Source organism: Ascidiella aspersa, chromosome 6, assembly GCF_963924565.1.
Source record: "Ascidiella aspersa chromosome 6, kaAscAspe10.2, whole genome shotgun sequence".
Taxonomy (NCBI): domain Eukaryota; kingdom Metazoa; phylum Chordata; class Ascidiacea; order Phlebobranchia; family Ascidiidae; genus Ascidiella; species Ascidiella aspersa.
This window is the reverse complement of record NC_139452.1, coordinates 18,666,114-18,738,202: the sequence shown is the minus strand read 5'-3', so window position 1 is coordinate 18,738,202 and position 72,089 is coordinate 18,666,114. Positions and strand designations below refer to the sequence as shown.

Genomic DNA, 72,089 nt, shown 5'->3' with positions numbered 1-72,089 from the left:
TATTTTCTCAGTAAAGTAGTTATACATGGTTTTTCAACAATTTTAAGTGAATATGAATGTCTTTAACTTTATACAGAGCCTGTAAATTCAGTTCGATGCACAATTTTCTGGTGAAAGTCATAGAATGTAACACCAGCAGCATGTTGCAACTACAGTTTAAATGCCAGTGTTAATGCTGTAGTTGTTGCATCCTGGAGATTTATTGTCAAAATGTTTACCGAAGTTTGCTAACTAAATATAGATACAAATTAATAAAAAGTTTGAAAATAAATATTTTACATTTTTAGACGTATATATATATAAACGTTGGGCGCTGGTCTAGAATCCTACCACAGTTATTAAACCAACGCACAATATTTTGGTTAGGGTGCGAGTTAGCGTTTGCATATGTCAAGTATTTTTATATTCATTATTAAATAATAATACTTGACTCTCCCTATCCCAATGCTAACTCAGACCCATACCCAAATATTGTGCGTTGTGGTAGGAATATAGACCAGCGCCAAACGATTTTTCCCAAAATCTTTTCTATAATCTGCAGGACTATTTAGGAATTAAATTTATGCGGTTCACTTTGAAAATTGTTTCATAATAAATTTAACATTCAAAAGCAGTTAAAGATTTCTGTTTATTGCACATTCTTTGTAGTCGTCCCTTATAAATACACTTTTTGTTTGTTTTTCTCGAGTTGGAAAAAGTTTAAGATCACCTTTAACCTGTAGTGCTTTTTTTAACATCCACTCATTTAAGGAACAGGGAGTTTTGAAGGGCATTTTTTATTAAGTTTTTTTAATTAAACTGTTTTCAAGACCCTCAAATAAAATTAATTTTGGCACTTTTTTGTCCATACCTAGCTTGGATTAAACTAATTTAGGCACTTGTTCTGTACGTAGCTTGAATAAAACTAATTTGAGCACTTTTTGTTTCATACGTATATCGAATAAAACTAATTTGGGCACTTTTTTGTTCGTACTTAACTCGAATAAAGCTAGTTTGATCACTTTTTTGGTCTTGCGTAGCTCATATAAAACAAATTTGGGCACTTTTTTGTCTGTAACGTAGCTCAAAAAAACTAATTTGGGCACTCTTTTGGTTGTATGTAACTCGAATAAAACAAACTTAGGCACTTTTTGTTTCATATGTAGCTCAAAAAAAGTAATTTGAAATTTGGGCACATTTTTGGTCGTTGGTATAGCCTGGAGAAAACTAATTTGGCACATTTTTGTCTGTACGTGGCTTGAAAAAATCTATTCCGGCACTTTTTGTTTCATACTTACCCCAGATAAAACTAATTTAGACACTTTTTGTTTTGGATAAATCTAATTTGGGCACATTTTTGTTTGTACTGTTACGACTTTACTAGTAATTCTAGAAAATTATCTAGGCCTCCTGTAAAGTCGCTGTGAGTCCTTAATTTTCGGGCAATAAATAACCTACTAAAGAGAACTTATATTAAAGACCACAACAAGAAAACCCAATGTACAGATGTATTGGTTGCAAGAGTAGAATATTACCACACCACAAACAATAATGACACTTAGACACACACAATTACTTACAAAGGCGACAGACAGAGCAAAACAAAACTTAAAGTTTTACTCGCTAATTTCACAAGGCTACACCCAGACGTCTCTCTCCGCTGTAGGCGGTGAGCCGCTCGTAATATACGCTAAAACAAAACTCCTTTTCACGGAAACCGGCGCGCTCCCGGAAACCCCAGGCCTGCCTTACAGGGCGGCCGTTTCGTGGAAAGATAACATTGGGCGGACCTTTTAGTGAGAAGTTAAACTGCGCCGGAAAACAAGCGATAAATGATTGTGAGATTTGCAGAAATGTTTGGAGACAGGAAAAAACATGTCTAAAGTCCAATTAACGGCGAACACCACAGCGCACAAGAATATTACGTTAATATACAATTATACATGTCTCGAAATGCGAAAACCTAATTCCTAGCCCTACATTTAAGAACAAAGGCGCAAAATTAATAATGAATGTTAGAATTTACAGTCGGCGTAATTAGCAACCGGTGATAATTTTGTAGTGCTAATTAAGCACGTAACAGTACATAACTCAAATAAAACTAAGTTGGGCATTTTTTTGCTTGTAACATAGCTGAAACAAAACTAATTGGGCCCTTTTTTTGGTTGTACGTAGCTCGAGAAAACTAATTTGGGCACTTTTTGTTTCGTACGTAGCTCGAATAAAACTAATTTGATCACTCTTTTTTGTTAAGTTTTGGCTATCTTATAAAACAAGCATTAAATAAACTGTTTTCAAGAACCTCAAATAAAACAAATTTGGGCAACTTGTTGTCCGTATGTAGCTTGGATACAACTAATTTAGGCACTTTTGTGGTCGTACGTAGCTAAAATAAAATAAATATTTGATCACTTTTTTGTAGATGGGCTAGACTGTGAACTGCATCGAAAACTTTTTTTTGCCAAGTTTTTGGTTTAATAGGCCGTGGATTACCTGTAGAAATGTCACACAAAATCGTTACACTAGACGATCCAATACAAATATCCTTGGGTTTTAGTTTTGAAATAGCGGTACGGTAGGCTTGCACTTCCGGATGCTGCTGTATGATTGCTAACTGAAAGTAATCAAAGTCAATTAGGTCCTGCTGAACTGAATTTACAAATACACGAAAAAGTGCATCTGCGACCACATTTTGCTTACCTTTTTCATGTCTGATGTCTTTAGTATATTGGTAGATCGCAGTAAGGAGGCGTTGTTGTCTCTCAGACCAAGGATCATCAACTTTTTTGAAAGCAAAGATGAGAGGCTTATGATCGTTGTACCTGTGAATGCTCTTCCTTCGAGAAAGCAGCGAAAATGTCTGACTGACAGGTGCAACGCAAGGTGTTCTCGATCGAACGCACTGAATCGAGTTTCGGTTGGTTGTAAATGCTTGCTAAAAAATGCAAGTGGCATTGACGTATTGTAAATCTAGTGTTCAAGCTTTTGGAAGACAATGCTTTGTATATCGGGGACATTATTCGTGTCGCAACCTTCAAATTGTTGTAGTGCTTTAAGGGTTGTTGGTTTAGGAAATCGACGGATTGTTAAAATTTTGTTTGGGAGTGGTCTTGCTCCATGTGAGTCGACGCGGTGACCAAGGAAGTCAATTGTGTATTTGTTGATGTTCATAACAAGTCTGTTATCTGCAATCTTTGAAAAATTTGTTTGAGCTGTTTGCTGACTTACTGGCAACTAGTATGTCGTCTAAATAAACAAATGCAAAATCAAGTGTTTGACAAACTGTATCCATAAGGCATTGGAACGCTTTTGCGGCGTTTTTTAACCCAAACGGCAAACATAGAAATTTAAACAAACCAAGATGTGTGATCACCACAGTTTTTGCTATATCTGCTGTGGCAACCGGTACTTGATGATAACCTCTTACCAAAGCAATTTTAGAAAATATTTTTGATCCCTCTAAACATGCGGAGAAATCCTGAATGTGCGGTATAACATACCTGTCCGGTTGGGTAGCTGCATTTAATTGCCTGTAATCGCCGCAAGGACTCCAGTCGCCAGATGACTTTGGTACCATATGAAGTAGTGATGACCATGGACTGGATGATCTCCTGATTATTCCTAATTCCATCATTTTCTGAAATTCGTCCTTTGCTATTTGCAACTTTTCCAGGGATAACTGTCTTGCACTTGCATGCACTGGCGGGCCTGTTGTTGCAATGAAGTGTTCCACTTGGTGCTTTGGAGCCACACTGAATAGTGTTGATGTTTTGATGTTTGGGAACTTTTCCGAAAGCTTTCTGTGAATGTGTTGCCTGAAACAAGCCTATTCAACTGTGACGCGCTTTGCTTTGCGTTGCTGACTGGAATGCTGGCAAATGATTCAGCATTCAGCAGGCAATTGTATGGGAGGTCTACCAAGAGAGAATGTGCTCTCAAGAAATCTGCGCCTAAAAGAGGCTTTGCTACAGCGGCTAAAGTAAAACGCTAGCAAAATTTACCAGCTGCCAGATCTAAACATATGTTTCTTGTTTCATATGTATTTATGTTACTTCCGTTGGCTGCAATAAGTTTGGGGCGCTGGATTGTTTTCGTTTTTGAAGAGATAGGCAGGTTAAATGCTGATTTCCGCTCCTTTGTTGATCAAAAAATTTCTTGCGGATATTTTGTCCCATATGTAAAACAAATTCCCTTTTTTGCCAACCACTGAACTATTTAGTACCGGCCGGTTGTGTCGTTACGAACAAGGTTGCTGACATTTTCTCTCGCTTTGTCTTTCAATCCTTCATGGAAGAAACAAAAACTGCCGGATTTGTTTCCTTTTGCGATGGTAAACTGCTGATCATCATTTTGCGCCACAACATATCAGCATGTTAAGTCAGAAAGCAAGGATCTCTGAAACTTTCTTTTAACAAAACAACCTGAATGTATTTTGTCACGGTTTGTAGAAAGAGGTATCGCAAAAGAAATCATGGCACATGGCCAGCCATAAGCGACAGCATTTCATCCATAAGGGCTTCGGCTTGCGATCTACAAGATCAGTTATGTGCAAAAGTTTTGCTACTCGTTCATACTTGGAAAGACTGAATGTGCTTAGTAATCGCTCCTTTAAAGCATTGTACTTGTTGCTTTCTGGTGGATCTTCCAATAAACCGATCAGTCTAATTGCGGTATGCTAGTCCAAGGCAGATATGACATGGAAGTACTTAGTTTCATCGCACGTAATTTTTCTTAAGTGAAATTGCGCTTTGGACTGTTGAAACCATGCTTGAGGTTGCTCGACCCAAAACGTCAAAAGCTTTAGAGAAACGGCGTTTTGCATGCTTAAATCTTGATTTTCAAACATTAAACTCGTTTATAGCCAAGAAATTTTGTTTCTTGGACCGGGGTCACCAAATGTAGTGGCAAGCTTGTATTCGGTCAGCGTGTTCTGAAGAATGACACCAGTTGCCACATGCGCGACACGCAAACACAAAAGCACATGAAAAAGGCGAATGCAAACACGTACATAAAGGAGAACAAGACATGCTTCTGTTAAAATGCTGCAGGGTCTACAACAGGGGTGGGCAAATGTATTCAACGAAAGAGCCATTAGGAGAAAATACAACTACCAGAGAGCCTCAAAGTTATTCAAATATACAAAAACGGTAAATAATGTAAGTTCACCATCAGAATTATAATACTTTATAACAAACAGTAATAATTAACACAATAATAATAACGGTAATAGCAAAATAACACGCACAATATTTATCAATATCAGTCTTTTGTTTGATTTGCTGTCTGACACCTTAGCAATGAAACTGCGCTGACTTGCTGCTAAATCTTAATTCTATGTCTAGTGTTACGTCATAAACGAAATGCTTGCCTAAATAAATAAAAGAAAAAGAGAGAAACGTTTATAAACGGTATGTTGGTAGTCTTTGCAATTTTTTATGAATTTTACGATTCGACTAGAAGAGCCACAAAAAACGTGCCGAAGAGCCGCATGCGACTCGCGAGCCGCAGTTTGCCCAACCCTGGTCTACAATACCATGATTATTATATTATGCAGCCAATAATACATTTTGCTTATGCGAAAGCTAGAACGCTAATCTAAAACCCTATTTATTAATTCGTAATATAACTTAATGATAAAAAGGACTCTTAAGATTTGGCTCATGGCAATAAATTAAAATTAATTAATTTAGGTGTTTAATGTGTTCGTGAACATGTAACACCCTGGAGGTTTTGGCTTCTGTGAAAAAAGTGTGCAAGTGCCCAAAATTGTGCGTGAATTGCGCTTAGCGGAAACGCTTGCCCGTCAGTATAAAAGGGTGCATGTCACTGATTTAACATATCAGAAGTTTTTTCATTTCCTCTTTTTTTAGTTTGGCGTAAATGTTGTGTCTGTTTATTTTAGATTCATTCCTGTGACATATGTCTAAGATCCAAAGATAGTGAAAAGAACAGACATTCCAAACTAAAGCAACTTAAGGTGTTGTATACTCCTATTTTATAAAAAATATGTGTTCGGTTGAAACAAACCATCTTCAAATAAAGTTTAGTAATTTACAATATATTTGTTTTGAAACTTATGTTTTTTAATTTCATGCATGAACAAAATTGTATTGGCATTTTTAATTGAGCTGTTAGAAACCACAATGGATATTACATGACCATGCCTGCATGACGTATGTTCCACAGGTTGCATGCAACCTTTCAATGCAACCCGTTTGTGGCACAACATGTAATAACATTTTTCAGTTAATTGCTTATTTCAAATAAGTGTGACTTGCTTATGTATTGCATCACACATAATTAGCGAAAACAACAATAATGTGCACAGTTTAATTCTTGAAGTGACTGTCACCGTATTATTGTTTAGTGAAAGATATATCCAAGTCCCCCTAGCTATATTTTTTGCCAACTGTTTACTCTGTTAATTCAATTTTTTCTTTTTGATTTTTCAGCTTTTACTATGTTTGTTTCTGTGTAATTTCTGTTAAATCAGACTATACCTTCGTTTAGCTAAAAAAAAATATTTGAATCTGTTTTATGTGCCTGATACAGTGTTCTTGCTTAGCGCATTTTTTTTTGCACATTTGTGCAAAATTTTGGGCACTTGTGCACTTTTTTTCTTAACAGAAGAGCACAAGCAAAAAAAAAATTAAAGTTGTTTTTTTACAAAAATTTGACTTCCAGTCATCTCCTGAAGCCCAGATTATCACTATTTTGCAAAGATTATTACATATAATAACTTACCTACCCCATTTTCACTTCAAGAAAATTTCAAAGAAGTGCCCATGTTTGTTTTATCCAAGCTACGTATGGAACAAAAAGTGTCCAAATTAGTTTCATTCAAGCTACGTATGCCATATGGACAAAAAAGTGCCCAAATTAGTTTTGTTTGAGCTAAGTATGGACAAAAAGGTGTCCAAATTAGTTTAATGCTATAGCTACGTAACGACAAAAAAGTGCCCAAATTAGTTTTATTTGAGATATACGCGCGAAAAACTCAAAATGTCTACGACAATTAGGGCATCAAGGACAGGAGAGTCCGACTTTTGGACTTTGAGCTCGCGGCAATGCACTAATTGGACCTTTAGCCGGCATAGATAAATTGAGATTATATTTTCGCTAAAAACTCACAAAAGATTGAAAAAATGTGAAATACAATTAATAATACTGAACCCACCTGAACCAAAACGCTTTCCATAATGTGCATTTAATTATTATTTGAACGCTGGGAAAAAGCCCAAACTCGGGTGGGCATAAGATAATTTGTCGTCCAGGTTATGTAGGATTGTTACGTCACAAATTGATGTATTAGGATAGAAAGCTTTTCTATAATATTAAATCAGCACACAATTTGGGCGCATTTGGGTTCGGGTGGGCAAGTATTATTAAATTTAATCTTCTTATACAGATTGTTAAGTCAAATTAGTGCATTGTCCAAGACTTCAAAATCTAAAAGCCAAACCTTTAGATCCTTTGGATGCCCTAATTGTCGTAGATCTTTTTGGTTAGAACTGCACTAATTTGGAACTTAAACTAGCATATTGCTGCACAACACAAGTATTCTACAACCTTAAAAACAAAGACATGGTCACCCTATACAGTTCCAGTGTCATGAACTTTATGTTATCAACTGTGACAGATATTATGAAGTCACAAAACCAATCACAATTCTAATTCATGTTTAATTATGCTGAATTTACAATAACATCAATAATACATTGTATGTGACAATTACCTGTATAAATCTATTTTTTTGTTGTAAAATAAAAAAAGGCTGAATCAATAAGTTCTTTGTTTAAGGAGGGATTGCACAATCAGTTTTGCAATAATGTTATGAAGATTAAAGATCCAGTTACTGGTCAAAACCACAGACCTAATTGCTGGCCAAAACGATAAAGTTAGGAAGAAAACAAAAACATTGCATAATCAAGACATCCCCAGTAGGAAGTACGCTTGGTGCTTAAGCCTAAAAAGATGTCAGAGTAAATTTTTTTTGCAAGTTCCAAAACTCAGTGTGCAGAGTGCCCAAATTATGAAACGTAAAAGTACCCGAATAGGCTGGCTCTGTATAAAGAAAGTAATTTTCTCCCAGACAGAAAAAAAGACTCTTAATTTGGAGTATTTCACAAGTTTGGAGTTATTGTGCTTGGTAGTTTGTGGGGCAGATTTAGCCAAGTGTAGCACGTTGTAGCCACCTAATGAAGCAACATTATTGCGCTTATTGCAGCTGCATAAGCAATAAGCAATTTTTATTTTGTAACAAGTTACAGATTTTTCTTACCTTGAACACCTTTACCCCAGAGCCCGAGGCACCCAGAATATGTGTTTAGTTTAGGCATCAGGAAACTTATATGGACATCCTACTACTAAGCTAATAGTGCTGTAGGTCAAAGCTGAATGATCCCTTTACAGTGTGTTTAACCAAGTAAAATTAAGGCAGAGTTTGTAGAATATCGTGATTGCTGTAGCAGTTTTAACAGTAAGAAATTTTCAGTTTCAAACGTTGTTTTTGTTGGACGCAGTATGGTACCAGGATTATAGTTTTCTTGCATATCCTGGCTATTAAATTGCATTGCCAGGACAACGCAAATATAGTTGTTTGCCAGTTGGAATTAAACTGATAAATACTCGATTTAATCTGGGAAATGCTGGAAATTTATTTTAATAAATAAAAACAGATACACAAAAAAATAACAATGCTCATATGATAGTCATTTGGGCAAATTTTTTCGCATGTAGCTCAAATTCAAATTCATTTTGGATTAAACTCTTTTTTTAAACCGACTCCACAGCCCTGGCTAAAACCAGTTGCAGTTTAGGTATTACCATGGAGAAATAATGATCATAACAACTTAAAAATTATTCATTTTTATTATTTAATTCAACATTTAAATTCTTGGTCATTTTATGCATAAATAAAGAGTGCAAGCTTTTGAAGACTGAATTTTAAACTTGTTTTACATCTGCAATACTCAGTTGTGCTATGATAATGCACAATGTTAGAGACTTTCTTTTTTGAAGCTCTCAAGTTATCGCATTGACTAAATAAACTTATTTTACGATTAAAGAGCTGTAACATCACATTAGAATACAGTATTATATACATAAATTAGTGCAGTTGGAAGCAAAAAGGTCTACAACAATTAGTGCATTCAAAGGTTTAAAAGGTCTGACTTTTACACTTTAAGGTCCTGGACAATGCACTAATTTGACTCAACACATCTGCATAAGAAAATGAAATATAATAATACTTGACCCACCCGAACCCAACTGCTAACCACCACTCCAATCCAAATAATGTGCGTGTAAACCTAAGTAGATCATCAACACCTACAGGAAAATAATGCAATTTTTGTTTTTCTTAAAAGTTAGCACACAGTTAATAGCCAGCCAAGCACGTAACTCCACTTTTTTACAGGTGCCTCCTTCGGAATTTTACTAATATTTTGGCCCATCAAGATTCCTTTCATTTTGCTTAGCTTAGTAGTGAATTTGTTTTTTGTAGAGACATGCTAAACATAGAACTGCACTTTACTATTCCTCGAGCACGAAAATGTTTTAAGGGGCATAACGTTTGTCATATCAGCAACTTACGGTTTTCCTATAGGCTTATAGTCTCTTCTAAATTAATACAGTTGGTAGCACGGCTGTTGCAGCAAAAATATTTGTCTGCTGTAGGTCCAATTACCATGTTTTATTACTACTTGAATCTTAAGCAAGTTGTTTTATTTTAATCCTAATACAACAAGCAGTTCTGACTTTTCTTTTGAAAGAGACAAATCTCTTGTAAGGTTGTTTAAATCTGTCAGGAAACATAATTCACCAACATCTTTAACTTTATCAGGGAGAATTAAAGACTTCCATGAGGAGGAAGTGAAACATGCATTGGGGCATTTGTTGGTACAGTTCTCCTTGCTTAATCTAATAGCTTAAGTACAATTGTTCAACTTATTGATATCTCAAATGATACTTCATTGCTTATCTTTGGTCATACAAATTTTAAAACAAACAATATTACTGATTAAAATCTGGCAATGCTGAACATTTATTCCTTTTGATTTGTTCTGTATTAGACGCAGAGTACTTTAAATAACACTTATACTCAGCTTGGAAGCTGTTTTACATATGTAAATTAACACTTTAATTACAAAAAACGTTGATAAAAGATCATTCCTATGTTGTTTTTAGAGAGAGGTCAGTAAAGCCAGAAAGAATGGTGCGTGAATCACATCAAAGTTTGATTATTTCACAGCATGTGCCTGTATTATTAATACAGCATTACATTGAAAAAATTAAAGCTTAAATATCTCAAACTTTTTGTTTACAACTTCACTAATTTCTAACAAACCATGTGCAATTTAAAACACAGATAAGAAATATTTTACTTTTTGTGGGGGAAAGTAAAATTTTAGACCAAAGCAAAAAAAATACAACATAAAACAATTATTTGTATTGTGCTTATCTACAGGTTACTGAACCTTGGGAGATAATTACTATGGACATAATTGGACCTGTCTCTGTCACTAATGAAGGATACAAATACATTTTCACTGCTACAGATTTCTATAGTAAGTGGGTTGAGGCATTTCCAATCTGTAACAAGTATCCCGCTGAGGTTGCGGCCTGTCTAAAACTGTTGTTCTATCGACATGGTGCTTGTAGAAGTTTATTGTGTAATGAGTGTACGGAATTTGTCAGTGAGGTATGTAGTTTTGTTTAGTAATTTTTGTAGCTATTTTATGAGTGTTTCATTATTATTATTTTTTAGTTTTAAATATATATATAAATTATTTTAGTTTTAAATATAAAGATATGTGACTAATGGCATCTAGTAATACACCTTCCATGCCTTCCATGTATTGATATACACTCTTTATCTTGATTCTCTCATGTGCACTCTAGCTTGTGTTGCTAACCATTAAACAACAACCAGTGTCTTAACCAGGTATGTTTTAAGTTTAATGCCAAGGTATTTTACAACAGTAGGTTTTCCAATTTCGATAACAAATTTAAAGCTGTGTTATGGCTGTACAGTATAGTTTGCTAATGACACCTGAAAGAATCCAGAAAAAAGTTTCGCTATAAACAAAGTCAAGCTGAAATGGCTGCAGATCACTGTAGAATAACTTGCATATAACAGACCGTCTGAACCAGCAAAATTTGTATGGTTTTACTTAAAGGTACTGGAGTATTTTAGTCTGTTCTATATGGTTGTTGGGTACAGTGTTCCCTCTAATTTTTTACCATGTGCGCAGATTCCCAAAATTTCACGAAACAAGTGCCCAAATTGGATATGCAGAAGACCTTTTTTTGTCCTTCACTATTTTAGTCTGTTAATATCCGTGCTTTTTCGCCAAATTCACGTAACTTGCAAGTCATATAAAAAGTTGTTTCCATAGCCAAACAAATAATTATTAGTTTGGATCTTCCTTTTTTATTAGCTCTCAAATATAATCTGTAATTATTTTTGGTTTTGTTTGTCTGTCTGACGGATGTTTTTGTTGCAATGGAGAGACGGAGCAATGAGCTTGGAAAAGCACGATAGGCGTCGCCATAATCTTAATTAATTTCTCCCAGACATAAAAGAAATATCTTTATTTGGAGAATTGCGCTCGCTTGAGACGCGATTTCGCTTGGCAGTTTGAGTGGCAGATTTAGTCAAGTGTAGCGCTGTGTAATCGCCCAATGGTTGACCAATTATCGAGCGTATTGCAGCGCTTTTTGCAGTAAGCATTTTAAACTTTTCAACAGGTTACGAATTTTTGTTAGGTTAACAACTTTGATTAAAATAAGATTTCGCCCTCGCGTCTTTTCCTGTTTAATGACATAAATTCAAGCTACTCCTTTAGTTGACACAACACAACACACACAATTATTTTTGGGGGTGTATTATAATTTTGCATGGTACAGTTTTTTTCGAAAACAATGAGCCTACAAGTTTTGTCTTCAGAAAGTCCAAACCTTTTAAGCATTAAAAACACCATGTAAAACTTTTTTGCAAATAAAAGAATTTCGCAGATAATCAATAATTTTGTTTGAAATAGTTTAAAGCTATTTAATATAAAGTACTTTCCAAAACATACAGTGCTAAACACAGAAACTTTGTGCTAAAATATATCTCCAAATTAAAACAAAAGAAAGTTGTAAAATAAAAGATTTACGCATATCGCAAAAAAACTTCAGTTACTGAGAACAATGGCCTGGTGTACCTCTGCACATCTTGGAACCCTATCAACTGTACTACCTCGTTTAGACAAACTAAGCCCATATACGCCGTAAAAGATGCAAATATGAGTTAAATGAGCTTATAGAAACCGATAATGGAAATTAAATTGTACCAATCACAAAATCACGAAACAAATTTTGCAGTTACTAAACTACCACCCGAAATTAGTGCAGTTCTACGCAAAAAGGTCTCAATAATTAGGGCATCCAAAGTTTTATGGCAAGTTAAACTTCATTAAAGACCCGAACCTGTTTCAAGATCAGTTTGAATACCGTTAAGTTGCAAAATACAGCTGTTAATCGCACTAAGACTTGACACCTCTGTCAATGTGTTAGGGCAATGCCACAGCGGAAGCTTGAACCTAGTTATCATCGTAGAAGGAGTTGGCGCCATACCATTGAAAGCCTAAAAATGCCCTCAAAATTGCTTAGAGAAAGCCCTATAGAGCGAACACCTTAAAACTAAGACAAAGTTGTTTTTTTCCACATAATCAAATAAATTTAAATAAAATAAATATACCCCAAGACAATATACAACAACAACCGCACCCGTCTAGTTTCATCTAGCTTCTACTAAATGTTCTGGAATATCGTTACATTTATTCGAGATATAGATCTATCAACTTTTTTATGACACTATTTAACACCCACTATATTTACTAGGTTAATGAAGAACTCAAAAAACAGTTGGGAATTGAGAACAATATCAGGGCAGTTTACCATCCGAATATTAAAACACTTGATGAAAAAACAAGCACAGAGATGCGCAGGTTACATATTTTGCATATTAAAAATATTTTAACAGTAGGCTAGCCAATATGCATATTTAAATGACCACCTACAGAAATTTAGTGTAAAGTTTTTGAAATGTAAAACCTGCCGCCGATGGTTTGGATTCTATAAAAATACACCCTAATGTTTGGATTGTAGAACAACGCTTTGTATTAAATCCAGCCATACTATGATTATTGTGTATATATATATATATATAATATATGTTTTTCATTGTTTGTTCAAGGTTTGTCTTAAGTAACCCAGGAGAATATTTCTGTTTAAACCAACTAAAAATACTTCAAGAAGAAATTCTGTATTGAAATGCATACATATTTAATTAAATATATTACATTAAGTATAATTAAATTTATTACATATATATAAACGTCATATTTGGATAGAAATGCTTAGGCTTCTTAGGGATCCAATAGTTTAACCCAAAATTACGATTCAAGCAGAAATAATTCTGACCATCATGCTGATTTTAAAGTGTTGGTGTTTGCTAAATAAACTACCTTTTAATTTCTGATGTATTTGTCGCCCCACCCTTCGTTTTTTTTTTGTCGTAGCAAGCGTTGGCCGTAGCAAGTATGTATTCGACAATTGCCAATTTAAGCCTTCGCTAAAAATGTCGAGTTAAGCACAGCTAATGTTCCTCCCTGTTCACTGTCTGCGCTAATATCTAACGTTCCTGTAACAATAGCATTTTTTAACCTAAACCTAATCCCCAAAGATTGGTGGTCAAATTGTGACAGTTGTTTTAAAGTCGCCATTTTTATGCAATGATAGTTCAACTTATTTTCACTTAACCGCAGCTTGTATTTAGGCTTATTGGCACACAGCGCAGCATAGATTTTGCGCTAATCGTGGCACAAAGCACCTGAAGCTACACAACACAAAGTTATCACAAAATAAATTGAGGCAAAATAAACATAACATATATGTGACAAATTTTTTAAGGAATGGTCTATATTTTAATTTTGAAATATATTACCATCTCTAATAATAAAAGAGAAAGTTTGTGAGCTGTGGGTGTGTGGTAACATGTTCGCAATAAAAAAAACATATATATACACAAAATAACACGTTGTTTTTAATGGTATCAAATGGGTCGGCTGCACTTGTAGTCCTAAATAGGCTTGTTGATACGGTATTTAATATTGTAACGCTAACAAAATCACTTTATTTGAGTGAAGCAACCACGAACAGTTTTAAAACCGTCACCGTGTACAACAGGGGTTCCCAAACTGTGGTATGCGAAGGTTTTTCGGGTGGTACGCGAGTAGCTTCCGTTTTTTCGCAAAAACCTGGATTAACAACTTTATACTTTAAGCCTATTCATTGTACGTAACTATCCCTGTTGTTTCGTACCATTACGATCTTTAAAATACAGATCATACATGTCGATTGTCAACAAGGAGGAGTACAGTTTAAATACCGTACAGCGCTGTGGGACAGTGGGCCCTAGGGTGGCGCCAAGCATTTCTTAAGTGGGCGCAAGCTCTACCTTCAAATATTTACCTTTTTGTTATGATTTTATCAGTTCCATGTTGCGTAATTTATTAAATCTGCTTATATGCCGCCCTATGTATAACATCAAAATTACACATGTTTAGAAAAGAAACTGTAGAAAAATGATTCATAATTTTTCGATTTGCGAACTTTGAGACTACTTAAAGTTTCTCGAATTTGGGAACAATAATGCTACTTGTTTAGTCACAACGGTATGATATGGTTGAAGAAGATCTAAGTTGTGCACCATGCCACCCTCTTCACAAACTGTGTTTTGTCAATTTTAACACTAAAACTAAGAAAACATTTTGCGGTTCGCGCAAACTACGAAATACTCTTTTTTGCGCCAATTTTTAATGTTATTTGCAGTTAAAGCCTTTGCATTGTGTGTCAAAACACGATTACCTCAATGTTTTAATTTTTTACAATATATCTGTCAAAATCAGCTCGATGTAAACCAATCATATCGAGCACGAGCAACTTTTGTGTGTCTCCCAAATTAAATTTTATCCACTACAAACTACAAAAAAAAATTTTCGCGTTACGAAGAGCCTTTTCTATTTTCATGCTGCCGGATTAATATGTATTTGAAAAATACCGCTTCTCTTTAAGTATTTATGTTTAATATCTAAGGGGGCACAAGACACAGGACAATTCCCAAAGGGAGGGCGGGGTAGAAAGACGGTTAAGAACCACTGTTTTAAAAGAAGTGTTACGCGTGACAGTACAGAGCGTCGAAGTGGTACGTAAAAAAAGGGGGTACGTAAAAAGAGATCGTAAAAAGGTTGGGAACCCCTGGGAATAATAAGCCCACAGTGGCAGCGCAGCAAGCTGTGAAAACATAATTCGCATTGGCACAACGCAACACTATGGCGTCACAATGCACAATTCAACTCAAAGCATGCAAACACGTGAATGAACAGCTAATCGTAAAAGTCGAGCCGGAGTTTGGCTTTCTTTCTTTTGTCCCACAATTAGGCCCAAGTACGGCATAGTTATTATTGTGTTTGTTAAGCTTTGTTTGGAAAAGTAAGTTGCCATTTTAGGCTAAAGGATGCGTTTTCATTTCACACCTATTTCTAGCTCTATCGGTATGAAGCAAAAAAAGTTTGTATGAACCACAGTCCACAGCTTTTTATAAATTCAGTTTCATCATTTTGCGAGCTATTCCTATGAATGTAAATATGTTTATGCTTTTATGATGTTACCTTCTGTGCGAACTTCCGAGCGATATTCATCCGGAGGTATGACAAGACACAAAAGTAAATGGTCATTAGCATGGGTGATTTTAGTATTATAAATTGATTTCCTTGTGCCATTTTATTTATTATTAATATATATATATACTTTTAATATGTATATTATATATATAAATTGCTGAATATTGTCCCAAACTTGACCTTAAGTAACCCCGTTTACAATACCATATTACTTGCAAGCCTTTTAAAACAAAAGGAAACTGGAAAATCTTTACACCCCATAATATCTGATTGGGCGAAGACAATGGACTATTAAATTGTCGTCTGAAAAACTGCTGACGCCACACGACAAGACTGCATTAAAAACGTGCACAGTAATTGGTTCGCCAGCGCTACGGGCCTTAATTCAAATGTTCACTCGCTTATGTACACTTCGGCCCATTTTTTTATTATGACGAATGCACTATATCGGTTCCAATTACCAAATATAAATGGAAAAATTGGTTCCTATTTTAATGATCCAAAATTCTACTTTGAATATCCCTAGTAAAAAGAATTTGTATTCTTAAGGAGTGAAAGCCAGTCTACTGATTTTGCTTTTGCTTTAGATGTTTTCTTGATCTCGTTGCGAAGCACTCTATTGACTGGCCCCACTACATTGACGGTACTCTTTTTTCAATGAGGACACAGAAAAATCCCACAACCAAATTTACACCGTTTTACTTGATACACAAGCGTGAAGCTCGGGTAATCCCAATGACAACTAAGGCCGGTACGGCAGTTATTCACAGTGTAAGTAATAAACTGTCATTGGATTTAATAAAACTTGATAAGAATTTGTACAATATATCACGAACCATAAAACATATTTTATGCAATTCTTAGACATGAAAAGAATGAACTGCTGAGTACCTTATTTAAACTGGGCAATGTTAGTTATGAAACTACGAATATATACATTAGTGAAAAAACGTTGTTTTCTGTGTGTCTGTCTGTTCGTTGAAAACAAGCATCATGTCACCATAATCAGGACTGGGAAGCCACTGAATGTTCAGACCCTGGAGTCTGATGGCTCTGGGCTCCAGAGCCAATAATAGTATAACCCAGACTGGTCCAAGATTGCGAACATGAAAAGGCCACATTATTGTTTGTGAAAAACTTAAGTGCCGCTTAGTAAAAAATTTCAAGGTGTTGCTGAAATTAAAAACGTTGTTGATGGGTTGCTCGTTTAAAGATATTTTCTATAAAATTATATGGGCCGAAAATTATTTTCGGGACTTGTTTTAGCCGTTATATTTTTTAAATTTTCAGACATGGTGTAGGATGATATGTAGGGGCATATAATAGGTTTATGAATCTGCACCCCTATGGGCCTTTACTTGGGGGGCAGAAAACCCTAAAAAACTGTGACGCCATCGTGTTGGTTATCTGTAGCTATCAATTCCTACCTAGCGGTAGAAAAAACTTCTATACAGAATGCGTTCATATCGCTTGCTTTATTCATCAAGCGACAGGCTTCACACTGCATGTCGCTTCTCCATGCGAAAATAGCTGTGCATGCGAGGTATACTGTATGTTGCAAAGTGTCTCCTTATAGTAAAACAGCTTATTGCTATTACAATAAGATATTTCACCGCCACAAATTCAATGCGAAATCTGGAGGCAGTGTACACCACACTTTTCTGGCAGTACCTGTTTCACGTGTTTGTTCCAACCGAACATATCAACACTAGACATGTATAACACAAAGTTGTAAAGGGCCGCAGCAAGCAAAAAGAAATATTTTGCTAGTCGCATGCTAAAGTTCAATGCATTTTTAATAATGACTTTACAAAGTTACGTCATAGCATGGCGTCGTACAACTTTACATCTTATAAACAATGGGTTTATTTGGTTTAAATTGGCAAAACTTTTGTTTAAAAAGTGGCTTATAAGGCACATAAAAAACTCAGTATATTGCTCGAAACAACAAATTTAAGTCTGTTTTTTAAGGCATGATAAAAAGAGTAAAAGTTGGCAAAAGTATACAAAATCATAGGTGGCAAAGCATTTTTGGAGAATGATCATGTTTGCTTTTTAAACATACTAGGTGGCAAAAAATGCAATAACATGGCCGTAAGCATTATCTATATTTAAGTTCTATTTATCAAATAATTTGTTCCATCATTTCCCAAATACCTCGACGTTTAGTAATTTATTGTCGCGGTAATACATGAAGATGCAAGGCCATTAAGGCCATTTAAGTTTTAGTGGGAATTTTATTAAAATAAAATTTTGTGCTAGTGGGCCGTTATAAATATTGATACTTACCAAGGTTACTTTCAAATAGAGTTGGGCATTTAACCAGTCAAATAAAATCCGGTAAATTGACCGGTCAAATACTCGTCAAATTGGTCAAATAGTATACGCACTATCAAAATGCATTTGAAGTTAAAAATAAACCTTGATTTTAACTTTAAATAAATATATGAACGTTTTGACGCAAGTACTATGGTTTATGAAACAAAAACAATAATTTTTTGGACTATCAATAAGAATTCTGCAAAACCATGCCCATCTTACCAGGTAAATACACCCTATTGACCCTTGATTATTAGGCGAAGCTCATCGCGAATAATTGGTCGCCCGAAAAAACGTTGACGCCGCATTTAAAGCAAGCATTATAAATGAGTCGCCGATATTCTGCTATGTTGGTTGGAGCAACATGCACAACAGGTGCTAACAGAGAGGCGTGTAGTGCCTCAAGATTTCTCATTTAAATTTTTGCGGTAAATAGACCCTATTGACACTTGATTTAATAATCAAGCTTATCGCGAATAATTGTTCGCCCGAAAATATGCTGACGCCGCATTTAAAGCAAGCATTATAAATGAGTCACGGATATTTGCTTTGAACATCCCTACTCCCTGCGTTAATTGTACGGTGGGTGAAACTTTATTCACGGCCTTACCTTTTTGTGTATTACCACGACAATACGAAATACGATTTGGAAAATACTTGAAAAAATCGTGTTTGGAGAACATTTGCCATTTGCACCTGTTTCGTTTGTTACTCCAATCCAACATATCAACACACAGTTTTAAGTTGTGTAGGCCTGGTGTTAATATGTTGGATTGGAGTTGCCACCAGATTTCGCATTTAAATTTGCAACGGTAAAATATGTTGTTTCTTAAGAGCATTAAGTAATTTACTAAAGAGAAGTCTCTTTTTCAAATCCAAGTCACACGCGCCCAGTTATGTACAGTCACAATGAAAGTCTCACGCGCGGGATTATAAAGCGCAGCAGGCGTCCAGCTTCGTCACTTCACAAGCTGGACAAAGCAAGCTAATATGAACGAATTCTATATTGAAGTTTTTCTGCTGCTAGATGGCAGTCGTTTTGGCCCCCAAAAGCAAAGGCCCCTGGGGGTGCAGCCTCATAAACTTCTACAAAGCACCTTCATACCACTCTACGCCATGTCTGAAAATTTGAAGGTTCTACGATGTATAGTTTTTCTATAAAGCTTCGGACAAAAATCGGTCTGAAACATGCCATAGGAAACCATAGCAAACCATATGTAACCAAAAAATAACTAGACGGGGGTGCGGTTGTAGTATATTTTGTCAGGGTGTATATTTTCAGGGCTTAGTGTTTTATTTTTATTTTTTTAATTTTATATATTGTATTTTATATTATATATTTTATATTATATATTTTACATTTTGTTTTTTATTTTCCTTAACTTGTTTCTGCAAGCAAAAACAGATATGGGCCGAAAATTTCTCCACTTAACTTATGGCTTCGAAGCGTAAGGGGTTCAAATATGGCGTAGATTTTGGGAAATGATCGAAACATATATTTGATCAATAAAAATTTACGTAGATAATGCTTACGGCCATGTTATTACATTTTGGTCAGCTAGCATGTTTAAAAAGCAAATATTTTCATTCTCTCTAAATGATTTAACGTCTATGGTTTGCTATACTTTTTCCAACTTTTACTGGGTAAATTTTTACCATGCCTTGGTCTGAGCAATCACTGTTGAAACAGAGTTTAAATCTGTAGTTTTGAGCAATATCCAAACACATTTTATGTGCCTAATAAGCCACCTTTTATATTGAAAGTTTTGCCAATTTAAATCCAATAAACGCAATATTTATTTATTTATGACGCCATGTTATGACGTAGCTTTGTAACGTCGTCGCCAAGAATGCGTTAAACTTAAGCTTTTTGTTGTTGCGGCCCTTGTATAATTATATGGGCCGAAAATTTATTTTTGGGACATATCTTGTTTTTGCCGTTATTATATGGGCCGAAAATTTATTTTCGGGACATATCTTGTTTTTGCCGTTATTATATGGGCCGAAAATTTATTTTCGGGACATATCTTGTTTTTGCCGTTATTATATGGGCCGAAAATTTATTTTCGGGACATATCTTGTTTTTGCCGTTATTATATGGGCCGAAAATTTATTTTCGGGACATATCCTGTTTTTGCCGTTATTCTTTGGTTTCCTATGGTTTGTTTCAGACCGAGTTTTGTCCGAAGCTTTATAGAAAAAGTAGACATCGTAGAACCTTCAAATTTTCAGACATGGCGTAGAGTGGTATGTAGGTGCTTTGTAAAAGTTTATGAGGCTGCACTCCCAGGGGCCTTTGCTTGGGGGGTAAAAACCTGAAATATTGCGTTTTAGCACTTTGTAGATAACGACAGCCATCTAGCAGCAGAAAAACTTTCATACAGAATTCGTTCATATTCGCTTGCTTTGTCCAGCTCGCGTCGCGACGAGGCGGCTGCTGGCATCCCTGCTGCGCCCTATTGTCCCGCGCGTGCAACATTTGTGTTGGAAGTGGCTTGCCTAGTAAAACTATGCACATGCGACTTGCCTTTCATAAAGAGGCCTCTCTAAGTAAAAAAACCTATTGCTCTTACAACACAAAATATTTTACCACCGCAAATTTAAATGCGAATCCTACAGGCAGTGTACACATCTCTGTTAGCACATGTTGTAATTGTTGCACCATTCAAACATATCAACACCAGGTCTAAGCAAATATAATTATACAAGGGCCGCAACAACAAAAAGCTTAAGTTTAACGCATTCTTAACGACGACGTTACAAAGCTACGTCATAACATGGCGTCATAAATAAATAAATCTTGCGTTTATTGGATTTAAATTGGCAAAACTTTCAATATAAAACGTGGCTTATTAGGCACATAAACGTGTTTGCATATTGCTCAAAACTACAGATTTAAACTCTGTTTCAACAGTGATTGCTCAGACCAAGGCATGGTAAAAATTTACACAGTAAAAGTTGGAAAAAGTATAGCAAACCATAGACGTTAAATCATTTAGAGAGAATGAAAATATTGACTTTTTAAACATGCTAGCTGACCAAAATGTAATAACATGGCCGTAAGCATTATCTACGTAAATTTTTATTGATCAAATGTATGTTTCGATCATTTGCCAAAATCTACGCCATATTTGAACCCCCTTCGCTTCAAAGCCATAAGTTATTATATTATTATACACAACTTATAATTGTGTGTAGATATGTTGGATTGGAGTAACATACAGAACAGGTACAAATAGCAAATATTCTCCAAATACGATGTTTCCAATATTCTCCAAATCGTATTTCATCGTATTGTCGCGGTAATACACAAAGAGGTAAGGCCGTGAATAAAGTTTCACCCACCGTACAATTAACGGAGCAAAGCATTGCGAGTAGAGATGTTCAATAAAGCAGAATATCGGCGAATCATTTATAATGCTTGCTTTCAATGCGGCGTTAGTTTTTTTTCGGGCGACCAATTACTTCGCGATAATCTTCGCCTAATAATTAAGTGTCAATAGGGTGTATTTACCGCCGCAAGTTTAAATGCGAAATCTTAAGGCAGTGTACGCCTCTCTGTTAGCACCTGTTGTGCATCTTGCTCCAACCAACATACCAATATTAGGCCTAAACAACTAGCAAAACTTTCAATTTAATAGTTTGCGTATTAGGCACATAATAGTATGTTTCATATTGTTTGAAACTACAGATTTAAAGTCTGTTTTAACAGTGATTGCTTGGACCAAGCCATGGTAAAAATTTACCGAGTAAAAGTTTGCAAAAGTATTGCAAACCATAGGCGTTAAACCATTTTAAGTCTTTAGGAGAATGATAATATTTGCTTTTCAAACACGTAAGCTGGCCAAAATGTAATAAAATGGCCATACACATTATCTACGTAAATTTTATTTATCAAATATATATTTCGATCATTTCCCAAAATCTACGCCATATTTGAACCCCTTTCGCATCAAAGGCATAAGTTAAGTGGGCAATTTTTCGGCCCATATCTGTTTTTGCTTACAGAAACAAGTTAAGGAAAATGAAAAACAAAATATATAATATAAAATACACAATACAAAATATTGAAAAAAAAAGTATTAAAGAAAGAAAAAAAAAAAACGAATAAAAAAAAATTAAATCAAAAAAAAAAAAATAAATAAAAATATTAAAAAATAAAAATATTGAAAAATAAAAATAAATATTTAAGTCAACTAAAAATATTAAAAAATGAAAATTAAAAAAAAAATAAAATATAAAAAATATAACACTAAACCTTAAAAGTATACCCCCTGACAAAATATACAACAAAGCACCCCCGTCTAGTTCTTTCTTTTTTGGTTTCCTATGGTATGTTTCAGACCGATTTTTGTCCGAAGCTTTATAGAAAAAGTAGATATCGTAGAACCTTCAAATTTTCAGACATGGCGTAGAGTGGTATGTAGGTGCTTTGTAAAATTTTATGAGGCTGCACTCCCAGGGGCCTTTGCTTGGGGGGTAAAAACCTGAAATATTGCTCCGGACAGCTCCGGACAAAAATCGGTCTGAAACATTTTCGGAGAAAAACAGGATATGTCCCGAAAACAAATTTTCGGCCCATATAATAACGGCAAAAACAAGATATGTCCCGAAAATAAATTTTTGTCCCATATAAATAGCGGCAAAAACAAGATATGTCCCGAAAATAAATTTTTGGCCCATATAAATAGCGGCAAAAACAAGATATGTCCCGTAAATAAATTTTCGGCCCATATAATAGGAGCAAAAACAAGTTATGCCCCGTAAATAAATTTTCGGCCCATAATTAGTTTTTGGGACATATCTTTTTTTTGCCGTTATTCTTTTTTCATTTGCTTTGGAAAGTTTGTTTACTGCTTCATAGAAGGACATCAAGATCTGTTCACACCAATATTATTTTGATTAAAGCTTTATAAAAAAGGGCTTTTCTTTTGTTTTTCAAACACTCGGAAATCGTCACAGTATATATTTCTATAGTTAAAAAGGATTTTATTAATGAAATTGACGTTTTCTTGACATTTATAAATTTCAAATACCCATAGCATGCAAATATTCTTGCATTGTTTGTTTTTCGTGTTTTCAGGACTACAACTTGAACGAAATTGATCCACCAAACTACGAAAATCTAACTGCCACAAATCATTTGTGCAAGACGAGGTGTCACCAAATGGTGGTGAACAACGTAGTTCAAAGCAATCACTGTCAGCTATTACAAAACGCCTTTGAGTCAGCCAATGAAGTCGAGCCTTCATTTGAAATTGGTGAAAAAGTTCTTCTTTCTAATCAGAGAAAGCGTTCTGCCGAAGAAATCGTTCAAGAACCAACTTTCACAGGGCCTTACGTGATTGCTGATATTCAACACAATAAAGTTCGCTTAATGTCTGTAAGCGACTTTACTCAAACGAAAATATTGCAATCCTTAGATAAGGTGGTTCGATATAGGGAAGCCCTAAAGATTAACATGTTGGAATAAAAAGTTTTTTTGTAGTGCCGCTTTCATTTTAAAATTAATTCAATGAGAACTACATGTTCGATGTTCACAAGAGAGATATCGTGGTGTTTATTTTGTTCCAGGGATCCAAAGGAACACGTTTTGTGTCGCGTTAAACATAGTTTTTATTATAGGCCAAATTCGCTTGCGCACATTGAGATTGACTTGTCTTCAATTAAATAATATACCGAGTGTAACAAAAACGTCAATTGGACCAAAATGCTCAAACGAGCGCAACATTGCTCTCGCGTAGAAGGTTTTTATAATTTTCACTTAAAAGTGTAAGCCTAACTTTACGAGGATAAAATTTCAGATAGGCTATATAGGCAGGGTTACCATATGCTCAGACCAAAAATAAGCATGCTACACCAACAAAAATAAGCACGCTACTCATGACCAGGGCAAGATCCAGGATCCGGGGGTGGAATACAAGCTTTTAGGAATCCCGCCATAAAATAAAATAAACAGTTAAAAACACCTAGTGAGTATGTGCAAATCGTAGCTAATGCGCGTAGCGCGAAAATATCATATATATCACTAATTACTACATCAATCACGCTACAGCTACAGCTTTTTAGTTCCCAAAACGCGTTAGCCTACAAACATTATTATAAATGTAGGGTACTGTTTAAGCTTGAAAATCGTGGCAACCAACTAGAAAGACACCAATTCGTTGTCTCCTCCTCAACGTACTTTGTTAACTGTCAAGAGACACACAACGAATTGACAACGACCTAGGCAAGTTGCGCTGTGAAGTTACCACTGTAGTCCATAAGCCTACATAAAAAGCAGCATGTGACTCGTGACCCATGGTTATCGAAGCCTGTAGCTCTGCACAATACCGCTTTATAAACGCGTAAAATTGCTAACTGCAACTTATTACTTTCACAATCTATTGTTATTATGTAATATAATACTTTGTTTTGTTACCTGTATTAGTAAAATAGTTAGTTTAACCAAATGGTCAACACGTAGGACGGTAATATGGCCATTTAAAATATAAAAATAATATTCAGTTGTTCTACAACTGAACAGGGTGGTCACAGAAATTTTTTATGCTTCCTGTTGTTGCAAAGTTATGTCATAGACGTGTTAAAACCAGGGAGTCTAACCGTTTGCATTTTCCGGTTCATAAAGTTCTAGTTCGAAAACTATAGCAGTTGCGTTGAATCTAAAAACGTTGGTCAATAAATGTAGAACAAAATCTTTTCAGAAAATGCAAGGTTGCGTTTTTGTCAATGCTAGACTCTAGACGTCATCTTTGGCAATGATAGCATATAAGCAATAAACCAAAATCCAGTAGCCTGTTAATTCCGCCTTCCATTTTACCATCTATTGTGTTACATCACAATGGAAGGGACCTCCCACGCTCGATGAGATTTACAACGTGTTACACTGTGATTCTACTATCACTTACCAAGATTGTGATTAGCATGTTACCAAGCGTTAGTTATTTCCTAGCGTTAATTAAATTAATAATGATATATTCATAAGTTTTTGTGGACCCCCTGAAAACGTTTTGCGGACCCCCGGTTGAGAACCACTGATCTAAATTATGTAAACGCTTTAGGCCTTAATACGTAAATCTGTGACGTAACAATCCTATATACCCTGTACGAGAAATTATCTTATGCTCACTCGAGTTTTGGCCTTTTTCCCAAGCGCTCAAACTAATTATTAAATCACGGCACAATATTTGGGTTAGGGTTCGGGTTGGTCAAGTATTATCATTTGTTTCTTAACGTAGGTTTAATTAATGGCAAGTTTAAAAGTTCTGCAAATCTATTGGGGCATTGGCATGACTAATGGTTTCCCTATATGGCCTCGCTGTTCCTGTGGTTATAAATTTAGCGTTTGTTAGATGTACGGTATAGGCCAGGGGCATAGGCGTTGCAAGGGGGAAGGGGGCCCATGCCCCCCCCCAAAATTTATAAATATTTCACTCTTAATAATTTGTTTTGTATCATTTCTAAGCAGTACCACAACATTTGATGAGAGGCATGCCCACACCTTCAATTGTCAGGAATTGTTACGTCACAAACGATGTAGTTATTATAACCTTTACTATACATTAATGTACTTTTACTACTTTCAGACAGTTTTTGCACATTGACTGTTTTTTGAGTATTGCGTTTAACACTCAGTCAGGTGCTGCTCGAAACGGTTTGCTGGCATTGTTACTTGTGTTCGTTACGGCAGTTGATACAATGCTAAGAGCTAAACAAAACATTCCAACTTTTTGGCCCCCCTCCAAAATTTTCGGCTGGCTACGCCACTGGCCAGAGGTCGGCAACCCCTGGCACGCGTGCCAAAAGTGGCACGCAAGATGATTTTTCCGGGCACGCCAAATGATTTAACGCGCACGTTATATCACCTTAAGATAGTGCAACCATTACACCAATACCAGATCATAAGCTTAATGATTACATCACTAACACTAGTGCCAACTAAATGTTAGCACACATTTCCAGTTCGTGTAACAATTTAGTGTCTTAACCAGGGCTGCCACTCTTGGGATTTTTCCCAAGATCTTGGGATTTCAGCCTAGACCTTTGGATCTGGGGATATCTGTTCCATATCTTGGGAATTTTAATTCATAGCAGGTTGAAATTACAAATACTTTTTTTGCTGGTATTTAAGGACTCATTTCCTAATAAGATAAGGAAATAGCTATTTACCTGGCTCGTGGGTGTACGCATACATTGCTTATGTGACGTAACAAGGCTATTACTTGCTTGTTAGACGAAACTGTTCATTTGCTAGCTTGCGTGACGGCGCTAATTAAACAGACCCAATCGACGATAAAAATGAGAGCTATTAGAGGGGTTGACAACCTACCGCCGGAACCGGCCCGCAAATGTAATTCATCCGCCCCGCCGCCTATTTGACAAACTAGACTTGAGTCAATTTTACTTTTTGACTGTTTTAAACTATAGAACTCAGCGCTTCTTTACCGTTGCGACGTGGAAGGCTGGCAAATGCGTTGCGGACAAACTAAAAACGGATTCAAAAATATCAACATTTTTGTATTTTTGGCAATGTAATAAAAAACTTACAAGAAATTTATAAAAAAACATACCGGTTTACCTGAAAAAAAATCAAGCTCGCTTCGCTAGAGGTAAAGTTATCGCGTTTTTTCGAAGTAAGTTCATTACACTTTTCATTAGCAGTATATATGGCGAGGTGTGGACTCGAAAAAACTATTTACTGCATGTAATCAAACACGTCTTCATGTGCAAGAAAAAATCGAGGCCCGCCTGAGTCACAGTTGTTCTAACATTTTAATACCACGCTTCTTCGTTAAATTTGTGTGCGGCCCGCAGAAACCTATCAGTTTGGTATTGGTCCACGACTAGAAAAAAGGTTACCAAAACCTGTGTTAGAGCTTCAATACACATGGGTGCATACCACAAAGTCCGCCACAGTCTCTTATATTTCAGCTTTTTTAATCGTGGGATTTATTTCCAATTCTTGGGATTTTTAGACATGAAACCTTGGGATAAATTGAAAATCAGAGTGGCAGCCCTGGTCTTAACTGTTGTATTTAACATTGTTTTGGTGGGCGTTAAACTTGTTGGTAACGACTAACCGTTCGTACTACGTCACAAAGGCCTAAAATTGGCGTGATGTTTATTACTGCGGTAAAGCTGGGCATTCTACATTAAAAGTAATCTTTGTATATGGCCGTATTTGTCCTAATTCTAAATAGAGAAATCAGGTGGCACTGTATAAAGACAAATTGTATTTGATTCTCGACAAGCTTTCGCACAACCGTGCTTCATCAGGTCAAAGTATAAATGAAAACAATTAAAATGCACGTAAAAGCACAGGCGCAAGTAAAAGGCGATAATAATGGTGACGTCTAACATATCCACAGGCACATGCTCGCAAAAGCGTGTTACTGACGCAAAAACAATTATGCTACGATGCCTGCGCTTCAAGGTACGATGGGGTGTAGTACAGCCTGCTATGAGGTGTAGTGTGACATAAAGCCCAAATCCCGATTGAGCCCCACATTAATGGCATCGAACTTTTTAATTATGTTTTGTTCGACTGTGAGCCTCGCTTGGGTGCCGTTACTTAGTTTTTTGATCACCGAAACTCGTGTTTTTGTGCGACTAAGAAACTAAAATAAAATCTAAACTGATAGTTAACACTTCTAGGTATCGGCTGAAAAGCGTCGAAGTATATTCCAAAATAGCCGGTATTGTGTTAGTGACAGTTCGTTTTCTTTCAGCAGGTTTAGGGTGTTTTTATACAATTTAACTTATGAAATTAGGTTGATTGGCGTCCCCCAAGATGCGTAAATTAAATGTCAGATCATTTGTAAAAGGTGGAATAGCAATATTTTCCATTCAACAAGTGGATTGCCATACTTATTTTAGTTAGGTATCGGTGAAATACAGGCTGAAGAGCAGGGTCACCAACCTACGGCCCGCGGGCCGGATCCGGCCCACCGATGTAATTCATTCGGCCCGCCGCCTCTTTGACACGAGTCTATTTCACATACTTTTTGACTATTATAACTACGTAATTACGAAATTTTTTCGCGTTTCGCGCGACTGTCCATTATACGTCTGCTTTGTTTACGTTTTGATGCTGCATTTTCAACTAGATCAGCGATTCTTTACCGTTGCGCCGTGGAAGGCCACCAAGTGCGTAGTAGCGCAAAATGGGAAAAAGTTTAACAAAATATTGTATATATAATTTTTTTACTTTTTGTTTTCGCCAATGTATAATTTAGACAAAAACATGAAATGTTCCTTTTATCTTGAAACGGAAGATTCGGTTTGGTCTATACGCACCGAAACCGCAAATTGCGCCGCGAGCAACGCATTGAGATTTCGCTGAACACAAAGTCCAAGGATGTATTGGCCTCTTATCTCTAAACGATTCGGAATTTCTCCGTCGGAGAAATGTAAAGACAAGGTTGTATTTTGTACGAACTTTATTTGCGGGCATTCTGTATTACCAGACGGCTGCCAAATAAAGCTGATGTTGTTTAATTCTCAGTGTCCGCTTCGCACGCCACAATGTGTTAGCTTTTAGTAAGGGGAAATAATTTTGTCGTTTTGAGGATAATAGAGAAAATTATTGAACGCGTTAACACAGCGTTGACGATAGTTTCATGATAAGTTGTTGGCCACACATATTGTTTGTTTTTTTACCTTAAGGACGCAATGGCATCGGGTTCCTCGGTCTTCTTGGGAAAGCTACCGTGTTTTTTATGTATTCCGTTGAATTCACCCGCATATTTTTACCTAAACACACGCAACGTTTTTCCTTTTTGTGCCTGTATAGTCGGTCGGATTATTTTGGGAAGTAGGTCTAAACCTACTGTGTAACATGGACTTCGCAGTCCATCCTTTTCAGGGACTGAAGGGCAAAGGGACATCAACCTGGAAATTAATACAGAGAGACGTTCACTTGGTTCTTCACTAAGGGCATTTACTCTGCGAAGCCATTCAGTGGGGCTAGTTCGAAGTACATGGCTTAAAACCGCCTTTTTTCCAAATACATGACTTAAAATCGCCTTTTTTTAAAGTAGCAAGGCTTGCTTGCCTCTGCTAGCTGTGTAGCGTATTTACATGATTGTTCTGCCGTGAATAACGCAGCAAGTAATGTGAATCAGGTGTTTTCATTACCGATATAAACCTGAAGTGGTCGGTAGGCTATATTATCAATTCCGGTAGGGGCTTCATTTTGTGGTATGATCATGTAAGGCAGGGTTTCCCAAACTGTGGTCCGCGACGACGGCACAGGTGGTCCGCGCGATATGACAAGAAATTAAAAAGTCACACACATATACGTTGAACAGTATAAGGCTACGTACCTTTTTAATAATGGCCGCAGTTATTCTTACTTGTTGCGCGAAGATTAGTAAATAAAAAGTTGGTTGTGAGGAAGATATGAGAAACGAAGTGCGGTTATAGGATAAGTTAATTGTGTAATTAAACTGTCATTAAATTCGTTGTTAACTTCAGTAACTTAACTTTAATTATATTGCGGTCTGCGAAAACACAGATTTACAAATAGTGGTCTGTGGTCCAAAAAAGTTTGGGAAACCCTGATCATACGTATTGATATATTGCCGACTATGAATATGTTAGCTTGTTTATTTATTCCATCACAGAAGGTAGAGTAGAGGGGAAGCAAGGCAGACCAGATAAAGTTAGGTGTGGTCTCAGACGAGAGACAGAGCGGTGGTCTGCCACGAAGACAGTGCGGTCTCTGGTGAGAGAGTATAGATACAGAAGCATATAAGCAGACACAAGAAGAATTCGATAAGATATGTAATACCATAGTAATAAGCTGCGGTATTCCGGTGGTTTTCAAGAAGTGTTTTATGACGTCATGTTTAACGTAACTTTGTGACGTCATCCCTGAAAAATTTCATGTTCCCCCCAAAGACTAATCCTGTGGCAAAATTTGGGGTTCAACGAAAGCTTGCAGATAACATAGGGGTTCGACATGTTAGCAAAGTTAAGAACCACTGTTCTAGGATGAAAAATATTTTCTATCTTGTTTGTAGGATATAATGTTAATGGCCTCATCAAGGTGCACGGTCACGTGTGCGTAAAGGCGAGATACCAAGCAAGCAAACTTGGACTCCTTATGACATCAGAATACTTTCCTATGTTGGTATGTGTCTGCAAATATATATCAACATTCGCAAAATTACCTATTTATTATTATTTCCATGTAAGCCTACTTGGGTAATTTTGAAAAGGCTGTAAAGCTGTGCAGACTGGCAGAAGAAACCTCAAATTTAGAAAGTGGGGATGGGGACAAGAATGTGTCAAGATCTAGAAAAAGGACAACAAGGTTTGATACCTCTGACGAGAAAGAAAGTGCCATACCAAAAAAAAAGGATGGGCACTGCTGATGCTGCAGATAAAGGTAAACAAACTAGTGTGATATAACCTATGTTTTTTAACCTAGATTTCAATATTATGTTTGTAAATCAAATGAACACACTGGAAGGATTTGTTCGATTGGAAATTGAACTGTAAGAAAAACAATTTCGCAATGCATCAGTGATATTTGCTTACTTTTCCACATATATATACGACATAAAAGTGCAAGTTAAGTCAGATATCCTCGCTTTGAATTGAAATTGTAAGAACAACATTACACGGTTTGCATCCAATCAGTTATTATCTTCTATATATACATACAGTTAAATTCATGTGGCATACTTAACCCTTAAAATCAAAAGTATAAAGGCGTATTCAGTGCGGGTGTACAATCACTGTTGGATGTATTTTTAGATTCGATATCTCCCCAAAATAGGTGGTATGACTGCTGAAGACATAGTAAAGAGAATGACCTTTGGGTACCTACACCTCTGGTTCCATCTACATTCTACAGTTTGAAAGGCAGAACAGGAAAGAAGACCTTTTTAGCTACCAGAACCTGCAAACTCGTGGCAAGTAAGCACAGCATCAGTTCATACAACGATTGAGCTTGGTTAAGCTACTAATCCACTCACAGAAGCACTTAGCATGCGCCAAATAGACCAGGAGGCACAAGATATATAAGGTAAAATTGGTCAGTACATGTTATGCTGTTTATTTTTATTGCAATTTGTTGAGATTTTCTGTTGCAAGTTTGTTTGTGTGTGCAGCTGAATCACTTTGCCAACCAGCTCCACACATAATACACTGATTTTTACAGATTCGTCTGAATTGTCTTATGACTGTATTTTTGTGTTACAAATAAATCTTTGTGGAAAATTTATGTTTTGGGTGGGGGCTACCAACATCATCGTAGTTTGGTTAGTAGTTAACGTTTTGTGTAGGTCAGTAGTGGCCGAGTAATTAATTACAGACCGCAGCCAACGTTGCAGGTTGGTTGAAAGCGAACGTTTATGAGGCACCTCTAACACGTTCGTAAAACATGTTATTTTCTGTAGTTGTTATAACGTTAGTCAAGGTCTCGAAGTCGCATGTTATCATTAACGTTGTTACCTGCAAAAGCCCCGTTTTTTTCAACGTTGCAAAAACGTGTCATGGGAGTCCACACATTTACGTTAAATCAACGTTAACAAATTTCGTTTTTGGAACGTTGGTGGCTCTGTAGCATTTCGGGCCATTTCAGGTGTTTGTCGAATTGTGAATTGTCATACTCTCTCGCGCTTTAACTCCACTTATAATAGTGTCAGCGATGTGTCACTTACCAAATAGTGTCCGCTGCCTCTTGAGAGCGGATTCGCAGATACTTTTAAAACGCAAGCCAGAGTCAAATTGACTAATCTCGAGTGTACACTGCAACGTCTGATATTCTTTGATCTCATGAACCAATTCTGCGTAAAGTTCGCGCAGAAACTTTCTATTTAGCAGGATTATAAAAGTACGCGTAAGGACACCCGGGCACTATCTAAAAAATAGCTTGTTCATCTGTAATCTTACGCCGAAGGCGTGCCTGGCTTACAAGGCTTATCGAAAGGACCCATCCGACCAACTCCATTAGCGGCGTTTCAGTAAACCAGTGCTTTTCGACGGACCCCTCGAAACGTAAAGCAGAATTCTACGTTTCAAGATATTTTTTTTTATTTTTTCAAAAGAATACATGGCACAGCATCATCAACCGATGTAAAAACTAACTTTCACCGAGTGCCCACAAATATATTTCACGTTACAAATTGCTTGCTTTTCACGGGCTCCATCGCTAGCGTGATGATGTTCTTGCTACGTTGACCCTAACAACCTATATGGTTGTTTAATTCTAATATTATTTGCTAGGCAGGCGCGTAGTCTTTCTTACATAAACGTCTATTACTCATTGTAAAGTAATAATAATACTATATTTTTATATCGTACCACATAACCCGTTGTTTTGACGGGGACTTTTTCGGGCGTGGAATGTTATTCTCCATTAGGGTGTTAGCTTGCCCCCATTACACCAGTCTTAAAAAAATAATCTATATCTTCACAGCGAACCTGTGCGCAAATATGCAACTGATTATAAAAAATAGTTTATTAGGTTAAAACTGGGAAAACGTTCAATTCAAGCGAATCCGAAATTAGACTTCTTTTATTAGTCACGCGGCGAAACATGCTATTACATGAAAATTGACTTCGGCACACGGTAAACAAAAATAAATGAGAAATTTTTGTGCTTACATAGAGTAAAGGTTGGCCAAAACTATGGGTGGGCATGGCCTGGTGGCCACCTGGACCTGCCCCTGTTAACAATGCTTTTGAAAGGCTGTCCGTCTGGTCGCCTAATTTAAAACGAAAAATCAAGTTTCCGCATGAAGTGGACAAAAGTTGTATCAACGTACGGCCGCAAAAGTTACAACCAACAGACGCAGGTTGTGCACTTCTTTATAAACTATACGTCAAAGAAAACATCTGCAGTTATGGCTGGACCAGTTTAAGGATGGTCGACACAGATCACAAACATTGGGGTATCTGTACTGACATTTTGGGACAAAGGCCTCCAACTTATGTGAAGGATTTAAATTTTACGATTCGAATACGCACATAAAATGGTGTGTCATTTTTGAATATCTTATAACTTGTAGTCACAGAATCAAAAAAAGTATAATCATACAACTTTACACAAAATATAAAGCAAATTAACAAATTCGAAAGTAAAGAGATACAAAAAGTTGTGTTATCAAACATAAATAAAAATGTTCGTGTAGAACAGTGGTTCCCAAACTATTTTATTTCGTGGCCCAATGTTTTTTTACAAAACAGATGGTGGTGGTGGTCCACCGTTTTTTCACCTCTAGTTATGGCTAGTGCATATTAAATAACAAAAATTTTCCAATATTGCAAACATTTTTATTACTCGATACCATTTGTCTAACAACAAATGTAACTTTATCAAGTTTCTGATCAGTTTGCTGAAGTCATAAACAACTCGCACGCGCAGTTTATGCCATTAACTATTTTAGTAAAACAAAATGTGTAGTTGCAATATTTTCAAATAGCACGACCCACTTGTTTTTAATTAGTCTTATGGCCCACTTCTGGGTCATGGGCCACAGGCCACAGTTTGGGAAACACTGGTGTAGAACACAACCAAGAACGGAGATAAGACGACCACTGATTCTATATATATACCTACACAGCATAGAGTTTATACAAACTGTATTCTCGCCGGCACAACTTCTTTGTACACGAATACAAAAATAACTTTGGTGCGCCACGGCACACAGTTTAAGACCAGTACGCCGTTACTAACCCTAAATAAGTGGTCATTGCTTATAAGAATGAGTTGTCAATACGGGTATGAAATAACTGTTTTTCTGGATGGGTATATCCTATATTACCTAAACTATATTTCAATTTTTGTCATAATTGACTGACCCCTCTATAGGCTTATATTGCAAACTTTTTTGTGAACATTAAATCAAAAACGAAAATACGGTATAAAATCAACGAATATCGTCGAAAGTGAAGTTTATGTCACTGGAAAAATTAAGATAAACAGTATAGAAAATATTATCACCGGGGTTGGCACATCTCCATCCCATGCGAGTTCTGGGGACGACGTTGATTGCTTACTTGTCGTTGGCGCTGTCGCCGGCGGCGTAAAGTTTCAGTTCCTGTGTAGAAAAGTGGTGCAGCAGTACTGGCGTGTTAGTTGTCCTTTTATAAAAGTATAGAGTCGAAACGAACTATAATAGCGATTAAAAGTTTGAAATGCTCAAGTTGTTTAAGGTGATTTATACAAATTCTACCAACACTTATAAACAGGTAAATATCAATTTAATAAAAAACAGAATTATAAAATCATACTTTTTATAGTACCTGGAAACTGTTTGTGTTTTGGTAATCTTGGATTGTTACTTGGCGTATGGACACTGCATACCTTTATAAATCCTGCCATTAAAAGTACCAGTGCAAGTCCCATTAGAGCAACTGCCCACCAATACTCCTGGAAACATACATAAATTTTCTAGATTACACATCGTATAATCTGCAAAAACATAAAACGGAAAAAATGTAATTCACACGCCAGGAAACACAGTGGTCGGCAAATTGTAGGCCTTTAGCATTTTCTGGTTGGCCGCGTGCTATTTATTATTATTTTAGTTTTATCCGTAGTTGCTAGCCATGTGACATACGTACATTCATTAAATTATCAATGACAGATACATACACATACGTGTACAAACAATGTGATCTATCCCTTGAAGTTACGGGTTCAAGTTCTTTCTGCTTATTACAGTATGTTTACCCACGACAAATATCACGTTTATTGTGGAAATGGAGATTTCTTTCTCGAGTCCAAAATTCGGCTCCGACCCAGAAACCCTGATTTGTTAAAGGCTTTACTTTCAAATATATATATATACGATGTATTCGATGGAGGGATCTTGTAGCTTTAAACATACTAAATTAGTGCAGCTTTAAACATACTAAATTAGTGCTTTTCAACCCACGGTTCTCTACCCAAAATGGTGCCGCCGTTTGAATTGGTTTGGTCACCGATGGCAGTACTTCGCAGTTAGATTTATAGAGATCAGTTATGAGCAAAATTGTTCCAAAATTAGATTTTCCTTGTTTCAACACTATGTTATAAACGTAGTCTGTGTTACATAAATATTATACATTATAGTGAATTTTATTAGTTGCTATAGTGAGAAAATATTATTGGTATAGATATCTTACCACGATCCAATTTCGAATTGTGCTGTATAATGCTGGGTTAAAGATGGCTTTTTTAAGTCGTGATAATGGGCCATCGGCATCCACTAAGCGACACTTTGAGAATATGTCGCAATATCCTATAATGCAAAGAAAATACTTTTTAAAAACTGTAGTTAAATGTTAAATTTCGGGCGCAAAAACGCCCTGCAAATGAGATGCATTCTCGCGGGATTACGAATGATGGCGGCTATGGTTTCATATGATCCCACGTTGATGTAAGCTATTAATTTTAAGGTTAGATTAGGTCCTAATGTAGGGGCGGTGACCTTTATCAATCACATGGGTTTGTTTGGTGTGAAACTTGAGTCCACACGGCGTCATCCTTAATGACAATAAAATGATGTAAAAAAAGTTTTAGGGAAACACGATCAACGTTAACGGTAGTCTAGTTATGGTGTAATTTGAATAAGGCGATTAAACTCTCGATGTTATGTTAATACATAAAATACACAACAAATTCGTTCGACACGAAATAAAATTTAGTTGGCAAAAAACAATTGTTGATGGTTTCAGGGTAAGCACGGCGCCTTTAGGCTGACAAGATTGCCTTAAAACATAAACAATAAACATACTACATCAGGGGCCGCCAACCTTTTTATATTTGCGGGCCAAAGCTAAACTCAAAAAGGTCCCGGTAGGCCGTAATCGGTTTTACTGATATTTTTTGTTTGTTTTAAAGCAATTTATGGTAATTACTCTAAATTATGTCTGGGTCTAGGTATTTTTGCCAGTCAGAATGGGGTTAACTAAGTTTGAACAAGACGGTAAAGCATTCGCGCGAACCTCAAAAATGTGTTTAATGAGTTTTGGAATTTTAAATTTCCACACGGCGTAATCCATGATCAGAGTGAAAAGGTGTATCATACAATATTTGAATCATATTTAATAGATGCAATGCATTCGTGCGAAGCGCAGTAAAATCCACGATACTGTAAATACAAAGTTGACGATTTCATTGTTGATAGTAGAGTGACTAAAAGAATACATCGAAAATGAAACGTACTAAATGCACAAACAGGAATCGTGCGAAACGCAAAAATGGCATTGACGTAGTAAAATAGGCAAAAACTCAATGGGGTCGGGCCGGATAATTTACATTGGCGGGCCATGCTAATCCATCTGTTGTAGATGTACAATTAAGATCATGGCGAATAGCAAATATATTTTTACAGTTATGGCCTCGACCCTAGTCTGTAAAACGTGTCGGGTCGGAGGCTTACTATTGGTGGGCCGGGTCCCTAATGTAATGACCTAAAAACATTATAGGCTTTCACGAGCTCGCTGTAAAGAGCAGCATGACAATGCTTATGGACCGTTCCACTAAGTCAAGCCATAGCATAGCAGAAATCAGTAATTCACTTTTAGTGGGCCCCAACTGTAAACTATTTTTTTACTAAAGGATCACAGGCAACCACACTGAAAGAATATTAGCCGCTGTTGTCCTTATTATGTTGACCCCGCTTTACATGACAAAAACATCTATAGTTGGTTTTCCAAAAAGCATTTATACGTGAAAAAATAATACAAATTTAGGGTTTCTTTTCCGAAGGATTAAAGCCCTCAAATGTTGCTGATCCGCCATGTCTAGGTTAAACTGCGGCTAGAAAGAGACTTTCAGCGGCAAGTAAAAAAGATGGGGCTTGCTTTTCGTGCGTTCAACTTACTTTTTGTGCCACTAACGCATTTAAATCCTTCACGCTCAGCTATTTAGGACTTGCTTGAGTGTCTATTGTCATATTAGAATATGTTTTTGAATATACTGTTGCAGCCAGGAATTGTGTCAATTGTAAAATTGTTCCTCCGGCAATAATTTTACTTAATTAAATATACCGACGTTTCGATAACATATGCAGGGAATCTATATCAGGGGTAAAAAAAATAAAATAAAAAATATTACTAGCAGCTAAAAAACAAGGGGAAAAAGGAACACGGTTTACAGGACGAGACAAGAAAAACAAATCCGATAACCAGATAATGCGATAACGAGTCTCGAGTTTTCTGATGGCAGCTATTGCATAAAAAGAAAAATCAGGTGCAATAGTCGTGCTTTATATGCATTGTATTAACATGGTCATGTATCGCCCATGATTGTAGAAAGACTCGGCGATGGTACATAATACACGCACATTACAATCGATGTTATCACTTTGACGGGTCGCATGACTGGCTAACGTGGTTTTGCTGCATCTCGTTGACGAACATTCCGTTGGTGTTTTCATTCTGGTATTAAATGAACGCCCTGTTTCAGCGGTCATAAAAAAGCTGCATGCTTGTTATCGCATTGTCTGGGTATCAGGTTTATCTTGTTTTTCTTGCCTAATAGTTGCAATAAATATGATTCCCTGCATAGGTTTTCGAAAAGTCGGTATATTTAATAAAATAGAATTGCCGGAAAACAGTTTTACAAATAATATGTTTTTGGCAGATGTGTTGAAAATATTTTAAACTTGTTAAAAAAAGTTTGGGAGAACTGGCCTAAATCTTCTCTTTTTCTTGAGTTTAGTTAAAAATACACTCAAGCAAGTCCTAAACAGCTGTCGTTAATATTAGTGGGAATCCCACAAAGGTAACATGAATGACCAATCATGCTCTTGTTCCAGTTATTTAGTCCTGCAAACTCTATGCTAGGTGGGATATTAGTTCCCCAAGACCATTTATATCATAAAGCTTAAAACACTTCAATGTGGTTGTTAAAAGTAAAACAAAAAGCTGTACCCACCATTGTAATCGTCACAAGCAGAACCAGGTTGAAGATAGGTTACAGAACCATTAAACTCATTAAAAAATGTGGCATCACCAGTGCTTTTGCAAGAACTAGCATCCCCTGAAATAAACATCGAAATAAGAGGTGCACAACATGCAATACAGTTTTTCAAAGACTTTTCACAACAACTTGTTAAAAAAAATCCAGCCACTTAAATCATTTCGATAAAATCACTAATAACTTATTAAATCTTAATTTACACTTGCAGTGGGGCGCCTAAACAATTGCAAGAAATGTAGAGCTTCTATAGATCAAGTGACATAGAAAGAGGATGATGGTGGGAACACAAGGGAAAATGTGACTTGCATAATCTATGTTTTATGCTCACATAAAGATGTTTAATTTAGTTATTCTGTAACCTCCATATTTGGCAACCGATTGTCCGGGTTGTAGAGTATTAAATTAAGAAATAACAATATAGTAAAGAAAAAAATTTGAGGCCAAAAGTGCTAGCAATTGGGACACCCGAATTTATTTCTCCTTATACGTGTGTGCATATATTTAGGAGAAAACATTTGTGCCACAATATAATGTTACAATATAACGCATAGTTTGAAATTAACAAAAGTAGAAAATTACTTTTATTTTTTTTAGCTAAATTGTTAAATGAAATTATGGAATATATAACGTAAAACTGTTTAAATAGAAAGATGGTGAACATGTCACGAAAACATTATGCACCAAACCATCAGATTATTTGGTTGTGGTTCGCTTTATAAATTACATTGTTTTGACTTTTAAATTCTTTGAATATATACAAAAACTTATCCAAATAAAACATCCAAACAGAACCTTTTTTTTGGCAACAGACATGACAAAGTGAGGATCTATCTTTTCCATCTAGTGGAGCCATACAGGAACATGCCTCCAGCTCAGTGTACTTTGAACAAAGGGACCCAGAGCAATCCTGGATTAGTGAAGATTTGAGATAAAAAATAAAATTGTTAAATGCTATTCAGAAACAGGTTCAAAAGAAATCATGTGCTAACTACAGGTTTTTCACACACTTTTTATGAAAAAAATCAAAGACATAGAAATCGCTCTTCTGGTGTAAACGAATTATAATCCGACATTTCGGCGGCACATACCAGCTGACCTCATAAGGGCTAACAATTAAAACGAGAGTGCTTTAGCCATCTTATATACTAAAAAGAATAAAATAAAAAGACTACATTGAGGTTGTTCAGCAACATACATAGAGGAAACTAAACGTTACTTCATACCAGGAAACTTTAACATTTGCGTGAAGTCTGCCACAAAAGGCATCCCGGTCAGCTCTGGCAGAGCGTGCGGTTGAACTTCGACACGGAATTGATTGGGATAATTGTAAAATTCTAGACTCGGAACCGCACTATTACAAAAGACGGTTCATGGAATCATTCTGAATTGACAAATGTCGTAACACCATGAACAAAAAGTATTCATGGTATCCGACTATCTACTCGCCGTTATAGCTAACGCCATGCCTGGTAAACGCTCGTTGTCCGACGGTGCAGTCATGCACCGGATGACTCCGTCACGTCACAGCTTATCGCATACTTCAGCGACGTCTAGATTTATCAATTTTAATCTATAGTCATTTTATTTTTATACTTTTTAGTATATAAGCTGGCTAACGCACTCTCATTTTAATTATTAACCCTGATCAGTTGTTATCTGCTGCCGAAACGTCGGTTTATATTTCGTTTACACCAGAAGAGCGATTTCTATCTATTGACAAAAACAAATAGTTAAAAATATGGTTTAACAATGGCACTTTCTGAACACATAATTTAGGCTGGACATAAAATAAATTCAAAGACTTTTGGAAAAAAAGATGCTCTTTTAAAAACTTTTGGAAATGCATGTTCAAAAACTTATCAATACGCAAATCAAATTAAACACTTTTGACGATTCAAGACTTATGGAAAGACTTATGGACCCTGTAACTAATACGCTCCAAGCATATGTTTTTAAAAGCTTTACCCCGTTGACACAAATCTGTGTTTTGTGATTGCACTCAATAGGAGTCGATCCATTTGACTTCGCAACTGCGTCAGGACAAGTTGCATTGGAGCCAGTAAACATGACAGCACAGATTATTGTTAAGAAATCTTCTAAATATCAAATATCCACAGTTTAATATATTTATATCAATTATCTATTTAAGTTAATATGTTTTAATAGTATAACAACAAAACCAAAGGATATCCACAATACTGGGGCATCTGGCAGTCAGTGTCCGGAGCACACTGACTGTTGGTTCCCTTGAATTTACAAGTTGAGTTATCACAGCAAGGTCCTTGGGTCAAGCTGAAAATAGAAATGCATTTCAAATTTAAAGGCAAAAACATGCGACATTTCATATATAGAACTAGAAAAGACATGTAAAAAAACAAAGTAATTGTTTACTTAATGTCTGAACAACAACCGGCTTAACTACCGGCCCCATAACCTTTATTATACAAAAAGTCCATCATGTCAAAAATTGCTTATCTTGTGTAAATAGGCTTAAAACTAAAACAAGTACAAATATTTTTTATCAAATCTTCACAAACACCTTACCATGATACTCTAATTTATTGCAAGTGTACTTATTTACTTCTAGTTTTTGTGTCACTACAATACTAGTACTGTGCTTGCTAAAATTTTATTTAAAAGCAAGTACCTATAAACCTGGTGAAAACAAACCACCTTCAGTAAAAAAATGTTCTACTGACTTACTAAAACATTTTAAGGCAAAGGCGCGTCTGGGATGAAAAAGTAATAAGTTAACTATAGAACAAAAAGTGTGATTTGCATGAAACTTTGATTTCAACTTTTAATGAGTATACATTAGACGTAAACGTCTGACAACATAAGGATGTAGGTCATATTTCTAGAAATAAAAAAAATAAAAACATTTTTTAAGACCTAAAAAACAGGGCAAATCTTAAGGTTAAAATGGTAGCAACAAAAATAGGGAGTTTTATAAATATTATAAAGCCTCTTTTGCCAAAAAACACCTGACAGAATAAAGTACAGCTGCACCATTTCCTTTGGCACACAGTTTTTCTAGAGCAGGGGTCGGCAACCTTTTTCTAGTCGCGGGCCAAAACCAATCTTAGAAAGGTCTTTGCGGTCCGCACAAAAATGATAACTAAGAATAGTGTTATTGAAATGTTAGAACAACTGGGAATCCTGCGATATTTTTGCACTTAAAAACGTGTTTAATTACATTTACAGAGGTAGTAAAGTGTTGACGCAAAGTGCGGAAAAAACGTTTGTTTGGTTTAAAATTCGAGTTCACACGTTCTTCATCCACACTTCTAATGAAGTGTAATAAAACTACTTCGAGGGAACGCGATAAGATTTAAAGTTAATCTAGCTCAGTGTTTGTTAACCGTTTTAAGTCAAGGCTCACCTGGCGAGCAAAGCGAGCGTGATTTTTTTGGGGGTATATCGGTTCTTTCAATTTGTTGCAAGTTTTTATTACATTGGCGAAAATAAAAACAAATGTTAAAAAATATTTGTCCAATATTTTTTAATGTTTTCCGTTTTTGCGCGACGCACTTGGCAGCCTTCAACGGCGCAACGGTAAAGAATCGCTGATCTAATTGAAAAGGCAGTATCAAAACAAACCGGACGTAGAATAGACATTCGCGCGAAGCACGAAAATTTTTCGCAATTACGTATAGTTAAAATAGTCAAAAAGTTTGCGAAATAGACTCGTGTCTAATGTGTCAAAGAGGCGGCGGGCCGTATGAATTATCGGCGAGCCGAAATTAGTTTTATTCGAGCTACGTACGACACAAAAATTGTCCAAATTAGTTTTATTCCAGCTACGTACGACCAAAAAAGTGCCCAAATTAGTTTTATTCGAGCTACGTACAGAACAAAAAAGTACCCAAATTAGTTTTATTCGAGCTACGTACGCAACAAAAAATGCCCGAATTAGTTTTATTCGAGCTACGTACGGAACAAAAAGTGCTCAAATCCGTTTTATTTAAGCTCTACGTACGGACAAAAAAGTGCCCAAATTTTCTACGTACGGACAAAAAAGTGCCCAAATTAGTTTTATTCGAGCTACGTACGGAACAAAAAGTGCCTAAATTAGTTTTGTTTAAGCTACGTACGGATAAAAAAGTGCACACATTAGTTTTATTCGAGCTACGTACGGACAAAAAGGTGTCCAAATTAGTTTGCTTTGAGATATACGTGCGAAAAAAGTGGTTCTTAACTAGGGAAGGCGCCCCCCCCCCCCCCCCCCCTAAATAGAGCGCCGGCAAATTCTCAGGGCGTCGCAAGTTCTGCTATAAATATTTTATATTTTGTGCAGTAATTTTTATGGTTACATGTTACGCCTGGTGTGATTTCTGCCTATATTCGGTGTCTTATGCTTTACTTTGAAATTACACTCATGAGTAGTTTCAGCCGATCTGTCAGAAATTAGTGGAGTTTTATGCAAAAAGGTCTACGACAATTAGGGCATCCAAAGGCTGGAGAGTCTGACTTTTAAACCTTGAAGTAGCGGCAATTTGCACTAATTGGATCTTTAGGTAAACTTCCGGCAGATATAAATACAAAATATTGGCTGAAAACTCACAAAAAACTATGAGATAGATTTAATAATACTTGACCCACCCGAACTCAAACGATAACCAGTTCCCTAACTCAAATAATGTGCGTTAATTTATTAATTATTTAAACGCTGGGAAAAAGCCCAAACTCGGGTGGGCATAAGATAATTTCTAGTCCAGGTTATATAGGATTGTTACGTCACACATTGATGTATTCGGACCGAAAGTGTTTATATTATTACTAAATCAAAGCACATTATTTGGGTTAGGGTGCTCGTTAGCGTTTGGGTCCGGCTGGCAGGTATTATTAAATTTATTCTTCTTAAGCAGATTTGTTAAGTCAAATTAGTACATTGGCCCAAGACTTCAAAGTCTAAAAGTTAAACTTCCATCCTTTGGATGCCATAATTGCCGTATACTATTGCTTAGAACTGCACTAATTCGTGACGGATCGGGTGGAAGTTCTGTAAAATTTGGTTCGTGGTTTTGTGATTGGCAAGTTTTTGAACTACTAATTTTGATTAGTTTTCGGTGTCTCTAATAGGCTCACTTAACTAATATTTAAATCATTTACGACGGATTCGGGCTTAGTTTGTCTAAACAAGGTAGAGCAGTTGACTGGAATCTAAGTTTTGCATAGAGGTTAGACACCAGGCCATGGTTCTTAGTAACTGGAATTTTATTGCGATACGCGCGAATCATTCGTTTTACAACTTTATTTTATTTCTAATTTGGAAATATTTTTAGCTCAAGGTATCTGCGTTTTGCACTGTATGGTTTGTGTTATAGGAAAGTACTTGCTTTATATAAAAAAATCTCGCGTCGTAATAGCTTTAAACTTTTTTAAACAAAATTATTACAATTACCTGCGATATGCTTTTATTTGTTCGTAAAACAGTGTACAATGCAAATTACAATCTACCCCGAAAAAGCAAAGTTGCGTGTTGTGTCAACTAAAGGGAGTAGGCAAAATTTATGTCAATATTAAAAGGAAAGACGTGAAGGCCAAATTTGTTTCTAATTCAAGTTAACACTAAAAATGCGTAACCCGTTTAAAAGTTAAAAATGCTTACTGCTACCGCTGCACTACGCGCCATAATTACCTCGACCATTAGGCGGTACACAGCGCTACGCTTGACTAAGTCCGCCACATAAATTACCAAGCGAAATCGCGTCTCAAGCGAGCGCAATTCTCCAAATGAAGAGAGTCATTTTTATCTCTGGGAGAAATTAATTAAGATTATTGCTCCGCCGCCTGCCCAACATTATTTCATTATTTTATATTTAAGAACTAAAAAAACGGCAGTTCGAAATTAAGGATTTGCAAGTTCGGTAAATAGTGAAGACCAAAAAAAAAAGAGCTCTCCCGCGTATCCAATTTGGGCACTTTTTTTGTTGAAAATTTTGGGCACTTTGCGCACTTATTTTCGGCTTGTACGCAAAATTTTGGGCACCTGCGCACATGGTAAAAAATTAGCGGGAACACTGCTGCACAGAATAGTTTACATCCGGGTAATCAGAGTTAAGAGCTAGAAGAAACGACTTTAACTGCCGATGATTTAATCCGCGCGCTTGTATGTGATTAACACACGAAACAATCTTTTTCATGACTTTGCCAAAGTCCAGTACTTTCGAGCACAAATTTTCCTGATGTACTAATTGAAAATACTAATTGAAAGGCGCAATACTAATTGAAAAATGCCAATGATTCCGTTACAAATAAATTATTACGAACTAACAGGGAACGTTATTAAAAAAAATAATTGGGCTACTTGACGGAGACGGAGTCCGTGCGGGCCATCTAAATAGGTATCGCAGGCTGTGCAGTGGCCCACGGATCGTATGTTACATGCCTTTGATTTGTGGTGTAGTATGAAATGTAAGCCTTTCAGTTCATCTTGTGTTGAAAAACGACTTCAGAAAGGCTAGTATGTTTAATGACTTGACTTGGAACTGTAAATTGTCGTATGTGAAATTACAATGATGCAATGGGTCACAAAAAATGTCCTCAGTTTTAATAGCATCCAAAAATCTTTTGACAAATCCATTGTTTTTTCCAACAATTGATGGCGCTCCATCCGTGGTGATACCAACCAACTTGGAAGAATCTATTTTAAATTTTTCATCAATTTTATTACCTCCTCGCAAATATCTTGACCAGTTATTGTTAATTTCATACTAGCTATATCTAAATATTTCTTTAATACTTCAAAATTATCTGTCACTCCTCGTATAAAAACAACTGGGTGAGCAGTATCGCTAAATCTGTACTCTCGTCTCAAGCGATACTAAAAGCAGAGCATTTGCTTATCCGCTCCTTTAGAGAATCTTCCACGTTTTCCGAAAGCATATTATACGGCGAGCCACGGTAAAACGAGACAAACTTGTTTGCTCTACTAAATCTTTCTTTTCCGGTGACACATTCTCGATAAACATCTCCAAACAATTCATGATGAATTCACCATCACTGTAGGCTTTTCTTTTTCGGCAATAGCTTCAGATAGCTGAAAGTTCAGTTTTGTAACAAGCTCGACTTCTTTCTTATAACCATGAAATACCTCTTGCTGTTTGCTCAAAGACTTTTTCAATTGCTGCATTTTGTCAACCCGCAATTGACCAACAACGCTATCATAATTAGCAGAGTGCTTGGTAAAATAGTGTCGTTTGATATTACTCTTTCATTACTGATATAACGTTTTGACAAATCAGGCAAACTACATCTTGCCTGTGTTTAACTACAAAGTAACTTATACAACACTCGTTGTTGAACTTTCATAATCAACCTTTCTTTTCTTTCCAGTACTTGTAAACATTTTTACTTTGCTAAGCTTCATCGTAGGATTAATATTAGTATATTCAACACAGTGGTGTATCCAGGGGGGGTGTAATTGACACAACCTATTTTCTCTCAAACGCAGCTTGTATTTAGCTGACTTGGCACACTGCTCGGCGCAGATGTTGCGCTAATCGTGGCATAATAACACCCGGGAAAACCGATCTTCGTTTAGTATGTCAGGTGACGTGAGATGTGCTTGTAATTAAGCGTGGTCCTGTAAAAGGAACTGAAGAAATTGCGCTGCTGATGGTCTAAACATGATTCCACCAAAATTTTAAAAAAATCAGCCATAAAGTAAGGTCACGTTACTGAATTATTGCCAACAGACCAAAGCCGTTTTACTACAATGCACACTATGACGCAATAACAAAGGTTCGGTAAGTGTGGCGCAATACTAATTGAAAAATGCCAATGATTCCGTTATAAATAACTTCTTACGAACTAACAGGGAACATTATTAAAAAAATAATTGGGCTACTTGACGGAGACGGAGTCTGTGCGGGCCCTCTAAATAGGTGCTGTGGCCCACGGGTCGTATGTTGCATGCCTTTGATTTGTGGTGTAGTATGAAATGTAAGCCTTTCAGTTCATCTTGTGTTGAAAAACGACCTCAGAAAGGCTAGTATGTATAATGACTTGACTTGGAACTGTAAATCCCCTCCAATATAAAGTTGTTTGTATTAAAGGAATGTTGGGAATGGTGTCATGATTATTCCGGACTTGCTCCCCTCTGGGCCAGTATAGTTCTGGGGTGGTCGAGGTCGTGAGTTGGAACCTCACCGCAATCTAGTTGTTTTTCTAGCCTGGCTTTCATGAAAATTCCTATTCATTGACTGATCGAGTTTATCTATTAAAACCAATGTCCCTTAAATGAAGATTAAATAAATCCAAACTTTTTGTCAAAATAATATTGCAAGGTAAGGATGTAATAATTTTGAAGCAAAATACCTGCATTCTGCACCAGCCTTTAGCCTGCATCTCATTTCTTTATTTACATCATCAGCTGGTGTACAACATTTATCTTGTAACTGCTGACATCCATCTGTATAGCCACAGTCACATTCCTCATTGTCATCTACAATATTATTACCACAAATTGGCTGATCGGATTCTGAAAATAAAAATAAAATGTACTTTGGCTTAGCTTCACATATTCAGAAATAAAAGCAATTTTTTGCAAATTTTTAAAAAAAGTAAAGCAATTGGCTTGCTATATGTTGCATTTATCATATTTTGACTGGAGCTATTGCTCATAATCAGATGAGTTAACCATTTTCAATATTATATATATATAGTTTTATTTTTAGGACAAGCACTTGACTTGTAGTTGACTTGCTCGAAATATAACTGGACTTTGGACACCGATGACTTGGACTGGGACTTGACTTGTTATTTATGCAAAAAGACTTTAAAACTAAGTTATTTCAAAATAACTTGTTTACAACACTGGTATTTAACATGTGCATTGGCTCGTAAATATTAATCTCTTAGGTTGTAAAACAAAGTTTTAACGACAATCGTGCTTATGGCATAATGAATCTCACAAAAAACTAGCACTTCTCATTTTGCTATGCCAATCAAGGAGAATTAAAAAGAAGCATACATACTGAACTGAAAGACGATGTGTTTCACTTTGAATATATTACACAATACAGACACTTGCTAATTATTTTTGCAATGGAAATTACAGTATATTTGTAAGCAGCGCGTTAAACAGCTACTGTAGAAATCAAAACTTCCATGCACTTGTAGTTGCTTTTCAAAAGTCAAATTTTTTTTCTTTTAATTTCCAATCAAAAATGCATTGTTCGCTTATGTGACATTAAATTCAAATTAATTTTTATCTAAATCAAGGGTTCTTAAGAGGCCACTGTTGTTTCTTAGAACGACAAGACTATTTGACATAAATCTGTGCTTCAACCATTTAACCAATTGAAAACAAGCATAGTGGTGATGCCATGAACACAATTTGTTTACAGGCATAAATGTCCTAAACATAATTGTTAGATGTGTGCAAGATTTTGAACCCATATTTTTTTTCTTAAGTTAATATTGCATTTTTAGTCATTTTTAGTAGATATTGCCCAGCGACACATGGGGTTGCAACCCTCAGGTTGGGAACCACTACTGCAAACAATGAGGAAAAATTATGCTCACCTGTGCTGAAAATGTGCTTATTGGGAACATTAAATTTGAGCATATCATTGATTAATAATGTCTAAATCAGGGGTCGGCAACCTTTTGCTAGTGACAGGCCAAACCAAACATAGCAAGTTTTCGGCGGGCTATAATAAATTTCCACTAACAATTTTGTTATAGAATGTATGGCTTTAAGCACTTTGAATTAGGGTCGGACGTAAATGTTATGCAATTGAAAATAAGATTAATTTATACTAAAAAAGTAGCAATGTTTCTAATTGGTATTACAAGACTCGCACAAAAGGAAAATGTACTTCAGTGAAACAAGATTTGGGCAAAGCGCCTATTTTTTTTCCCCTTTTTTGTAAGGTTAGAATAGTTAAAAATATGAGGCTTGACCTTGTATCCAGTTTTAAAAAGAGGTTGCGGGACCCCGTAGGTTGCCTCACCCTTGTCTAAATCAACACTTACGAACAAAGCAGTTATCCTTTTTGACTTCAAGAACCTTGCTAATGTTGCCAATACTGCAAGGTGAGAAGATAGTGTTGTATGGATCATTACCAGATGTGGCCCTAGCAAACATAATATAGTTTCCCAAATTTTTGGTGTCTGAGTCTTCTCCAGGGGTACACAGTTTTCCTCCATCATGCTACATCAAAAATGTTGTTGGTACAATTTTGTTGAACTGCTTGCCTACTACTTTTTGTAAATAGTTTATGATGATATAATCATTTCTCTTTTCCCTATTAGACAAATGAGAGTTTAAGAAGTAATACCTACCGGTGATCCAAAATTATGACCCAACTCATGAGCAAAAGTAATATGTGTAACTTTGGCAGGCATGACAGAGCCATAGTTTTTAAAAGTCACCAATCCAGTGTTTAGAGACTTGGCAGACCCATCAGTATAGGTTTTGTACTTTTCACATATGCCTCCACTGGTACCTTGTAAAAATATAATATTTTTAAATAAATTTTATGTGCAAACACCACTTGTGTATACAAAAATTATGACTATTTAATAGTATACAAGAAGCATACTGTGGTGACTGTGCTTACCTCCTGCAGAACCAACCCAGGCAAGACCTAACACTCCATTGTCAAAATCACGATTAGTAAAGACATATGCCAAGCAATAATCATTGTGGTTAGCAAGAGATACTATATCCAAAAATTTCTCAACTCCTAGGTTGTTGCTTTTAAAAGGGTCATCTGGTTTGGAGGTTTCATTAATCTATTGAAGTAAAAAAGCAGTTTGTGTGAAAAAGCTATTAGTTAGTTGAATGGATTCTAATTTGTAATTTTAGGTTATAGTTTTGGCCAGGACTGGGAACAGTTGCAAACCCTCCACTATACCTTCGTCATTGCAGAATTAGGTGCCAATGTTTCATGTACAACTGTTTTACTGTTTTGCCATAACCAGCCTATGAGGGTTTTACATTTACTACTAATTCTTTTTTGATCAGCCATAACATAAAAAGTAATGACTAGGGTTCCATAGACAACAATATCAGATTTTACTGATAGAAATCTGGAAGTATATTATATCTATTGCTTGTATTAAGTAAGCAGAAAAAATACGAATCAATTTAAAATATAGTGAATGTTAAAATATTCATAGATAGTGCTTGCTTTAAACTTGTTAGGGTCAGGAAGGCACTCGGAATAGCAATTTTATGGTGAACAATTACTTTAGTTGAAAACTGCCTTTGCTCAGTTATTATAAAGCAATGTTTATCAAACGTTACATGGCGAGCAGCTAAGACACTGATTTGGTAAACACTTGGATCACTTTTAAAATATTGTTAAATTTCTGGGAAAAGTTTGGTTAATTAAAAAAAAAAAACTACAGTAAAAACTGTTGAAGCAACAAAGGGTTGTAGCCATTGTTGTATTTTGTTAAGAATCGGGTGGCTGTTGCTAAAGCGAGATTTTTTAAGCAAAAAGTGGTTGTTGCTATCTTTGGATGTTTTGAACGTCAATTGTAAATATGAAAATGCTATTATCCAAAATTGACTGTTTCTGTATGTAACTTTCCAACATAGTCTTTATTTAAAACAGTGGTTTTCAACCAATATAAATAATTGCAAGAATTACAGATTGAGTTTTCACTTCGTTGTTTGACAAAATGCGAGGACTGGTGTGTACAAGTTCTTCAGTAAACTGAAAAGTGTTGACTGCTTCAAAAAAGGTTAAAAAAAGCACGGCTGTAGGCTACCTATGATTGATAGCGGGAACTGAATAGCAAGCCTATCACTGTTAAAGTAATAGTTTATTTCACAACTTGCTTCCTGGCTCCTCGCTGTTTTAACATCCAACTTTTATTTAACTGTTTGAACTTTACTGTTAACAACATTCACTAATATCATTACAGATGTTTTCCAATGGTAATTAATCGGCATTCCTGAAATAGTGATTGGTATTTAATTGTCGTCTTCGCGACCCCCAGAGAAAAGGCAAACGACCCACCCGGGGGTCGCGACCCCCAGGTTGAAAACCACTGATTTAAAACATAGCAAAACAAAGATTCATATTAATCACACATAATATTAAACAAGGTAAATGTTTGAATTGAACAGGATGGAGCTTGTATTTCCTTATAAACTAGTATTGAAAAATCATTGTCAAATATGTGCTGTGAAAAGAGCTGCTCTAATGCCCTTAAGCTTTGGTACTACTACCCCAAAGAAAGAATAAAAAAATTCATGCTTACACGTAAACGTTGAACCATAAAATTAATGCCTTGTATTATCTCCCCCGTGGATGTTTTGAATTTTGTTTCCCTGTATATCTTGTTGACTGCTGTTACATGTTCTGCAATTTTGCTGATAATAAGATCTCTAGAGGGAAAACCCTTGTAAAACACATGATCAGTCTGAATAAAGAGAAGACATGTGTTTTTCTTCTGGTCAACAACTGCTCGTCGACGTCTGGATAAAAAAGCAGGGTCTTGCACCACCTGTACAACATATTATTTAGTTTTTGAAAACGATAAAAACAATACCAGGCTAGATAGTTGACTTTAAATAAAGGCTTTCATATATAATTTAAAAAATCAACTAAATTAAATTAAAAAGCAATAAAATGTGTGTGGAAACATAAAAACCAAGCTTAAATAAAGGTTAGGCTTGATAATGATATTATTTTGTCTACTTACAATATGCCAACCCGCATTAAAATGCGTGACAACAATCAAGAAAAACAATAACAAAAAAGTAAACATTTGATCTTTATTTTAACAAAGCTTTTTAAAACTGGGGTTGAACAAATAGGTATAGACTAGTTGTTTTTAGTCAATAAAAACTGCACATATTATTTTGATTTGCAAATGTAAAAAACAATACAACACAATTCAAAACTAAGATTCAAAAATTTTACCTCAACAAATGGAGACAGAAACCCAGAGAATTAAAAATTTTTTTTTTTTATTTCTGTCCAACATGAAAGGTTGAGAAGCAATGCTTATAGGCTTATATTGGGATCAACTTATCACAGTTTGCCTGGCTTGTTAGTGCAGATTATTTATCGAAGTACAACATAACCTGAAACAGTCTGATTCAGGAGTGACAAAAATGATAATGCCCACCCCCTTAATAGTATAATTTGACAAGGTTTCAACAACTAGATAAACAATAAAAACCTAAAAAAAAAAAATAAAATAAGAAAACAACCTAGCCTATTTGGGTGCAACAATTGACTATATTGTCTTAAACAACTGCTCATATAGGGTTTTCTGACAAATAAAACAAATTGAAAGTAGATCATAGTAGAGGTAGCAACCAGATAGCAAGGGCTGCAACCTCTATAAAAAAATTACCAAAATTACACGTATATCCAGTCAAACACAGCCTTTGCTTAGTTTTTTGTTATTGCACTTTATCAATATTGTTGCACAAATTATCAATATACAGATATTTTTAAGGGTAAATTCAAGCAAATTAATGAGCTGAATGTTAGCCACACCCGCTTTATACCTTAAACTAAACATGACAAACACAAGAAATACCACCAAAGTTAACATTTTCCTCTATTAAATTTGCAATTTTGTCTTTGTGCTAATAAAAACATATTAATTGGGACGTAGTCTGACAATAATTTAGCAGGAGCTTTGTTGAGGTGTACTAGAGCCTTTTTAAGAAAAAAAAGTGGACAAAAAGGGTCAAATTATATTATTGATAGCCAGTGGCAAAATAATTAGATATTATTTATTTGTTTAGCGTTACATAACTAGTTTCACAAAGGCCTAGTTACAAATTTGAATTTGCTTATATCTGTCTCTGCAGTTTGCCACTTTAAAATATTGAAAATGTAAAACACAAAGTCATTATAGCTTTAATAGTCAGCGTTTCATTTAGTTAAATTATTAAAGTTAGAAACTATTTGCTTTACGTCAAAGACAGCAAACTTATTCAATATTGACAGTAAATAAGAACTATAAATCAACCAGTTTGAAATAAAGACACAAGGATAAAAATGATTGTGCTAATGAAAATTTACTGTAAATTAATTTATATTCAGCATATTGCCACCAATCTTTAGCGATAGCAATACATACACCACACACCAGCCCTCTGTATGATAAAAATATTGCTATTAAATACACAACAAAAATATTTTAGCCTACATTTTTACATCAGGTAAACTAACGTATGCAACTTAAAGCATAAACATGCTTTTTACAGGGGTGGGCAACGTTTTTTTAATCGCGAAACAAAACCAAACTCAGGAAGTTCTCTGTAGGCCATAGTAAATTTTAATTGGCAATTTGGTTGCTAAAATTTGTTGTTCGAAGGATTTTTTTATTAAACCTGATACCACTGTTAATCAGGGGCAGACCTTGGCTTTTTTTAATTAAAATCGGTCTAACTATAAATTAAAAAAAATCATTTGCAAGAAGGGAAAAAAGTGCAATTATTTTATTTAAATCTTAGTCCACACATGATCACAATGAAAAGTGCAATAAAACTACAACGGGAAACTCTATAAAAGTCATTGGTAATCTAGTCTATTCTGTAAATTCATTAGGGCCAAAATTAAAATATAATAAGTTGGTGAAACTTGCATTGTTATTTTTCCAATCCAGGGTAGGCATGACGGCTTTTGGCGGAAAAATATTTTATCGAAACAGAAACATACTGGATGCAGAAACAAGAAAATTTTTGCATTTAAGTAGTTGAAATAGCTAAAAAATAGAATAGCCTCAATCCCAGTTTATAAGAGGTGACGGGCTGGATGATTTACATTGGTCGGCCAGATCTGGCCAGTGGGCCGTAGGTTGCCCAACCCTGATTGAAAAGATAGCAAAGCTTTCACTTAAATACTGCAGTTATAATTATAATATACCCCAAACCTTCTGAAAAAACGGCAAAACATACCTCATTTTGAGCAAAATTTTGAAACTGCTTCATTCGCTTATTCATATCTGACTGGGAAGAGCCACAAAGACTGTGTTTTCCAGACCTTAAAAAATATAGGATAAAACAAAAATTAAACATACTGATAATGGAAAAACCTCTAATATATATCAAAAAAACTTGACAGTTCTAAAGTTATGTCAAAAGTTGTGTGATGTTTTAATGGTTATTTGCAATGTTTAACAAGAAACCCAAAACTCATAAATGCACAGTTTAAATGAGACAAGACTATGTTTACTATTTTTAGTGGAAGAATAAAAGGGCCTGTTAGAATATAAAACACAAACTTACATGTAACTGTTTTTACATGTAACTGTAAATTGTAATACATTAGTTTTAAATTAAGTTCATAGTGCTAGGTTTTTGTTATAAGTATAGTAAGGTAGGTGGCTTAGATCAGGCCACATTTTTATTTGGCACAGCCCTGTGAAGTAATCTTTTGTCATGAAAATTCGTATAAAATAACAGTAGGGCTAGACATATGCAACCTAACCATTAAAATGTAAAACAAAAAAAAACTTGCTTATCTTTTAATTATTTTATGTGATGGATTAAAATAAGGAAACCTCTCAAAAAGGGCAAAATTGAATTTGGTTATTTGTGGAAGTGATAGTTATTAAGTGACTCATCAGTATTTGTGAAGTTCTTCAGAACACAAAAGTGTATTTTCGTTATAGGTGTTTAATCTTAACAGTGTCATGCAAGTTTAATTAGGTTGCAGAGCACTGATCTTATTCAAAAGATTCACAAATTTTAACGAAATAAACGCACATTTTAACTTGCGAATGACACAACCATGGTCCCCTAGACCTCCCTAATGAAAACCTATTTCTCCAAAAACATAAGCAAGGGGGATCACAAAGTGTTATGCACCCATGGAAGGGTTTCACCCTTAAGAAAGGTCAAAAGCGCAAGTGTTAGGAATCAATGCCATTTAGGGGCATAGCATCTAAAAGCCTCAACACCAGTGTTCCCAACTTTTGGGCACTTGCACACTTTTTTTCACCGAAGTGCGCAAGCAAAAAAAATTTTAAAGTTGTTTTTTTACTTCAATTCGACCTCCAGTTGTCTCCTGAAGCCCAGATTATCACTATTTTGCAAAGATTAGTAGATATATATAATACCTTATGTACCCCATTCTTACTTAACGAAAGTTTCAAAAGTGCCCAAATTAGTTTTATTCGAGCTTCGTACGGAACAAAAAGTGCCCAAATTAGTTTTATCTGAGCTACGTACCGACAAAAAAGTGCCCGAATTTCTTTTATTTGAGCTATGTATGGCCAAAAAAGTGCCCAAATCAGTTTTATTTAAGCTACGTACGGACAAAAAAGTGCCCAAATTAGTTTTATTCGAGCTATGTACAGAACAAATACCGCCCAAAAAAGTTTTATTTGAGCTACGTACCACCAAAAAAGTGCCCAAATTAGTTTTATCCGAGCTACGTACATAACAAAAAGTGCCCAAAATAGTTATATTTGAGCTACGTACGACCAAAAAGTGCCTAAATTAGTTTTATTCAAGCTACATACAACAAAAAAAGTGCCCAAATTCAGATCAACGCCTCGTTACCGTTGCGCCGTGGAAGGCTGCCAAGTGCGTCGAGGACAAACAGAAAACGACAAATATTAGAAATATATTTTTTAACATTTTTTTTATTTTCGGCAAAGTAATAAAAACTTGAAATTTAAAAGAAACACCAGTATACCCAAAAATAGCTTCAAGGTCTTCTACTTCAAGGTTAATAAACACTCAATTAGATAAACTATTAAGGTTATCGTGTTTCTTTAAAGTAGTTTTATTACACTTTTCATTAGTAGTATGGATGACGACATGTGGACTCGAATGAAAACCAAACAAGCGCTATTTTTTCGCGCTTTGCGCCAACACTTTACTGCCTCCTTGAATGTAATTAAACACTTTTTAAGTGCCAAAAAAGATCCAAGGCCCGTCTGATTCACAGTGTTGTTCTAACAATTTAATAACACATTTTCGCATTTCGTGCGGCCTGCATAGATCTTGCTGGGTTTGGTTTTAGCCCGCAACTAGAAAAAGGTTGCCGACCACTGGCTTAAAAGGTTAGGACTTCCCGAAGATAAAACTTTTATGCACATTGTTTCGGTAAAACAGTGTACAATGCAAATTATAATATACCCAAAAAAAGCAAAGTTGCGTGTTGTGTCAGCTAAAGGAGTAGGTTAAATTTATGTCAATATAAACAGGAAAGACGCGAAGGCGAACTTTTTTAAAATTAAAGTTATAAACTTAAGAAAAATGCGTAACCCGTTTAAAACTTAAAAATGCTTACTGATAAAACCGCTGCACTACGCATGATAATTAACTTGACCATTAGGCGGTTACACCGCGCTACGCTTGACTAAGTCCAAGCGAAATCACGTCTCAAGCGAGCGCAGTTCTCCAAATAAAGAGGAGAAAGAAATTAAATTTCTCTGGAAGAAAATTAATTAAGATTATTGCGACGCCTCTTGTGCTGTCCCGCGCATATTACTCCTCTCCATTTCAACGAAAACATCCGTCCGATGGACGAAGCAAGCAAAAAATAATTAATTTAAAAGCTAATAAAAACACAGTTAGGGTAAATTCGGGGAGCGCGGATATTAACAGACTAAAAATAGTGAAGACCAAAAAAAAAAGGTCCACCGCATATCCAATTTGGGCACTTTTTTTGTTGGAAATTTTTTTTTTTTTTTTTTTTAATTTGGGGCACCTGCGCACATGGTAAAAAATTAGAAGGAACACTGCTTGACACCCACTAAAAGATACTGCAGTTATTTTATATTCTTCCAACGGATTTTATTTGTCAATGTCCATATTATACTCCCAATGTTTTTTGTCGTTTAGGTGCTTTAGCAGGCAAAAGCGGATGTGGCCAGAAGTTGCGTGTTATTAGTTGGGCATGGTGCACTTTTACAAGATGGTTCCAATGGTCCTTGTCAAATAAGTTCATTTTAATGTAAATAGTGTCTGAAGGTTGAACTTAAGGATATACACAATATTAACTGATTGTTTTAGTGCGTGTTAAATTTTTCTACATCCCCCTCCCCTCATAGGTTAATAATTTTGAGTTAAAAGTCAAAATTTTGCTTTTATGTCATTTTCTTGTAATGTAAATATATCATTGAAATTTCCTAAAGTGTTGTGCATTTTGACCACCGGATGAACATTTTAGGGGTAAAGTTTAAAATTTTATTCTTTAACCTTGTAAATCACATGCATACATCATCCATAAATATATCAGATTTTTTTATGTTTTTTTATCTCTGAAAAGTGCTTAAAACCAAAACTAACAAAAAATGACAGTTGTTCTCCCCTAAAAACCATACCTTAGTTCTTGGACACAAAAATTTTAAATGGGAAACAACTTTGGAAGGGTCTCTAACAGTGGTGAAAATTTCATGTAAACTCTGTTTTTTCCTTGTCAAAAGTGAGCCACAAACAAATTGACTGAAAAATTAATAATTTGGACAAAAACAACATGTGACCAAAAAAAAAATTTTTTTTTTTCCGGCCACGTAATAACATAAATAAAACATAAAAACCTAAATTGTAAAAATAGTAGTAACATCCAACATTTAGAACCCCAATCTAGAAACAACAACACAAATAACGTATAACACTCATGACCATTATGTTTAATGACCATTATGTTCAACAGGAACAAATTATCCTGCTCCTACCCTCCAATCAAGCTTGAGTTTAAAAGCCCATGGACGGTAAGATTTATTCACAAAAGTACTAGGAAAAGTTTTACCAGTTAGTTCACTGGTGAGGGAATACTAGTTTTGTAATGACGATGTTAATTCATTGCCGGCATGTAATTTGCTAAATTTTCTTAAATAAATCCCATTCTTCCAATTATATTGGGTAAATTTTGGAACAGCTATAATTTCTTCAATTTTTTGGAGAAGGTTGGGCCTAATTGTATGCAAGTGGCAAGTTAGGAGAAAGGCTTGTCACAGTGGTGAAACATTTATCACCCCATCCGTCAAAAAATCAGTGCATCCAAAGGATCAAAAAGTCCGACTTTTAGACTTTGAGGTCTTGGACAATGCACTAATTTGCATTAACAAATGTCCATAAGAAGATTAAGTTTAACAATACTTGACCCAACCAAACCCAAACGCTAACCAGCGCCCTAACCCAAATAATGTGCGATAATTTAATAATTATAACGCTTCAGGCCCCAATACCTCAATTTGTGATGTAATAATCTTAAATACAAAGGACGAGAAAAATCTTATGCCCATCCGAGTTTGGGCTTTTTTCCCCAGCATTTAAAGAAATATTAAAATAACGCACGTTATTTGGGTTAGGATTCGGGTTAGCGTTAGGGTTTAGGTGGGTCAAGTGTTATTAATCCTATCTCATATTTTTTGTTATATTTTCTGAACTTTTAATGAATATTTTTAATTTATATACGCCGGGAGTTTACCTAAAGGTCCAAATCAGTGCATTGCCAGGACCTCAAGGTCTAAAAGTCTAGACTTTTCTGCCATTGGATGCCCTGATTGTCGTAGACCTTTTTGCTTAGAAATGCACTGATTTCTAACGGATCGGGTGCATTTATAGTAGTTGTTTAAATGCAGTTATGTGGTGCACCATCAGCATTTTTTGAGACAACCAATTACTTGCCAATAGTGGCATTTCCAGGGGGGTTGGGGGTTGGGGGTTAAAAATTGGCAAAAGTATAGCAAACTATAGGCGTTAAATTATTTTAAAATAATGATTATATCTGCTTTTTAAACATGTCACCTGGCCCAAATTTAATACCATGTCATCGCTAATAAAAAAAAATGTTGTAAGTTCAAATTCATGGTTTTGAGAAAAACTCATTTTAATGTTTTTTGAAAAGTTTTCGTTTTTGTTGACAAAACAGAATTATTCTAATATGTAATGTAAAGTACTACACACTAAAATTAGTCGTCCAGTTATATTACTCATTGCCTGTTTTAAGCGTTTATTATTCTATGTTAAACAAGTTTTGCAATTATAGAGTTCAACACTTTTTAATAATTGAATCATTCTGATTAGAAGACAACACTTTCAATCCACTCAGTTTACTACTTTTTTTGAAAATTGGGGCTGCTTAACTTCCGAAATGCCCAACACGAATAGAATACCATGATATTTCACCCTTTTTGTTCTGCTTTCGACGGTTTTACACTTCGTAATGCTGCCAAAGCTCGTCTCAAGTCATTAATTTGGTTATTTCATAAAACGGTGGTAACTTTATAAAAAAAGGAACACAAAATCCTAAAAAATGTCGTAAGTGAACACATACAACACTTTTAAGCAATTTTATAAGAAATAATTGCATCTACAACACTTTTAAGAAAATCATATCTTGATATTCGTTTTGCTTGTAGAAACAAGTTAAGGAAACTAACATGCAACGAATATACTAAACCATAACCAAATAAAATTAATAATATTTAAAAGTATAACCCTGGTAAGTAAGGCTATTTATAACGGCCCACTAACACAAAATAAAATAAAGAAAACAAAATAAACCCTAATCCTTGAAAATATACCGCCAACAAATTATACAACAACCGCACCCCTGTCTAGTTTGTTTTTGTTTTTACTTCAACGTGTGAACTGCAATGTGTTTGTTGTTTTTTGCATTTGCAAGAGACCAACAGCAGCAGGGAAACAATATTAATTACGAGTGGCCTTGCTTAAATCAAATAGTTAAGAGAATAATAATCTATCTATGAAAAACAGGGGGCAAAATGGAAAACACCCTTGATAGTATATGTGACATGCGTCAATATATTTCAGACAAAATACACAGAGTTTCACAACATGTTAAATTGCCATAATAACATTTTTGAATAATTAGCTATAACACAAACCTTTACCAAACTATAGTACAAGATAATAGCACTTGATCAAGAGCCCAAGGCTTGATGGATTCTTACATTTTGCGTAACAATACAAATTCAGGTAGATTATAAATTATCACACTTACCGCTAGGGTATATGCTTTTTATCCCAGGAATAACGCTAGTAGTTAAAACATTTTTTCATCACACAAAGTTTAGGTAACATAACATTTAACTGGTAAATAGCCAACTGAACCTCAAGGGTAATTTTGCCTAGTTAGCATTGAAGCTAACTGTACCTATTTAACCTGGACAATGCTGGGTATATTGGCTAGTTAGTATTAAAGCTAACTGTTCACAGACCCCAAGGAATCTAAATACCCCAGTTTAAATTGGTATATATTGTATACAGTAAACAACAAATCAGACTTTATGAAACATTTTTCAGATCAAAACATGAAGAAACTATTTTACCCTGAAGACAAAGGTTCACTTATCAATACATAAAAATAAACTTAGCAGAACTATTCAATATTTGTCAACACAAACCCACAAGGAAGGGTGAGTAATGGCATCTTCATGATATATAATGGAATGGCCACGATAACCTGCCATAGGCGATTGACCTTTGTTACCACCAAAAAACTGGTGTGTCTCTTCCACATAATACTTTCCTTTACTCGGATGGTGAATAACACCTCTGAACACGCCATTGATTATGCTGCCATGAACAAAACTTTTCCTTTTTCCTACACAATCAATTAAATATTATTGATGCACTTAAAAAATTGTTAATCAGCTTAGTTTAGCAACACTTCTTAAAACAATACTCGTCTTTAAAATCTAAATATTTAATCCACATTTTAATTATTACTGGAACCAAAATATGTTGCTTGTGTGTTGAAAAGAGTTATAGGAGAGGTGTCCAACGTGGGCGGTACCGCCCCCTTGTGGGCGTTTGCGAGTTACAAGGGGGCATTTTTGGTCTTTGTCTCATTTTGGGGGCGCTGAACGCACATAAGGGGGCGTTACTTAAAACTACTTTTCGGAAAATTTTATACACAGTTTACATAAAAATAGTAACAAACAGCACTGTTATACCATAGAAAGCTAAGTATTCTATGGTAATACTGTATGTTTAACTTAAATGGCAACTTTCGTACTGCGTACTTGTAGAAGTTTCCCGCCCATTGTTAATTTTGGACGTAATAATTGGCTTTCTTATGTAAGGTTGTTGGTTGTTGTTACGTTTCACCTTTTTATATTCGGCAAAATGTTTCCTTATTTTAAGCAGTGGTTCTTAACCGGGAGGTTGCGCCCCCTAGGGGACGCAAGCTCTAAGGTAATGTTTAATTTTTTTGCAATGATTCTAATGGTTTTGTTTGGGCTGTACACCACTCCTACAGCGCTGCCCAAACTCTGTTTTTGCCAACTTTAACATTGAAACTGCAAAATATTTTCGCGCTCCGCACAAATCTTGACTTTTCAAGTTTTGTTGACTACGTTTTAGCCAAAAGTCTCTTTGGGTGCCATTGCATGTTTTCATAACGAAGGTATAACGGCCGTATTTAAAGAATTTGCTAACTTATAGATAAATGATAAAAGTCACCCCCTTTTGAACAATTTTTTAACCATATTTTATATAATGATAACAGGCTAGCAACAGGGGGAATCACACTTTTTTGCGCGAATCTATAATGTTTTTGCAATATTGCCGTTGTATTGTGTTTCGTCCCTTTTTTGAAATAAGATGATAACGTAATGTTTAAATTTTGCGCTTGACATTTTTATTTGCGCTCGACAGCACAGCCCTTACTGTCGAGTAATTGGCCTCACAACACTATTGTCAATATCAGCTCGATAAAAATCAATGTGTGGAGCACGAGCAATTTGTTGTGTGCCCAATGCGAAAAGCTTACTGAATTTACATTTTAGCGCCAATTTAACCAATTAAACTCTTTTCTTTTGCGTTTCGCGCGATCGATAACAAACTTCACTATTTTCAAGTTGTCTCAGTGATGCCGAATTGCTTTTCATAGGGGTCGCATGGCATAGAAAAATTACCAAAGTGGGGCGCGACTGAAAAAAGGTTAAGAACCACTGATTATAAAGTCTTGGTGCAGAAGGTTGCATTTTTCCTGGTAATAACATAAACTTGATAAATAATGTATGTATATTTTAGGATGTAATCTGGCGCTGGTTTAGCATACTACCACAACGAACATTATTTGGGTTAGGGTGCGGGTTAGCGGTTGGGTTTGGGTAGGTTAAGCAATATTCTTAAATAATAATACTTGATCCACCCTCACCCAAACATAAACCGACACCCTAACCCAAATATTGTGCGTTGCTTTAATAATTGTTTTAACGCTCAAGTAGGATTCCAATCTAGAGCAGGGCCAGTTATCTTTTGTGTTGAGCTAACGACAAAACTGGATTGCAACATAAAGGTAAATTTTCCGCAAAATGCAGTGTGTTATGTTTTAGTATGCATGAAACTATAATATGTTGAATCCTTAGCCATTTAAATTGCAGTAGCGCAGAGTAGTTTGCACCAGTGTGTACCTTAACGCAGTTATTGTTGTATGTAAATTCTATACCTTAATTTTTTAAGTTATGCGCCTACATCATTAATTTAGGGGGTCGATATGAAATAATATGTAGCCCAAGGAGGCACTAGTATAAAAAAGGTTGGGAAACACTGAGTTATAGACTTGATTTTTACCAAGGCATAAAATTACTTTTACAACAAAATATACTTACCAAAAAGTGACCCATGATAAATGTGTGTTGTATTGACATTGATTTGATTTCCATCCGAATTTTCAACAATAAAATCAGGATGAAAGACAGTGTTATCCTGGATAAGTCGAATATCAAAATTTCTTAAAATACAAAATGGCACAATTAGGTATGCTGAATAAAAAATGAGGTATGTTCAAAACCACTATGATGACTTATTGTAAGCGTTTAAAGACATATTCTGATGAGATTGTATTAGAAATATTTTAGGAAATGATTTCATTTTTTTTACAAACTAGTAGAACTAATTGAAATCAGATGTCAACAGATATATATAGTTACCGATAATACCATATCTTAGAAGTTGCTACAACAGTACACTATAAAAATATAAGTCATGGTTCAGCAAATCTTTGCAAAAGAAACAGCAACTTGTAGGCTTATCTATATGGCAGAATGCTGACGACTTGGCCACTATGTTGGCCGAAGAATGAGCCAGAAAAACAAATAAATTGGTGCAAAAAAAAAGAGAAAAAAAATACTTTATCACATCTATTTTGGAAATGTAGAATATGTAGAAACAATACGCACTACAGTTGGCAGGAAAAAAAATTATTGTGGCATTCTTAATTTTGATCAAACAAATTTTTGTGTGTTTGTAGTTTTACTTTGATTTGGCAAGTACTTTGAATCGAGTTAAACAATCACGATAGTGGCTATTCTTGTCAAACAGACAGGTATGAGTAGGACATGTGCATAACGGAAGATGTACCAGGTCATGCTGTTCCTTCTTAGGCTTTAACTATATTTTTGGCTGTTTCAATTACGTCAACACAAAAAAAATTTGCACTTGGCCTTGTTCCGGTATGATTGTGTCTCTGTTTTAAACATATCTATTCAGCCAATAGCCACTAATCAAACCATGGCATGCTGCACTTGACTGTGTGACTCTAACCTTGGCAAACAATTTCTATTAAATTTTATTATAAATATCACTATTTCAAGCAATTTATGTTAGAAATTTCTTACAATTTAAGCAAAGAATTTTTTTAGCTTTTTTAATCTGATTTTGCGCTGCATGGTTTCAAACGAGTTTGCCTAAAAACAGTGGATCTATGTAACAGTCTTAGAGTAAGAAAGCAGACATGTGCATCCTTAGGCCCCTTATGTATTTGTTTGTATCACAAACGATTTTGTTTGTTACTCAATAAGTTCTTCTTGTTACACAATAAGTTTTTCAACTAAGATTGTGGTTATATTTTTGTTATCTACTTTAATCGGTTCCTATAAACCGATTATAATATGTGATTATTCCATTCGACATTTCCACAGGGAATATTACCAATAAGAAATTTATTAAGAAATTAGTTCTTAGCTAAATAACTCATTTCTATAACCACAATAGAGTCTGCCTTGACTGTTGACCGCAATATTGACTGCATAGGATTTTTTTACTATTTGTGATGTACTTGTTGCAGTTAAAGAAACATGCATTGTCGCTATTCAGGAATCAATTAGCCTTTTTTACAAGTTTCGGGTGTTTAACATAATTTGTCAAAAAAGAACAAAATTAAACTGCATAAGGTCGGAGATAAACCACCATTTTTTTAACGTTTAAGATACTTGCCAGTCGGTCCAGTGGCTGTTAATCAGCAATGCCCAAAGCAAATTACATTCGCATTGGTGAGTGGGCGAGTGAAAAAATCCAACCCGGAATTATTTAAAAAGTGCAGTCAACTCTAGTTCAGGTAATTGATAGGCAGGGAAATTGGTTGATGAACATTTTCCAATTGCCTAATAATTTAACTCTATTAAATGCCTAATCATTTAATTTTATTTTACGCTACAAGTTTCTTTTAACTTTTGAGAGACTCAAGTCTTTGTAGGTGTGAGTTTGATATGCTGTAAGCTCCAATATAATACCATGTCCTGGAATAAACTTAATATCTCCAAATTATATTGTAGATCTTGCTGCTTTTTGGTCGCATAGAGAAAAATTTCCCAAAGTTTTTGTTTTATTTACAACTAAGATGAACATTTAAATTGAATGGTTGAAAAACAATTACCTTTCAAATAAACTAAAAAAAAACGGCTATTTTTCAATATGACGCTGGTTATGTGAACCACAAATAGCTATTTAAAAGCATACAAGAACAGATAAATTAGCAGCACTCAGTACAATCCACACATTAAACTTTCACACAATTTATACATTTTCCGTAAACTAAACCACAGCAACAGCAACACATTTTGCAGTTAGGTTTTGCTTACTCACATTAATTTCGGCATATGCTTTCTGCTTGAGCCGAAAAATCAAATTTTGATAAGCATTGTTGACTCAAAATTATGAAATAGCTTGTAACTTACTGTTGTGAGCTACTGCAGCAATTCTTACATGGTTGTTACAAAACAGTAGCACAACAAAAGGCAAAATGAAGAAGATTTAATTGTCCAAGTGTCTAGGAATGGGGACTGCAATGTTGCTTGACACTCTAAAACTGTTAACCTTGCGCATTTTTGGTGTAAGTGCTGTAAGACTATTTAATAGTATTCTATTGGTTAAACAGTTAAGGTCATAAAGAACATGTGCCTTGACATTGTAGTTGCTTTTACATTATTTGATGTTACTACCTTGTCAGTGTAGGAGCATACATTTTTAGTGTTTTTTAAATGTTTTGATAATGATATTTTACCTATACTTATGTTGTTTATGTTTCAATAACATTGTTTTGTATGATATTTAAATAAGATTACGATGATATACATTCTGGAGTTTGAACATTTATCGTATAAGATGACTTTGCACTAGACGGAATTGACAGATAAAACTATTTCTTTTAAACTGTTAGAAGGCACAAATTTAACTTATAACGAACAAGAATTGTTTTTTTTATTGTGCTAAAACTGCACCATATTAATGCTAAAAACTGCACAATTTTTTTTATTGTGGTAAACTGCACTAAGTCTAGCACACTCATAAAAGGGTAGGTTAGCCGCTTTTTAACCGTAAATGGTTGACCGCAAATACATGCCTTTGCAGCGGCCATTAATTAACAACGCCATTACAATGCTAGTATTCCCTCACCAGTGGACTAACTGGTAAATACTTTATTCAACATGGGCAACATTAAGTACTTTGCCTAGTACTTTTATAAATAATCTTACCGTCCATGGGCTTTAAATTCAAGCTTGATTGGAGGGTTAGAGCTGGATGATTTAATTTGTTTATGTTGAACATGAAGGTCATGAGTGTTATACGCTAGGTGTTCAAAATACTTGACATGATTGCTCATGGAAAAAACTCCTGTAAGAAAGAAAATATGTCAGTGAATAGAGTCACCAAAAGGTATATAATAATAAATAATAATATGTCCAATGGGACTCCAGCAGATAAGACTAAAATTTGGACAACACCAAGGTTGAAAACACAGTTCTGAATAAGACCAATAAAAGTTTTTTTACTGCTACGAGTTAAAACTAAATTTATCAACACTCCAGACTTCATAACAGTCATATAGGAACACAGTAATATATAAAAATTAATAAAACGCATAAATTTAAACTAGTTTTTAAAGATTGAATGTCTAAATAAAACTAATTTTGGCTTTTGGTATTCAAATGTAGTTAGAACCACTAATTTGGTCATTATTTCATTGCGTAGAGTGGTATGAAGGTGCTATGTAGAGGTTTATGAGGCTGCACCCCTAGGCACCTCCAATTGGGGGGAAAAAAACAAAAGCGTTACGTCATTGTTTTAGTTCATAACATCTATCTACTCCTATCTAGCGGCAGAAAAACTTCAATACAGAATGCTTTCATATCACTTGCTTTATTCATCTCGCGTCGCGACGAGGCGGCCGCTGGCGTCCCTACTGTGCCTTATTGTCCTGCGCGTGCAACGTGAGGTGGAAACTAGGCGCATCCGACTTGCCTTTTATAAAGACGCCTCTCTTAAGTAAAAAAACCTATTGCTCTTAGAACACAAAATATTTTACCACCGCAAATTTAAATGCGAATCCTGGAGGAAGTGTACACCTCTCTGTTAGTACCTGGTGTAATTGTTGCACCATTCAAACATATCAACATCAGGCCTAAACAAATATAATTATACAAGGGCCGCAACAACAAAAAGCTTAAGTTTAACGCATTCTTAGCGACGACGTTACAAAGCTACGTCATAACATGGCGTCATAAATAAATAAATATTGCGTTTATTGGATTTAAATTGGCAAAACTTTCAACATAAAAGGTGGCTTATTAGGCACATAAACGTGTTTGCATATTGCTCAAAACTACAGATTTAAACTCTGTTTCAACAGTGATTGCTTAGACCAAGGCATGGTAAAAATTTACACATTAAAAGTTGGAAAAAGTATAGCAAACCATAGACGTTAAATCATTTAGAGAGAATGAAAATATTTGCTTTTCAAACTTGTTAGCTGGCCAAAGTGTAATAACATGCTTGTACGCATTATCTACGTAAATTCTATTTATCTAATATATGTTTCGATTATTTCCCAAATACTACAACGCCATATTTTAACCCCTTTCGCATCAAAGCCAGAAGTTAAGTGGGGAAGTTTTCGGCCCATATCTGTTTTTGCGTGCAGAAACAAGTTAAGGAAAAAAATATAAAATATATAATATAAAATATACAATACAAAATATCAAAAAAAAAAATAAAAAAACAATAAAAAAAAAAAATTTAAACTTAAAATAAAAACAAAAAACACCAAGCCCTGAAAATATACCCCTCGACAAAATATACAACAACCGCACCCCCGTCTAGTTTAGGATTGTATTGGCCCAAAGAGTCATTTAGCTGTCTACATATGTAAAAAAGTGACATTTTAATTTTTGCTTTTATGAAAAAAAATTCCCAAAAAGGGTGGTTCGCCGAAACACAGTTAGTCAGTCTTTTATTATGCCAGCTGCAAAAAACTTTATTAGGCAAAGCGCTGGAGGCTAATATGTCCAATGTGTCCGTATTCACCAATTCTTTAAATGCTGTATCAGGAAACACATGATTTCTTCAGAAAAGGCTTACCAAAATCAGTCGTTTTCAATTAAACTTAACAAAGCAATGATTCTGGTGCTCACAACTATAGGTGTACACTTGCGATTATTACCTTGTATTGTAAATACAGAGCCATTTTTAGGACGGGAGCTAACCGGTACCACTAAAGGACTGGATATTTTAACCTTGTACTTGATTTCTTCAAACAGAACAACATCTGGACAAATTTGGTCAGATGCACAATACATATGAGGCTCAGGCCATGCAAGTCCCGATTCCAAACTCATTTAAAGGCTGTTGACATACATCACCTTGCTTCATTGTTTTGTTCATATATTCATTCTTGATGATAAGTTGCTCCTAACAGGTCTGTTGACCAGTTTAAATCAAGGTGTAAAAATGGTGAATCTTGTGAAGCGTCATCTCTCAATAGTCAATAATTTAGGGCTGTGTGTGAAAATCTTTGCTTCAAACATACATGTCTCCATAACTATATGGAGGATCTCCCAAATTACAGCAGCGAGGCGCCTCTTTGAACTAAGAGACTACATCGTTTTCAAAAAAACGAGCATGAGTTTTAAACGATGGAAAGTTCATCTTAAGGTTAACTTCCATTTTTGGAGTGATTAACCACCAGATCCTCTCTATGTCTGACTGTACTGTAACTCATTTTCTCTCCAGGCATCAGGCATTTTTATGCAATTTCGATTGTTCTTCATAGTAATCTTAAGAGTGTATACAATGGCCAATGTTATGAACAAATAGTCTGACACATAACCTTACTAAAATCTAAGTTACTGAACTAATTTACAACATTAAATGTTGTGCCTACATCTTAAACACCTTCTGATCATATATATAAACATACCTGTGGAAGCTGGGGAATAAGAAACATCATGAACATTGCACGACAATGTACATGATATGCTCCCTGATAAATTTTTGATAAAAAAAAAGTAAAATAAAGTGTAGCGTTTGGAAGTTATTTTCCTGTTTTTGTCTTCTACATTTGACAAACTTGACGTCACTATGCATGTGACCGTTGTCCACTGACGTGTGATCGGAGTGTGATTGGCATTTCACGATTGATCTACTTTATGCATTCTATTGAATACGTCTTATAGACTAACGGCTTGGGCGTGTATTAAAGTTTACACAACTGCTTCAAATGACAGTTGTTAAGAATGTTAAACATTTGGGAGATTATTTTGTTATTATAATATACATATGTTAGCAAATTGTTTTGCGATTTATTGATGTGTCTGTGGGTATTGTAGGCAGGATGTAGCATGCCCATTTCAAAGGAGGGTGTCCCGAAATTTCAACTTGGGAAATTCCCTATTTTCCGTCTGCCGGTAATGAATAATGACATCACAAAATAGTGATATTAATGACGTCAAAAAAAAACAACCAGAAACAATTAACGTCCAGCAAAAGCGAACACGTGCGTCGTTGACGCCAGGCGCTAGCTGCGAAACCGCTTAATGCAATCGTTAACTTCAGGCGAAAAACTAAACGAATACCGTGTTATCTGTGATTGATTAAAAAAAAATAAGTTTGTTCGATGCTAGAAAACGCAACAACTTGTTGACTCATTTAAGTCCAAATGTCACGTGATTTCAATTGTGAGCAAAAAACTATGGAATTGTAGTGTCAGAACAGCCTCTGTGACGTATCAATCACAAACTGTTGCACTTCGTTGTCAGCAAAATTAACGATGCTGATCAACAAATTTGGTGATTTGTAATTTGATTTCGACGATTGTATAAAGCGTGCAATGACTCTGCCTTTTACAACTACGACCGCCAAGCGCTTCTTTTCGAGATTGAGCCTAATAAAAACGTTCGATAAAACAACCTGCGGCGAAGAGCACGTGACCGGCTTAACGCTAATGAATGTACACCAGATATTTAACTAGTTTATATAAAAAAATCGAGAAGAACAAATTAATTTTGTTTAAAATGCACATTGTTGTAGCTTACACGCCTATTTTCTCTACGTCGTTGAGAAGTCTGTTCGTAAAAGGCCTGCTTGAGATTACTTGAGTCGGTGACAGGCGAAATGCCAAATGAAACAACGATAACGAGCAGTGATTAAGTGGTGGCGCCGATAAGCACCGACGACTAACGTCTTTTAGATGGCAGGTGCAATATTTCCGAAGTAACATTGCAGCAATCACGGTTTTAGTTTAGTGAATATTGTTTAATGAGATTTCATCAAGGGGGGGTGTCAAGACTCCTAAACACCCCCCCCCCCCCACCCTGCGCAGCTGCTTGTAGGGTATATTATAATTAATCCCTCAATTCTGTATTCTAGATTCGAAACCTAAAGTTCTATCATCCCATGGGATTCTACTTTAAACATCCCTACACATTAGCCGGTAGCCCAGCAAGGTTTGACACTTGATAATAATTTGAAAGTCATCAAATAATTAGTTGCCCCGAAACTGCTGACCCCTGAATACATGCAAATTTTACAAAATACTGTTATTACAGCCATGCAAATTTGGGCGGAAATGTCATTACAACCACGCAATTTCAAGCCGCAAAATCGTCCCCCCCGCGCAAAATCTAAACCCCCGCGCAAAAATCTTTTATAGTCTTACTTTCCAACCTGGGCTGTGCACTTGTCACAGAATGCAGACTAGCACATCAGCCTGTTAGGCCATAAGACATGTAAATAGAATTTACTTTTAGAGTACAAAGTATTAAAGCAATAGAGATTTACCAAATTTAAAAATCTTACCGTTTATTGTCAATACCAATATTGCACAAATTGGCAGAGTTTTCATTTTTTATATATCAACACAAATATATTTCCTGTTTAAAATATACAAACTTGTTAAACGCCAGACCATATTGTTGGTATCCATCTATTTTGCTGGAAAAAAAACGCTTCATAAAACTTTTCACTGTTGCACAAATCAAATATAGATTGATCTGGAATCCTACCATAATTATAAAATCAACAAACAATATTTGGGTTAGGGTGCGAGTAAGCGTTTGTGTGTGGGTGGGCCAAGTATTATTATATTCATTGTTTAATAATAATACTTAACCCACCCTAATCCAAATAATGTGCGTTGTGGTAAGTTTCCAGACCAGCGCCCTATATTATACTGTTTGCAGTGAGCAAAGTCGACTCTCTTTCACTTATGTACGTGAAAAGTTATGCAAAAAACAAAACAAAATAATACCGCACACCACAACGTATATTGTTTGGGTTAGCGTTTGGGTGAGGGTGGGTCATGTAATATTATGTTTATTATTAATAATAGCTTGACCCACCCTCAACCAAACGCTAACCCGCACCCTAACCCGAACAATATGCGTTGTGGTATGCGGCATTTGAAGAAAGTTTTTTTTTTATTAATTTTTACGTACAATAGTGAAAGAGCGCCGCAAAGTCGAATATACTGTAGGCAAGTATAAATAACAACTTCTTTAAATTATCTAATTATAAATAGAAATACTTGAAGATCCACTTAATTTAAATGTTATATTGTTAGAATACTTTTTATTAAAGCATACCTAAATGCTGAGAAATTTCAACACTGTTGTTAAAAAATTCAACCCAGCCGACAAATAGCTTAACTGTTTTGTTACAGTTCTTTCTACTAGTAGAATGAATCACAATTCACAAGGTTTCGAATCGTCAAATACTTGAATTTTTAAAAACTAAGTTGATGCCGTTTACCATAATTTTACCCATGTAAAGGTTAAACAAAATATATAACAGTCTTCTTTAAAATATTGCTATTTACCAAAAATAAACACTACATACGAATATTGGAATATTTTTTACTTCACCCGTTCACCTTTTTACTTAATTTAAGCCAACGAAACCACACCCTTGTCGACTTAACATGCATGTTTTTAAATTGTAGTATTTAATTTACATTAAAAAAAATTTGCACAATGGCGCTTTTCAACGATCAAAACTACTACACGTCCTGTGACTGTAAGTATAGCGATCAGAGAGTTAAACTACTCCCAACGCAAGACATAGCGCAAAATCCACTGCGTTCGGGATCAGATGATTATCACCGCAGCAGGACGAAAACGAAAGAAACAGAAATACAGGTGAACGACTTTAAACAGAGATTTCTTCTGCACCGCATCTTGCTTATCAAACACGTTATAGTCACATATAGAAATGCACGGTCGCTACTGGCATATTGAATGTGCATTATGCTGTTTGCATTTTTTTACTTAGCTGCTATATCTCGAGAATGCCAAAACCAAAAATCAAAGTTTAAAGTTGTGTAGCGGCTTGCGCTCCGTACGATCGGATCAATTCCCGGTCATTCAGTTGAAAGAATCTGGCCGGTTGCGTCGTCACGCCTGCTTGTGTGTATTTATCAACTGTCAGTAATGTATTTTTGCATCGTGTTTAACGTTGTCACGGATATTAACTACAACCATCTGATATAAAGTATTTAAGTAATGGCTATTTATGTGAAAACTAGCAGTCTCAAACAGTTCAATTGTGGAGTTCTGATCGCGTACGTTACGGAGATAAAATTAAAGAACGTATCGTAGGCTAAGTACCTGTAGCTGTAAGTAGCCAACTAATTAACTGATGTTTGTTCATTTGCAATAAATAACATATCAGTTGCAAAGTTAAACTGTAGATTAGCCTAAATGCAACTTAAAAGTTTAGCGGGACAAATTGTAACAAATATCTTATTGTCAAATGATGTAGAAGTTTTTATCGTAACATTACCAAAATCGTCAGTGAGAAACGTGTTTTAAATCGATCTTATTATTGTTTGTATTTTCACAACAATTTGTAATACGCATAAGAAATTTTTATAAAAAAATTATTTTGGTTAAAAACACCAATGGTGGGAAATAAAAGTGATTTTTTTAAAAAAAGTTCAATGGTAATATTATGGTAAACGTCATAAAAATATTATAAAAAATACGCTTTGCCGAAATGACAATGGTAAAAATTTGACTGCCCTGCCCAATATGACGTCTAATTAAAACGTCATTAATCGGTCGGATCGTTCTGTGTTAGCACTTAGTAGTAGCGACATAGAAACAGATAAAGGAAACTTAGGTAACGTGATCAAATTTACATATTCTCCGTCATGGTCTGCAGACCCCTTCTGTTGACAAATCTAATCAATTTATTGACTGAGACAATTTGAAATTTAGTCGCGTGTGCTGTTAAAATATATTTACTAATTAAGCAGAATAACTTGAATTTAGGTCTTGTTAATAAAAACATACTTCGTTTATACTGGCAGCAAAGAGACTTTAATGGTTCAAATCTCTTTGCTGGCAGCAAACAAGATTATTTCTTATTGAAACAAGGCAACGTCAAATTAGTTAAAATCAACTTATATGATATACAAATCTTTGGAATAGGAACCTACAAGATATTTTAATTCTTTCTTACTTATTAGAACTTGTCTTTTTGATTTAAAGCAAGATGATTTTTAGCATTTGCAGACAAGTCATTTGCCCTAAAAAATGAATTTGAAAGGTAACAACAATGATTTTGTCAGCATAAGAAAGCATCTTATTAAAAATTGGTTTATTGTTTAAAACAGGGGTCGGCAACCTACGGCCCGCGGGCCGGATCCGTGGAAGGTTGCCAA

The 72,089-nt window shown here is 35.4% G+C and overlaps 1 protein-coding gene across 2 annotated transcripts; it reads right to left on the bottom strand.

The window, feature by feature from the left end:
* Nucleotides 1-32,538: 32,538 nt before the first annotated feature.
* Nucleotides 32,539-69,362, bottom strand: LOC146140606 (disintegrin and metalloproteinase domain-containing protein 10-like). 2 transcript variants are annotated; one of them, XM_083392280.1, is made up of 17 exons: nt 69,227-69,362; nt 64,630-64,768; nt 61,486-61,607; nt 59,276-59,471; nt 52,841-52,925; nt 50,179-50,424; nt 48,525-48,699; nt 48,247-48,410; nt 47,938-48,115; nt 46,276-46,438; nt 40,144-40,245; nt 39,919-40,012; nt 38,746-38,860; nt 37,909-38,013; nt 35,151-35,266; nt 34,287-34,413; nt 32,539-34,081 (listed from the first exon to the last, which is right to left on the bottom strand). In XM_083392280.1, the coding sequence occupies exons 1-17, from the start codon at nt 69,270-69,272 to the stop codon at nt 33,981-33,983; spliced, it is 2,274 nt and encodes a 757-aa protein (XP_083248406.1). In that variant the 5' UTR covers nt 69,273-69,362; the 3' UTR covers nt 32,539-33,980. The 2 variants fall into 2 exon arrangements, 1 of the variants encoding a protein (XP_083248406.1); XR_014501336.1 differs by lacking the exons at nt 32,539-34,081; nt 34,287-34,413 and having other exon boundaries at nt 35,222-35,266; nt 37,909-38,015; nt 38,747-38,860.
* Between the last annotated feature and the right edge of the window lie 2,727 nt (nt 69,363-72,089).

Excerpts from the sequence above, each read along its gene's own strand:
- LOC146140606 (XM_083392280.1), bottom strand. The coding sequence starts at position 69,272 with ATGAAAACTCTGCCAATTTGTGCAATATTGGTATTGACAATAAACG. Across the intron at positions 59,472-61,485 it reads TTATCATGGGTCACTTTTTG|GAAAAAGGAAAAGTTTTGTT; the intron begins GTAAGTATATTT and ends TTGATTGTGTAG. Across the intron at positions 50,425-52,840 it reads AAAATTTTGCTCAAAATGAG|GTGGTGCAAGACCCTGCTTT; the intron begins GTATGTTTTGCC and ends TATGTTGTACAG.